The following is a 72089-nucleotide window of genomic DNA, read 5'->3' as shown; positions in this document are numbered from 1 at the left end:
GTGCGATGAATGGGACAAAAAACAGGAAGTAAACCACCAGAGTAACAACAATGAAGGGATTATTAGATTAAACTGAAATTACGCATGCCTCATTAACATATTCACTCCATAATTAATGCCAACTTTCAAAGCAGTAGCACTATCCTTTCAAAAGTTATTAGAGTTGAAAGTGAAGAGTGTGGACAAGGTTTTTCAGAAATGAAAAAGGGATTCTAAAGACACACCTAATCACACTATTCTACCAAAAATGTTCGAGATAAACTACTAAAAAAACACACTTTCCTGCCCATTTTATGATACCAAATTTTAGCATAATGTAAAAAAAGACCCGCTCTTTCAGAAAATATGAAAAATTCAAGTTCGGCTAGGTTGACCCATTTCACTTATTTTCAGTCCTCACGCAAAATCAGTCTGTGCGACTTTATGTTCGTTTTGAGGTGCACGGTCACATATATTGATAAAATTTTCAAATTACAAAAACGGGCTATCCGTTCAGTTAATCTAGCCGACTATTATTGTCACACGAATTATGTATTCTTTGAAAACAGACTCCTTAAGGTTGCTGATTTGTTTTTATACAACTTAGGAACATTTATGTTTCAATTATCAGCCAACGGCTCGCCTGATGTATTTACTCACATGTTTCAGAAAAACTATGCCGTCCATGCTTACCCCACAAGACAAAGAGACTCATTTCACCTTCCACGTACTCGCACACTCCTTGCTCAAAAAACAATTGTTTTTACCGGACCTAAATTTTGGAATGATCTTCCCGCTGATTTAATGAATTGTTCTAGTATGTTTACATTTAAGCAAAAATTGAAATTAATGTTAATAAATGTGACCCTGCACCTCAAAACAAACAAAAAGTCGCCAGACATGAATTTTTAGTTAAGACCATATTCTGAAAGAGCAGACTTTAAGCTTTAAAATGATGTATACGTCAAATCAAATGGACTCTCCTAACCTATCTAAATATTGGAAAGAAAGCACAAACTCAGGAAAAGTGAGAAAAGAGGCGCTGAAGTACAGTGTCTATTCAAGCGCTTAATCTTTACGAAACCGTGCTGGGTGTGCGATGAATGGGACAAAAAAACAGGAAGTAAACCACCAGAGTAACAACAATGAAGAGATTATCAGATTAAACTGAAATTAAGCATGCCTCATTAACACATTCTTTCCATAATTAATGCCAACTTTCAAAGTAGTAGCACTATCCTTTCAAAAGTTATTAGAGTTGAAAGTGAAGAGTGTGGACAAGGTTTTTCAGAAATGAAAAAGGGATTCTAAAAACAGACGTAATCACACTATTCTACCAAAAATGTTCGAGATAAACTGCTAAAAAACACACTTTCCTGCCCGTTCCATGATACCACATTTTAGCATAATGTAAAAGAAGACCCGCTCTTTCAGAAAATATGAAAAAGTCAAGTTCGGCTATGTTGACCCATTTCACTTATTTTCAGTCCCCACGCAAAATCAGTGTGTGCGACTTTTTGTTCGTTTTGAGGTGCACGGTCACAAATGAATATAACCAGCCTGATTAGAAATTTTAATGTGTTATATGCGCAGTATCCTCGTTTAATGTATATTTCTGGTTTATGCTTCCATTATATAATCACTGCATCCGTACATGTATTAACATTTCAAACTCATTATGAAGTTGATTATAGATAATGTGCACGCATATACTTGTGTATCTATATCCCATATTTCCACTCAGTTCTTATTCTTTGGATTCTTTTTTTTTTTTTCATTTTTTCTTTTTCTTTCTCTTCTCTTTTATTTCTTTTTCCCTTTGTACCTTGATATTTTACCTTTCATAAGTTTCGTCATTATTACTTTGTGTCCTATCTCCATTGATTGCATAGTAAATTTACACCGGTATTTTTTCATGGAACCTGCGTTTACAAGCTTTGCTTTTGCGGTTCCATCATATTTCACAGGTTATAGAGAATTGTCTTATGTACATTCTGTATGCTGACACACTTTCTGTTCATGACCCAACTTATAAATATTGTGTATTTTGCTTGGTTTGTATTCTTTCTCTTTTTTTTTTTTTTGGATGTATTTTGATGTGAAGTGATTTTGAAGTGAAATATGAAGATAAACGTGCTGGAACTGTTCACTGTGTCTCGAGTGCAAGACCAGTGGAGTTTCAGTTATTCAATACTCCTCATCGATATATTAAAATTATAATCATGAAGTATAATTGTGTTTATCATTGATGAAACTCATTTACATTTAGTTACTTTTTTTATATCTTCCGCTTGATCTTGCCTCTGGATGGAAAGTTAAGGCATGGTCCTAAATTGTCTCAACCATAAGAATAATTTGAAAGCAGCCTGCTACCGCCGAAAATCAGTTATTTATTTTCGAGTTATTTTTCCAATCAATACCAATTTATCAAGAAGTCAATGTGAATGACGCGTCTCTCAATCATAAAAGCAACGACGACAAGATTTCAACGTCTAGAAATCGGTAAACTGGCACTTCGTCTACAACCACCCTGTCCACTGTCCACCTAGTCTAATGCCATCTCGTCTAAACTCACTTCGTCTATTACCAACTCGTCTACCAACCATTTTGTCTGAATGCCAATTAGTCTAATTGTCATTTCGTGTACTAACCATTTTATCTTATGTCCAATTTGTCTAAGTCACTTTTCGTCTAACACCCATTAGGTCTATTGACCATTTCGTCTATTAGTCATTAGGTCTATGAATAAAATAGTCTACAGCTCATTTTGTCTAATAGCCAATTGGTCTACAACCACCTTGTCTAATACTCAATTAGTCTAATAACCAGTCAGTCTACTCCCAACTGGTCTACTGCCAACTGGTCTACTGCCAACTCGTCTACTCCCAATTGGTCTACTCCCAACTGGTCTACACCCAACTGGTCTATACCCAACTGGTCTACTCCCAACTGGTCTACACCCAACTGGTCTACACCCAACTCGTCTACTGCCAACTCGTCTACTGCCAACTCGTCTACTGCCAACTGGTCTACTAGTTATAGTTTTTTTTATTTTTTTTTTAAATTTAAGTATACTTCATCCAGTTTCTTTTTTCCCAGTGAAATAGGTTGAATACTCTTGGTGCCCCATTTGGTTTAGGTTTTTATGTTCTAATTATGACAATTTTTTTAAGGAAAAAAGATAATGTCACAGTGTGAAAAAACTTGCTGTGTTATTTTTGTGGTGGATGTGTAATTTATATCAGAAGCAATCATGCAGCATTTATATGTCCAAACTTCAACACTCCATCCATTCAACTTTGATACACAATCATAAGTATGGTAAAAATGAACTTAGATACTTACTTGTCGGCTTCTAATGCTGGGAAATGGGAAAGTAGGACCAAATACGCTCCGACACTTGTACAAATGCATTGCCAAGCTGTCTGTGTCATGTCTCACCATTGATTAGTATGTCTTTATATTCAGCATGTGCGGAATAATTAACAACTAGAATAGTCTAATAGTGATTTTTGTGCTAATCAAGGGCAGGGTTTAATATGAATAGTTCATGACAGTGAGACGGACTGGAGACTAGACAAAGTGGTATATTCATTATTAGCATGACCAGATGGAAATGATCAGTTTGTGTAAATTGTTGAGAGTAAAACTATATCAGTTGGGAGTACACCAATTGGGTATAGACGAGTATAGACCAATTATGAGTAGACGAGTTGGGAGTAGACCAATTGGGAGTAGACGAGTTGGGAGTAGACCAATTGGGAGTAGACGAGTTGAGAGTAGACCAATTGGGAGTAGACCAATTGGGAGTAGACGAGTTGGGAGTAGACCAGATGGGTATAGACCATATAGGGTATAGACAAACTAAGGGTTGGACGGTATGATAACTAGACAAAGTGAATGTAGACGGAATGACTTGTAGACGAGGTGGGAGTAGACTAAACTAGTAGTAGACAAAATAGATATTAGACGACATGGCAAATAGACATTGTGAGTGTAGACGATTTGGCTATTAGATCAATTGTTTAGTAGACGAAATGCTCCTTTGACGAGTTGGGTATTAGACAGTACGGGTAGTGGGCAAAGTGACTATTAGACAATATGGGTGCTGGACAAAACAAGTTGTAGACCAAATGGGTATTAGACGAATCAGTAATAGACGATTTGCCAGTAGACCAATTTGAAAAAAGAACATAGTGGCTGTAGACGAGGTCACTATAACCAAGAAATCTGCTTTGTGCATTTATTTCACTCAAGCGTAATACACTTTTTTTTTCTCAACTGTAATTGGTATAAGCTTTTGACATGGTATGGCTTTTTTTATTTGTATATATAGCGATATGCAATCCGAACTCGACAATCCAGCACTCAAAGAACAAGAGTATAATCTTTAGTAGGCTAACATAAATTAGATTACAACTCAGGGCGATCTTACGCTACGCTTGGCCACTGTGTCTGCAGCTACTTGTACATACATGTACATACACATCTACACTTCATTTATCCTATCGCCAACACGATCGCCTTATCCGTACGTGCGCAACGCCGGTCCTAACATGGCCAGATAACAGAGGTCGGACTATTATACTATGTGATTGCATTTCATATCACACGCCATTTTTTTCTATTATGTCTTCGGCAAATAATACCAGCATTCATGTCAGGCGTGGACCAAACATTCGTTGTGTGGAAAAATCACACTCTGGATTGGCTTTCTTTGTGATAGATATTGCTGACACTGATGTTATGAAGATCTTTCCATAGCCCGTCCATAAGATAAAAGTAATCACTTAATTTTGCTATAGAAATAAAAAAAAATTACATGACAGAATATATCAAAATCATGAAACATAATCATTATGGAATTATTCCACTCACATTTAGGAACAAACGCAGCAGAACGAACTCAAAAGTATTTAGCTTACATTTTTTTTTTCAGAAAGATTTGTATAATTTCATTCAAATCTACACCTCATATAGTACAAACAAAATCTAGGAATCACAAAGCACAAAATTCAAGGTGAAACAACATCCCGAATGCATTTCATTTACAGCAGGTTTTACCGATCTCACTTGTACTCTTCTAAAACTGGTGACAATCAAAAGTGTGATTGGTTTGTTGTGTTGTTGTTGTTTTTTTTTTTTCGGAGGGGTGATTCGTTGACTAATCAGTCAACTAAATATTTTTAAAACCAAAGGCTAAATAGATGATTTCATATCAAAACAATGTCATACGTAATCAGTCTTAATACATGAGCGCGGGCTTAGAGTACACAAACATATTATTATTATCAAAACTCTACAAACAAAATTGTTAATCAGTTGCAACTGATATTGGTTGGTTATAATAGCAAATTAAAATTCATACCTAATGTCCAAAAAGGCTTAAGATATCTTTGAAGCTTTTAGACTATCATATCAAGAAAAACATTTTTTTTTTTCATTAATACAGACCAGGAGAAAATCTGTATCAAAATAGAGACAACAGCAAAATAAATCACATGTCATTATTTATCAGGCTCGTTCATTTCCAATAATTTTGATTGTCAGTTAGCGCGAATAGGAATGCCTGCAAATCTGGCTTGAATTTTCAAAAAATTATACTGTATAAGAAGTAATATGTCGATTAATGAAGGGATTCATAATAATTACAAATGACATAATACGGATGAAAATTGTTAAGTCATAGTTTATGGGACCGAAACTAAAGGAGATATGATAATATTCAACAACTCAGGCTTATGATGGTTCAAATTATATCTGATTTTGTTTCCATGACTCAGGATAAGCAGATAGGAGTAATTATTGAAGTATCTTACCAAAACCAGTAACAAGAAACGTTGTATGTTTGTTTCTTTGTTTGTTTGTTTTTTCCCCCATTTTGGAACTATCAACCAAGTCTAATGAATGAATTTAGGAAATTAGTGACCACTTAATTTTTTTTTTTTTTACTACAGTGTTCCTGTTACGAAATACTTGCTTTAAATTGGCAGCTGATAACAAGACTGCATTGGTATGAAAAACTGGTCATTACCAAATTCATTATATAGCTAGAAAGTTTACATGCGACAAAATTGTTTTCACATTTCTTCCATGGAAACATCAATACCCCTTTTAGTTAATAGGGACGTTACAGTTGCGCTATACAGTTCACGCTGATCGTGAGTTAGATAAGAGTCAATGTATAAAGCTAAAATGTTAACATCAGCATTACGGCAATTGTTCTTGGTTATTCGCTAAAATTATTTGAGGCTAAAGTCACTCTCAAGCAATAATATAAGACAAAGAAAAGAGAGCAAGATTACGACTACTATATATAAAATATGATACAATAACGACTTTCTGTCATCGGTGAACAGGAGTCTCATTTTTTCGGCTCAGGTCGATTTCGCGAGTACACGTACGCAGAATGGCCGATGACATCCATAATTTCAAACAGTGTGAGAATACTTCCGCCCAGCCACAACCCAAGGGAACCGCCTATGTCACCTGTGAGTTGAAATAATGGTTATATTTTAATAGAAACCTTAACCTTGGTCAAATGCATTTCGACTTAAGCATCTCTACACAGCATAGAAGTGCTGATAAAAGTATAGGAAGTGCAAACCTGCCCAGTTTTCTGTTTGTATCAGCTTACATCGCCTTAATAATGACGCACCAAAAACCATGTTCTCCTTGTTATTAGCATGCACGGACATGTGGCATTTTATACTTTGTGACTGTTCTATTGAACCATTGTTTTTTTTTTTAGAGAACTAAAATGTGCGGGCACCTTTAGATTTTGTTCTCCTCTCGTGTGACCTAGAATAGAGACCCGTAAGATTCTGAATGAGATGAAACCTGAAATTGATGTTGTTATATTTTTTTAATAGATCAATAAGTGCAATAAATATCATTGAAAAATCATCTTGCGTGAACTTCAATGACTACTAAAACATAAGTAGACATGCTCCACCTGCAAACCTTAACATTGTGATCTCATTAGGTTTTGTTTACAATTACATTTCTAGGATTTATTACTATAAACGGCAATATTTGGTGAATAATTACCGACCAATTTCTTTATTGACTTCAATCTCTAAAATCCTTGAAAGGTTAGTTTACACGCGATTATTGAAAATTTCTCACAAATCATAATACTTTATCAGATTCTCAGTTTGGTTTCAGAAAACATTATACACAACCCATGCTTTACTTACTTTTATAGACAAGGTAGCTCATGCTATAGATAATTTTGACCATACAATTGGAGTTTTTCTTGATTTTTCTAAAGCTTTCGATACGATAGATCACGAAATTTTATTTTCTAAACTGTGTCATTATGGAATTCGCGGGACACCTCTCGAATGGTTTAAGAGTTACTTAACCGATAGGAAGCAATTTGTTAACATTAACGGCTATGATTCGCAGTTAAAACTTATTTCATGTGGAGTCCCACAGGGCTCCCTCTTGGGCCCACTTTTATTTATCTTATACATAAACGACCTTCAAAAATCATCGCCAATTTTATCATTTAATTGTTTTGCTGATGACACAAGTTTGTTTTGTTCTCATCGAGACCCCAATACATTAATTGATATGATGAATACTGAGCTTAGGTCTGTGCAATCCTAGATTTATGCAAACAAATTATCTCTGAATATAGAAAAAAATTATATGGTATTCAGTAATTCTTTGAATGTTGTTCCACATGAGATCTAAATAAATGATATATGTTTAACGCAGGTCAATAACGCAAAGTTTGTAGGGCTTTGGATTGACCGAGAATTATCCTGGAAAACTCATATTAATTTTGTAAGTAAAATTTTGTCCAGAAATATTGGAAATTTAAATAAGCTTAAACATTTGTTCCCTGTTTATATCTTGCAGAGTATATATTCTTCTTTAATATCTCCACACTTTAATTATGGAATTTTGGCGTGGGGAAATGCAATTAATTTACTATTAGATTCCCTTCGTCGTATTCAAAAGCGTGCAATAAGAAAACCACGCCGGATATTTTGCTCATACCATCTGTTTTTTTTTTTTTTTTTCATCAAAACAGAATTCTGAAAATTCCAGACCTATTTTATTATAATCTTGGAAATTTCATGTATAAACTAACAACTAATGAATTACCATCTGTTTTTATCGACATGTTCAAAAGAATCGCTCTATTCATTGCTACCCCACTCGTCAGAGTGACGCTTATCACCTTCCCCGTACTCGCACTATTTTTGCAAAGAAAACAATTATGTTTACTGGACCCAGATACTGGAAAGACCTCCCTCAAGATACATGTATTACTTCTTCCTTATCTTTATTCACATTCAAACGCAAACTAAGACGGCTATTACTTAGTGGATACACACTACCCGGCTCTTAGCAACATTTTTTTTTTTTTTTAATACCCCCAGTCTTTTGTCTTTGTCCGCAGTTCCAAGTTATTTAACGATACCGTTATAGCACTTTTTTTGTAAACACGGCGAAATATGTACAGTCTCGTTTAAGCGATACTAAAGTATTCATGTGGTTCGATAGTTCGTTCTTAATTCTGATTTTGCACTGGTACAATTTAAGTTGGTCGAGATAAACATGTCCGTTCTCCGTATAATTTCACGCCTATAAATTCGGGAACCTACAGTTTTTACAAGCATCATTGCTTTTATGTAGGCCCCATCATATTTCTGACATTGATTTGTGATATCCTCAGATGACAATGACCATTTATATTTGTGTGTAATGTTTGTTTGTCTTTTTTTTCAAATATAAGATATGGTTGTATATATTTTGTACTTTACTTTATTGTCAATCATTTTGTAATCCCATCACTGTGAAAGTGGAAATATGAAATAAACTTGAAACTTGAAACTTGATATGATACTGGGCATGATCATGTCAACAGTGCATTTTGTTCAATATCTATAAGAAATATAGGCTTCTTATTGAAATTGAAGGATTTGTTATCTGTAATGTGTCTTTGCGTGTTTTACAGTGTCTTTATTCTTCCACATCTGGATTATTGCCACATTGTTGGAGGGATTGGGTGGTTGGTTGCTGCAAAACCAAGACTGGTACTCTTGTTATCACAAAAAAAAAGCAATAACAATATGCTCACAGTCCAACTACTTTGATCATCCCATCCCTCGTTCTGAAGGAATGGAAAGCATTCAACGTTGAAGATATTGTTATTGATATTGTAAGTGTATATTGAAATGTGGAACAAATTCAGAAATAAAACTAACCAAGCAAAAAAGAAAGATGAAAAGAGTAATTTCTTTCAAAAGGTAAAAAATGGGGAGATAATTTCGTTTTATCTATACCTGTGCTCCGTAAATAAACTGAAAGGATTGATGTAATCAAGTTAATGATAATCATGCCGTTTAATACTTACATAATAAACTGAAAAAGTCGTATATTTTCCTCTGCTTGATCCTCTGAACTGTCATATCCTTGAAGAACACGGCAAGCCCACAAACGTTTTCCCTAAATACAATTTGCAAATAAAGAAGGATCGAAAAAAACGTATCGTATACCTTTTCTAGATCTACTTATAGAAAAAAATCAAATTATGACGCTGTCAACGTAGCAGATATAACGTTAAGAGTATGCACAACGATTTAATCATATATTGTAATCAATCTCACATTAATGCCATTACCATCGTCTTTCAATGGGGATAAGCTAGAGTATTTGAAAAAAAAATATTATTGTATCAAATGATATCATATATGTTTATTAAATCACAATACTTTATGCAGCTTTGTAGCATTAGAAAAGATCTAAAATGAAATAATGAATACGATATGCTACTCTGCTCCCTTCATTAAAAAAAAAAAAAAAAAACTAATCGTGGAATAATGCATTTGTGTGTGTGTGTGTGTGTGTGTTTGTGTGTGTGTTTTTATTTGGATATATATCTGTCTGTTTGGGTGATGGGGTGCGCCAAGATTGGTTTTACATCCTTACTGAAAGTAAGCGCCGTTCTGGCCATACAAATTACTCAGATGGTGGATGTAAAAGGTACTTGGGTATCCCACTTGAGACACGAAGGCTGAATAAGATCTCCTTGAACAGTCAGGTGGGCAGTCACAAAGTGTGTGTGCGTTATCTACGAAAGCACCTGTAACAGGATGAAAAAGAAAGTGATGTGCCGAATGGGGAGCAAAACGGTATTAAGAAAAACCAGAAATGTCGCTATGGCGACTGGTATGCCTCCACCATAATGCGTGGTTCTCCCAATGCATCTACACTACGTCTGACTATTGAGACGAAAGTTTAGCATAATTGGCAAAAAACTAAAATGACTTGCTCGTCACATGTCAGTTGAGTGTTTACTTCCCTTGATCTAAATCTAATTTGGATGTGTAGCTAAATTGTTTTAAAAAGCAGGTATTCGTGAATGTGAGCATTTTTACTTGACCTTTCAATACTTGTCCTAGACCATACAGCCTACACTTTTTTGTCAATTAATTACTAACCGGTAATATGGATTTTCATTACAATACATATTGGTATTTTTAATGCTATTAGAAAAAAAAATTAACATTAGAAAATTTTTCCTTGACCTTTGATCCCTTGACCCAAATCTTACCCTGCAGAATCATTGTGTAGTAATGTATGCATATACATTTTCAATCGAGTTTACATTTAGTAATCTCCTAGGTATGGGAAAAGTGTAATTTCAGCAGTCAATAGAATTTTAGCATTTAAACCTGACCTTTGACCGAATTATAAAAAAAAAAGTCATAAAAGAGTCATTTTCAGGCAGCATATACGCACAAATTGTATGTAATTGTACGGGAAAAAATGAAAATTTACCATTTTTCCCTTCACAGTTAATGTAATACGGCAAAGTGAGCAATAAGGAATTTTGACTATGTGTGCAGCTATCTTGGGAAGGTTACGAGTTCTAAGACGAGATTACGGGACTTAAAAATCCTATTCAGAATCTTCTCAATTTACAAGATTCAAATTTCTGTACGTTTCCAGCCTCGGCAAAGTTTGATCTATAGATATATACAATATATAGTAATCAGGGAGTTAAACCTGCACTGTATTGTATCAGCATGTAAAAAAAGAAACATATTTATATATATATATATATATATACATATATATATATATATATATATATATATATATATATATATATAATAAAACAAGATAAATGAAAATTACTAACTGTAGGCAAAAACTGTGCAGTTGAAGAATTCCCAAGCAGTACACTCTCGACCACCACCTGATGAAAGAGGTTTATAATGGAATTTACATTATTTAAGGCAAACTATTCAACAGCTGATGGCGACATAGTATTTCCCTGGTAATTCACATGAAGGTGAGTGAAATCTGTCTGGTATCTTTGACGTATTGTATTCCAATGAACTCGTTTGTTTGTTTGTTTGTTTGTTTGTTTTTGCTTCTTTCTTTCTTCTTTACCACTTCACACCTAAAGAAACGTTTGTAAAATGTCATACACAAACATAAAATGTTCCGTGTTATATAAAAGAAGTTCCCACAGTGTTAAAGTTTAAAACTGCTCTGAAGACATTTCTCTTCAAAAAGTATTATGAATGAGTTTGGTTTTGCATTTATGGTTCATACATTGTACACGACATTTCCTCTTTCTACTTTCTTCCCTCTCCCTTAAAGCGCATAGAGACACCACGGTAGTGATATGCGCTATATAAGCACTGTGTTATTATACAGATAGTGCATGCTCTATGATGCACTATACTGGATTAGAGAACGACAAATACTAAATTATCCCGAGTGCTGTTTTGTTTCACCGAGGCCGCAGGCCGAGGTGAATAGAACTGCACGAGGGATAATTTAGTATTTGGAGTTCTGTAGTCCAGTACTGGTGCATCAATAGAACATGCACTAATTGTTATAGTAAATAGGTCCCCCAATCTACATGTATTTTCCGTAGGTCTAGGCCCTAAATTTAGATCTTACAAGACTCACCGTACCGCCGGCACTGCACTTGTTGCACACGCAGAGTTAACCGCAACCTACTGTAGTTTACGTACACAGCGCGCGACGCTAGTACAGCCGCATATGTGTATTGCACATCACAGAGCAGACTCGCGTATAAACTCTATTCCTACATTCTGCGTCCAGTGCTCTACGCGCGCACACGTTGAAATGCTTGGCCTTGTCCCTCCCTAGGCCCTGCGCGAATCTCTGCGTACATAAAGCGTAGGCAGGCGCTGTGAGCGTTCGGTATAGTGGCACGGTCGTGCCACTATAACGGAATTTTTGCACAATCACGTGATACTATCCAACCAATCACAACGCAAATTTCACTCTACCTATTTACTTTATATATATAGTAAATAGGTAGAGTGAAATCTGCGTTGTGATTGGTTGGATAGCGTCACGTGACTGTGGAAAAATTCCGGTATAGTGGCACGACCGTGCCACTATACCGAACGCTTATAGTGCGTGCCTACGCTTTATGTACGCAGAGATTCGCGCAGGGAGGAACGTAGTACAGTAGGACAAGGCCAAGCATTTCAACGTATGCGCACGTAGAGCACTGGACGCAAAATGTAGGGGCTCATACGCGAGTCTGCTTTGTGATGTACAATACGCATACGCGGCTGTACTAGCGTCGCGCGCCGTGTACGTAAACTATAGTACTCAGTAGGTTGTGGTTGCGTGCAAGAAATCAGTGCCGGTAAGGTCAGTCTAATGTTAGATCTAGGGCCTAGACCTACGGAAAATACATTTAGATCGAGGGACCTATTTACTATAACAATTAGTGCATGTTCTATTGATGCACCAGTACTGGACTATAGATCTCCAAATACTAGATTATCCCTCGTGCAGTTCTATTCACCTCGGCCTGCGGCCCCGGTGAAACAAAACAGCACTCGGGATAATTTGTGACCGTGCACCTCAAAACAAACAAAAAGTCGCCAGACATGAATTTTCAGTTAAGACCATATTCTGAAAGACCAGACTTTAAGCTTTAAAATGATGTATAGCACAAATCAAATGGACTCTCCTAACCTATCTAAATATTGGAAAGAAAGCACAAACTCAGGAAAAGTGTGAACTGAGAAAAGAGGCTCTGAAGTACAGTGTCTATTCAAGCGCTTAATCTTTACCAAACCATGCTGGCTGTGCGATGAATGGGACAAAAAGCAGGAAGTAAACCACCAGAGTAACAACAATGAAGGGATTATCAGATTAAACTGCAATTAAGCATGCCTCATTAACACATTCTGTCCATAATGAATGCCAACTTTCAAAGCAGTAGCACTATCCTTCCAAAAGTCATTAGAGTTGAAAGTGAAGAGTGTGGACAAGGTTTTTCAGAAATGAAAAAAAGCGATTCTATAAAGACACACCTAATCACAATATTCTACCAAAAATGTCCGAGATAAACTGCTAAAAAAACACTTTCCTGCCCGTTTTATGATACCAAATTTTAGCATAATGTAGAAGAAGACCCGCTCTTTCAGAAAATATGAAAAAGTCAACTTCGGCTAGGTTGACCCATTTCACTTATTTTCAGTCCTCACGCAAAATCAGTGTGTGCGACTTTATGTTCGTTTTGAGGTGCACGGTCACATTTAGTCGTTCTCTAATTCAGTATAGTGCATCATAGAGCATGCACTATTTGTACAATAGATATATATATGAAGAGTTTGTTTGCAAAAACCGATAAGTCCATATTTGTCAAATGGAGATATTTGCGATTAAAGGTCAAGAAAAACAAGGAGAATAATAAGAAAATGTTTGCTTCTTTTGACCATTGCTTCAAAAATATACCTTTATATGTACTTTGTACTTTATGACAGAGACCGTATTTCAAAATCCTCAAAAATGGACTTATCGGTTTTTGCAAACAAACTCTTCATATATATATATATATATATATATATATATATATATATAATTGGGCCGTGACGCGAGAAAAGGGCCCTTAGCGCCGCTGCGCGCAAACGCCACAAAACGGCGCGGAAGTTTGACAAAGCAATACGCGCAAAAAAGATCAGCCAGCTAACTGCGCGCACCTGCATATAGACGCATCAAAAAGTGACAGGATTTGGACAAAACATGTTTTTTTTTTTAATGCCGTAATTGGGGCATTTAGGAGTGGAATTTTAGAAAAAGGTTTGCATATCGAAATACGTCAGAGTTCCTTCTACAATGTGGAGGTGAAAACTCAATTTCAGTATTAAATGCCCTAAGGGCCCTTTTCTCGCGTCACGGCCCATATATAAACACAAAAATATCATCTGGCTATATATGATATAAGCTTTATACATTGTTCCTAATTGAACGGATTCTAATCTTTAAGAATGGAATGTGGACTTTGAAAGAAACTATTTTTCACCTTTGTATTAATGGCAAATCATCCTGGCAGGAGCAAACAAATTATCCATGTAGATTACGGCATGTCGAAAACGTGTTTGTTTGTTGTTGTTGTTGTTGTTGGTGGTGGTGGTGGTGGTGGGTGTTTTTTTTTTTTTTTTGAGGGGGGTACAGAAAGAAATTCCACAGATGAAATCTTTGATGGTTGCAGTTTGATGCCACCATCTTTCTACAAAGTTATCAATTAATGATTTTGAAGTTCAGCTACAATGATTTAAAAACATTTTAAGCAACGGTCAATCTTTTCTACATGTTCAAGAGTACAAAATTAGTGTTACATGTTGTGAAAGTATTTGGGATGGGATCCTCTCCTTGTTTATTCACGTTTACGGCCCTTCTGGAAAGACACTTTCATCACGTTTCGATTGATTCATTCTGACAACAAAAAAAAACAAAAAAAAAACCTACAACTTGTAGGAATGCGCAATTCTATTCCGAGTACCAATCGGTTCTACTATTCTTTTCTGGCTTTCTTTTACTCCTCGAACGCTAATGACGCGTGGTCTGCCTCGACGGACTCTTCTCCGATGAATGTTGTTGTTGTTGTTGTTGTTGTTGTTGTTGTTGTTGTTGTTGTTGTTGTTTCCTTTCTTTAAAAGTAAATTTTGTCGTGTCTCTCAGTCTTTTTCTAAGTTCAGTGATACATTGTTACCTACTTGTCCATTTAAAATGCGTCTGCTGCTACCTACCTTTCATCATAAGAGTTTTGCAACCACATGCTTGGCGTATGAAATCGTCACTGCACTCGAAGTAACACTCGGTGTGCCCATAGTGGTTATAGTTCTTCAGAACCTTCTCGCCACACTGCCCATGAGGGGGCGGCAAATTGGTATACTGTGGTAGAAAGTGAGGTAACATTGAGGTAAACCAAGGGGTTATATTGATTTCCAATCTTCCATGTGAGCGACCAATTTCTACCAAAGGAGACAACCATGGAAGTGAAACGGTCGCTGGATGCCAAAAGTGTGTAATTTAAATCTGTTCGACTGGGCGTATTTGTGAAAACCACGGAGAGAGTTTTGTGACTCGTCCGAGTCACTTCTTCAGCTCTGTTTGGCTGGCGAGCATTTACCCGTGATTGGTGAATGGGCGATGTTACTTCCTATATTGTTTCTACGTCGAGGAACAATGTCATAAAAAAGATTTAGTGCCAAGGAAAGGACTGTAAGGACAATCACACTTGAGAAACCGAACTGCATCTCCACAAACGTTTTGCATCGAAGGTCCGGAGCAGCTTGGAAAGAATCTGCCGTGTTCACTCACCTGAGGGTCTAGGGCAATTACCCCGGGCCCTTCCCCTGACCCTACCCCTAATCCTGCTCATGAATCTAATCCTAACCCTATCCCAAACTCTATACCCTAAACCTAACCCTAATCTTTATCTTAACTTTTCACTAACCATTATTTATCCGGGGGGTAATTGTGTAGGGGGGGGGGGGGGGTAAATACCCTGATACGCCACCTAAAGAACACGGGACAGCACTTTGAGGACAAAAAAAGTCGACATCATTGACAAGGAAACCAGATAGTTTGAAAGAGGAGTTTGTGATAACGTGTATGTGAACGCGAATGTGTATGTGATTAGTTCATGATGAGGGAAGGTTTGCGTGTATAATGAAAGCAGACGTGGATAACCTGCATGTTCTCTCCTTCGCATAAAACATACAGGGCAGGGCGTCATTAAAAGGCGTAATACATGCAAAATCAGACAGAAAACTCAGAATGATTAACGGTTTGTTGGGTTTTTTTTTCCATTTTAGAAAAAAAAAACCAGTGCTTCATGTTTGCCGATGTGCAAAATCAGGTTTAACAAAAGAATACAAAATCGACATCGGATGTGGAGGGTAAGTAGTCACCGTGGTAGAGAAAGCGTTATGTCGGCGTGAAGATAGGAGATGATGAAGTAAGATGATGTTTAAAGAAGGGAATGTTAGAATTATCCTGTGGACGATGGGATCAGAGCGCCATTAGCTGTGTGGAATGACTCGAGGTGAAAGCGTGAGGCAAATAGTTATTCTATAAATGTCAGCAATATTCAAAATACTAGCATTATCGAGTGTAGCTTAAAAAAAAAAAGTAACCGTGTAACCATGAACAAAATATGCTACAGATGATAAGGCAGTGTGGTTAACGAGTAACACGACACTGTATATACCTCGATCACGTCTACAGCAGCTAGCGTCATTTGCCCTGGCGCTATTCCAAAACCATAGTCCTCGATACTTGGCTCGGTGCCGTAGTCGTAGAGTACGACTTGGAAGCCGGCTGAACCTCGGAGCTTTGGTTCGAAAAAATATTCCAACTGTCGGGCGTCTAACGTTAGTCTCAGAGTATGTCTCCTTCCTATGATAATCCGGAAAGAAAATTATAAAGCGATAAAAGCCTAAGGGTAACAGGTAATAAGATTATCCATGTAATCTAGTAATCCTGAAAACCACAGTTTGCATAGAGTCTGCATTCTGAGAACAATGGTATAGCACTTTCGTTTGAGCATCAGAAGAAGAGAAACATTATGCCGCGCACCAAGCCTTGATTTGGAATCAATCAAAGGCAAACTGGGTTACGCTTTCATGGTTGTTTTGTATAATTTCCCGCTGTCTATTTATGATTCTATCTGATACAGTTTCCAATCTTGTAAGTTTTCTTTTTTGTATTGTCTTCGTGTTTCTAGCCGAAGAAACGTCCATGTCGTGTGAACAAAGTAATCAAAATCTTAAATGATGTAATTACCTGCAGATCTTAAAGTGAGTTTCGGCAGACCGTTTGACTCATCGTTAAAAACGAAACAGACACCCCAATCGGTCACTTTCAGGGTGAAGTTAGCCACAGTCAGTGGTTCCTGTCCCCAGCTTCCTCTGTGTAATAAATCCGAAAGATTGTAGTGTTTTTAAAGGGAATGACCGTCAAGAAGGAACGGAAATAATCAACGAATTATCGTTAGGAAAATTCAACAAAAAATAAAGCAGATTTAGACAGACAAGAGAAAAATACATAAATAATTCAAATTTTTACATTGGGGAAATCACATCATTAACATTCTATCAAGAAGAGCAGAAGAATTGTGACCACATAATTTCTCTTGGTTGGCTTTATCTATCGTAGGGACTAAACAATGGAAAAGACTGCATGACATCACTCCTGTAAGAGAAAGAGAAGATAACTTCTTTTTCAGAAGACCTGTATACTTTACACAAGATGATCAGCAAAGATATCAAAAGATGTGTTCTTTGAATCTATCGCTGTCATTAACCATGTGCTGGTATACTCTGCCAATAGCACTGAGGCATGTTTGATTTATTATATGTATGTATATATATATATATATATCAGCTTACAATATCAATGTGCTCTCCAGCGTGTGACTCATGTTGACAAAAACACCTGTCATGTTGTGGATGGCTTCGAGCGCGGGTTGGTATTCAGTCATGTTGACGTTGAAGGTATCAGGAAATATCTCCGTAAGGAAGTCTCCAAACTTTGTTCCACTCACCAAGTCTGCCCTGCAAACCATGGAACGAGGACAGTGGATTACGATAAACATGTACAAAGTTACTTCATAAAACGCAATCATTGGTAGATTTTAAACGAGACAGTTACATTTCGAATGAAGATAAATATTTGTGGGGCTTCTCCTTTTCTAAAATCACTTTGTAAACACAGCACAATATGTTGTGTCCCTATAAGAAGCAAAGGGAGTTGAATTGTTATGATGTTCATTTCAGGCAAAGGACCAGTGTCTGTGTGACAGGATTTTTGCTTGAAGTTGGAATGAGAAAAAAAAAAAGGAAAAAAGATTCCGAATTAATATTCCACAATGTGACTATGCATGGAATTACGAAAAAAAGTAGAAATCATAGACTCATTAATATCAAATTTCTATGCAAGCATCAATAATTTGCGAAGAATTTATTCGGAATCCGTTCTTTGTTTTTTGTTTTGTTTTGTTTTCAATCAATGATATTGAGTTTAAAGAGTCATTTCACATTTAAATACCATAGGTACATGTACGCTGCAAGAATTTTTAATGTTACCTAAAAGAATTATAGTTGCATATGGCGACGGAGGGAAAGTCTTTCTCCTTGTCGTAGTCCACAGAAATATCGACACTCTTAGGGTTGCTGGCGAAGTAGATGGACCTGTCAATCAACTGGAATCCTGTCACTCCCATCGCTGACAAGACCAGAAACAGCCAGAAGAGCCTAGAATTTGATTATTCCAACAGATGTTGTTCCTAATGTCATTAATTTTCTGGTAGATATAAAATGTATTGTATAGTTGCTTAAACCCACTACTTGCTGACTTTTTATCAGGGCAAATGTGTTACAAATCAAGACAAGAAGTTATACTGAATACGAATTGTTATATGTTTTTAGTTTAACATAGAACAAAAATTGTTCTAGAAAGGCTGCAAAATCGGTCGATCTCCCCTAACTCACGGCCCCTGAATTCGTGTAGAATTCAGCCACTTACTTGATGACGTCACACATTGAATGACACATTTCCCTGGCGTAAACGCGCCGGCTGTTTGCATATGAGTTTGCATGCATTTTCAGTCACGGTGAATGAAGCAGTCAAGAAATCTAATACTTTTATTAACGGAAAATGGCCTTAGACGATCACGACATCAGTTCTGAAGTCGATGAGGATGAAGACAAGAGTAATCTTGAAACCAGGAGTGATGACAGCGACAAATATGATGAAGATTTGGAGGAGTTAGGGGATGTGAAAGACGGTGTGCTAGCGGCAGAAGTAAGCGGTGGTTCCGCAGCCCGGCTAAGCTAAAGGTATCAGCATTAGCTTAGTCCCCGGTAGGCCGGGGTTGAGGCCGACAAGACGGGACAGCTGGACAAACGGGCAATTATGTAGAGCCTAATCGTATATCCATGTAGACATCTCAAATGGCGTAGAACAAAATTATATCAAAATCACAGGACATACTCACATTACTTGTGCATTAATTAATCACTTAATTATTCCAGTTTAATACTCACGTGACTTTGAACGAAATCGTTTGAGGAATAGGGCCACTCAATACAAACTCTGTTTTCGCGACAGGTCGCGGCGTACGCTGCCTGCACAATCTAACATGCTAGAACTAAAGTTAGCTTTAGACCTGTTCTACTGACGGTGTGAGTGATACCAAAGATCCTAAATGGTGATTCCGTCACTCTTGGTTTGAATACAGAATTCATTTGTCATCTTCTTAAACAGGGTTCTAGACGGATCGGTCTCTTCTCGTTGGGCTTCTTATCTAACGACAGTAGGCCTGACAGTGATTGTACTATTAACGTTTATAGTAAACATGGTCATTCCCGAGAGATGAGGCCTAACATTAGCTAGCTAGTAACAATAGAGACAATCTTCTCGTATTTATTGCCATGCAGAACTGACTAGCCAAAACGCCCTAAAAGGGGCATTTCAGCCTCACTGAATTAAATCTAGTTGAACATCTAAGCCTACCTAATTGATGTTTGACTTTAAAATACTGATTTAACGAATTATTCCGAAAAAAATTATGTGTGTGTGTGTGTGTGTGTGTGTTTCCTTGCCCAGATCTCACAGCTGCCTTCTTAAAACAGCGCCGTTCAAACCCCCGGCGCGCGCGATAATTTGTATGGGCGCCACGTGTCTCACCATCGATTTCGTTACAAAATCAGTAATTTTGTCGACGACATGACGGATAACAAAGTCGACCTTGTGACACTTGGCGTCCCATACAACTTATCCAAGAGGTTGATCGTCGAAGTTAAGGATCACCGTAAGAACGTAACTTATGATTTGAAATATCGGATTTCCAACGCATAATTCAGTAACGACATAATGTATCCATAATAACTTAAGACATCTTTCACTCATGTTTCACGTTTTTTCATGTAAGGTGAGAATCAGCATGAACCTTACAATTCAACAACAATAACAACGACAACAAAAATAACTCCAAAATAAAATCCAAGCGTTGATGTCTATGGGCATGAACGAGAACGCTGCCATAACTCACCGTCTCGTCTGGCGTTCTGCTGGGTTGAAGGCGTATTTTAGTCCAGCTATTCCAACTGCCTCTGGAATGGCCTTGTAGAAAATGGCGAACCATGACAATGTGCTCTGGAATTTCGGGTAAGGAGGGGGACTCACTGTGGTTTCATCTCTCCAGATCTCCTGCTGTTTCGATTCTAGGCCTACACTGGCAACGTCTACTCGTCTGACAGGCATGGCGGCACTTCTTGGTCCGTGATCCTCGTCTCTCTCAAGTCAAGATTCAAAATTACCCCTTTCTTCAAATCCTATCATAAACAATGCCTTGTTGGCACACAAGCAAAAGCATAATGTTCACAGTGTACTGCAGTTGAAATGAAAAATTTCCAGAATAAATGCAAAAAAATCCGCTACTTTAAAAAAAAAAAAGAATAACAATGATAAACAAGCTACTCGATGACTGGAAAGATATGACCAAGTGAGGCATTGTGTAAAAGGGATGTCATTTTGATATGTGACCTTGCATCATAAAGTAATTAATTAACTGGTATTTGTGTTTTTGCAGTTTTGTCTTAAGAATATTTTTTTTAGTATAGTTTGATGAAGTAATGATTAAATTTCATTTTTCATTAGCTAAAAACCCTTAACACGCTCCTAATTTTCAAGTCTAATAAGTTTTGAAAGAATAATGCTATATGGATATAATGTATTAATAGATACGGTTTCCTTTTTAGATTTGATATTTTCGCCACTCTTCTTGCTTTAGAAATTGATTTTTTTTTGTCCCAACCATTGCACCGACTGTGACTTACTATTAAAATTAAATCAGATTTGGACTAAGAATTCATGTGTGGGGCTTTTTTGGCTTGTTACTCATCAGGGCCTAGTGATACCTTCAGTGTTATTATGGTAATGATTTTAATCATGAAAAATAATACTAGCAACTATGATAACAATAATGTTCACATCTACAGTAGATGACTTTTGTTGCAGAAGAAGACTATAGGCCTACTGACTGGATTAAAATGATTTCTACTTGCAATTATTTCACACCATCAGAGAAATTCCGCAGACTGCTACAGCTATGCAATACATCACTTCCAGGCCCTTGCTGCACTCTGAAGTTCGAGCTCGCTAGCTTCGCGTACTAACCAATACCCTTGATGAGGAAATTTAAAGGGAACTAATGGAGAAGGATACCAGCAGACGCGTGTACCGTTATGAGAAATGATTACATTGCTCCATGGTTAGACGTTAAGTGCCACTTTGCACGGTGTATTGATTTTGGGGCCCCGACCACGTACATGTATACATTGTCCAATGAAACCCTTCTTAATAAACTAATTAACCCTCCCTCTGCGTTCAACATTAAATCAGTGTCCGTATAGGTTTGTGTGTAGAATTTGTGCACATTTGACTCATTAACACAAAAAGCGTTACTGTTTGCACACGGAACTCGATAGACTCTTCATTAGTTGGTGCATTAAGGAGAATAATATTCAACGTCGCCAGCATAGTGAGTCAAAAGATCCACTGACGTAACGTGAAAAATGAACAAGTTATTAAGTATTTTAGCGTCTACTTTAAGTACAATCTATACTGATACGCCAATTTGGCATACAATGTTTACAGTTTGTTTCTTTTTAATTGATTTGCTCTTTCTTTGCATGGTTTGATTGGTCGTTCTGAAAATAGATAAACCAGCAACAAATGACAGTGCGCCATAAACGTATACTTATGTAGTTCCCTGTGGTTGTCTTTCAGCGCTTTGATCTTGGTTTACTTGCTTTCTTCGTTCTACTCAGGAATAAATGAGCAAAGATTCTGATGATTAAAAGGTCTGGGGTCTTTGTGTAGAAAAAGCATCAGATTATTAAAGGAATCCTGCTGTTCTAAAATCAAAACAAATTGCAATGAAAAACGTCACTTCCTTGGAGTATACTTATTAGACGAAGAAATATAGAATACGATCATGTAAAACTCTGAACAGTGGTGGCTTGCTGATAGTGTTTGGCCAAGATGTTAGGGTTACTCTGGCCCCTAATACGTGGCAACACGCCGTACCATTGTTTTACCTGTTTTAACTAATAGGACTTGATAATCTGTGCACCCTGCTCACATTGAAATGCTGTGAATATGATATTCAGACAAAAGCGCGGCACGAAGCATCTTGAGGTACTCGTCAGAAAACTAAAGCTGTATTGAATAAAATGTGTTCGCGGATGTCAATACTTGCTATCTGTCTGTCTCTTTGTATGGCTTGGTTTTGTATGTATTTGTGACCCGCTACAACAAAATGATCCTTAAAGGGAACACAAACCCAAAGAGCAATGTGGATTGAGTAAAAGCAGTAACATTAGTAGAACACATCAGTGAAAGTTTGAGGAAAATCGGACAATTGATGCAAAAGTTATGAATTTTTAAAGTTTTGGTGTTGCAACCGCTGGATGAGGAGACTACTAGAGGTTATGACGTATGAGAGGACCACAATATAAAGAAAATATAAAAGGAATTCCACAAAAATTCACTTTTCTAGCAAAATGAAAGAGTTCTTGACTAACCGCTTTCAGAAAGCAGGGGGAATAAGTGCTACCCCTAACATATGTCAGTATCAAGCTGACGGAATGTGTAATTTTCATGAAAAATGAATTTTTATTGAATTCCCTTTTTATTTTCTTTATATTGTAGTCCACTCATACGTCATAACCTCTAGTAGTCTCCTTACCCAGCAGTTGCAACACCAAAACTTTAAAAATTCATAACTTTTGCATCGATTGCCCGATTTTCCTCAAACTTTCACTGATGTGTTCTACTAATATTACTGCTTTCACTCAATCCACATTGCTCTTTGGGTTTACTTTCCCTTTAAGTCGGGCGAGGTCGATTATTTGAATATTGCATGACACAATTTCCCAATCTTTCTGCTTTAAATTGATATATAACACGTCTTATAAAAATAATCGGCTGCGGAGATGTTTGAAAGAGAGCATGTCAAGACGTCTGGGAAATCACTGTTCCGAGAAAAGCACCCTAAAAGTTCTCCGTGCGATGCAATCACAATCAAGAGACACGCAAGTCAGTATTCACCTCCGGACAATAGAAGTTAAACCCTAGCAACCCCCGAAATGCTCATTCAAACACAGCGTCGGCGGTCTCCTCACCGACCAATCAGTGACCAGGATGTCAGGAGAAGCGGCTAGGCATAGCGCAACCCGCCCGCACGCACCAGTCGACTGGGCAGTGTGCGAGCTTCACGCTTCGGTTAGCGGCAAGCAGCAAACTGACCAATGAGATCACTCTGGTCGTTGTTAGGGGCGGAGCCTATGTGTGGCGCTCAATCCAAATGTTCGAACCAGTTTCTGCTTCGTTGAAACGCCAAAAAAACATGGCTCAGAAAAACGCTATTTTTTGGTCTTTCCTTTCATCATTTAGCTTCAAAATTTCGACAGATGGTAGAAGACATGTCAAACTCTAATAATATGTCAAATTCAGAAAAATCGTAAGTTTTGACCAATTTTGATGCTCTAACTTCAAACTCGATTTTCACGAGTTCGACAATGCGCGACTTTAGGACCATTTTGTTGTAGCGGGTCACATTTGCTTTTTCAATGTCAAATAAATTTTTTTTTTTTGGTAATGCAGGACAGTTACTTCAGCTGCATGACAGGGATTTCACTACATATAGAAGTATAGAGGCCTATTATGCGTAAGAGAAAGTATCATTTCATTTATTTAATTCATTCAAACAAATCACATTTGTAACATACATCCAAAGATCTGTCAATTATTGAAACAAACGTTTGAAAATTCAGTGTGTAGAGACTAAAATAATTTTTTCAGGACACAGAATGAATTTGAATCAGTCTACAGTAAGTTACGTCCATATTCAGATATTGAATACTTACTGATACTTTAATATATGCGGGGGAATCAACCGAAAAACGGATTCTTGTTGTGGTCGGTACCCAGCAACAACAAAAAAAAAAAAGGTCAAACACATTACTGAACACACACACATACACTGCAAGCACGCAGTCAGGAAAGCAGCAGTACACTATTGACGCGCGTGCATTGACGCCATGTATGTCACGTAATGTTTCAGTGAATAAGCTTTTTATTCCGATTATGATATCAATGTTTCCATCATTACCAATACAGATATTAAGTTATCACCGATTTTTTAGACTTCAAGCGTTGGCAGTACAAGATTACTCTTGTATTTATGAATGGATATCGCAGAGGGTAGACACCATGATCTACATGATTTACATTTTTATATTCTTTGACCAATAAGTTCACTCCCTCATTGCTAGGGGCGGAGTGTATCTGCAGCGCAAAATCCAAATCTTCAGACACATTTCTGGTTCGTTGAAAGTCGGAAAATCATGGCCCAGAAAAAAACGCGAATTATTTGCTCCTTTGATCATTTAGCTTCCAAATTTCGGCACTTGCGTGGCAGACGATACATTACACTACAAAATAATGCCAAAACCAGAAATCCGATGGTTTTGACCGATTTTGATGATTTGACTTCAAACTCAATTTTCGGCTCAGCCATCAGCAACTTTCGGATCCTTTGTTGTGGTGGGTCACATGTATTATTATTTCTTATGTAAAATACCAGTTGATCAAGATTAGGCACATATTGGCCCGAATTCACGAAGGTGATACAATAAAAACCATGGTTTTAGCATGGACAATTTGTATGGAGCGCCAAGTGTCGCATGGCCTATTTTGTTACGATATAAATCAGTCATTTCGTTAACGAAATGATCATTCCGTGGATGAAATGTTGTCATTTCGTTACGAAATGATCCTTTCGTTGGAGAGTCGACACTTGGCGCTCCATACAAATTGTCCATGGTTTAAACAATGGTTTCAGTTGCACCACCATCATGAATTCGGACCTTTACGTCTATATTCTAATGTGAAAGACACGTCTCTTAAAGGGATCATATAGTTTTGGTTGAGACCTAATTTCAGGTTTCTTACATATTTGGGTGAGGTAATGAGAAACCTCTTATGAAATACTAGCCATTACAAAAAAAAAAAAAAAACAAAACATTTCCCACTTTTGATCCTTAATAGTTCGACATCTATACATCTAATAACGCTGTCATTGATATGTGTAATAGCTAAATAGTGTACAATTTAGTTGGAGGTGATTTGAGTATGACATCATGAATCAGGTTCGTTAAATCCATGATCGATTTCAAAGTTAAGTTCCAGGTTTTGGTCAAATTTGAACCCTCTGTACAGAATTGAACTTTACACAAGAAACAATGATGTGTGTGTGAGTGTGTGCTTACAATGGCCCTGAACAATAGACATGAATACCACGAATACCACCTTTGCAGAGTTCTGCTGACTAGTCTTCTGGTCTCTTCCTCCAAGGCTGATGAATGCTTTATTAATAATTCATAATGGATTGTCCTTGGCACTGCTAGTCTGAATTCATGGCAAAGGGTAAAATGCATGCACGTGAAAAAAAAAAAATTAGCACATGTATTTATTAAACCACAGCATACACTACATTTCAGGATGAATAAACACTAGCTGGGATAGTGGAAATTCTCATGAATATGTAATAGACATGACAGAGCGTTCCAATCCAGGCTATTGTTCAGAGCTATTGTCAGGGTGTTAACCACACACTCCCATACACACCAATTGACCCCTGTGCAAAATCAGCAGGTTGTACAGAGAGCTGAAAACAGAGCAAAATCTAAAACCTAACTCGAAAATCAATCTTGAATTCAATGACACAGATCTATGCTATCATATTTAAATTACCTCCAACAAAATTGTACACTATTCAGCTATTGCCCATATAAATGTCAGTGAAATCTGACATAATAGTTTTTTTTTAACTGTTAAGGACCAAAAGTGGGAAAATGTTTTCTTGTAACACCTATTATGATATACCATGTAATTCCAAGAGGGATTCAAAGTTTATTTGATAAAAACTAGTTTTGAAATCGCTGAAATATCCAAAACAGAACAATCTTGATGAAATATGGGACCCATCTTTCATTACGATTACTTTGTTTTATTCTATTTTGGGAGTCTCAGCAATTCCAAAACCGATTGTTATCTAACAAACTTTAAATTCCTCCTAGAATGGTATGCTCTGTAGTATTTCATAAGTGGTATCTTGGTATCCCACAACAAGATAAAAGCCCAATCCTTATCCAGCAATACTATGCCATCCCTTTAATCATAAAAACAATAACGACAAAATTTCAACATCTTAAATTCTGTATTGTGCATTCATACCACCTCGTGCATATTACTTTTCGTTTTCTCAGCTCTGATTGCGATGTCTTTGCAGTTGCTTGTACATGTATATAACTATACATAATTATATACATTTCATTACTTCTATATCCAGACAAATCGCTTATCTGAACGGGCGCCGCACCGGTCCCAACATGGCCGGATAACAGAGGTCGGGTTGTACTTCAATATGTGACTGCATTTCATGTCACACGCCAGACTTCGTTCTGTTATGACATGTCTTCGACGAATTCCCCACATTGTGGCATGCCATGCATGGGTCAACATTCGTATGTGTGGAAGCATCAACACTCCGCATTGGCTTCTTTTGCAATACATTTTGTTGACACTGTAAGATGTGATGAATAATCTTCCATAAGTGCATTGGTTATTAGCTGAGAGCAATTATTTAATTTTGCCATAGAAATACAAGAGCACAGGTCAGGATGTAATAAATCAAAGGTCATAATATCGTACACTAATCATATCATAATTTCCTACAATTCTTATATCATAATTTATAATTCATTTTGATATTATTCCATTCACATTTAGGAGCAATAGCAGCAGAACCTAGGCCTTACTTACAGTATTGACCATTTTTTTTCCAAAGATTTGTATAATTTCATTCAAATCTATAATGATTGATTACAAACAAACAAACAGTACGAGAAAGTACGTCCAAAAGCAAAGTATTGGAATCATGCACAAAATTCAAGGTGAAACAGCATTTCGAATACAGTCTATTCAAAGCAGTTTTTGGCTATCTGAATTGTACCCCCCCCCCCTCCCCTTGAGCTGGTGACAGTCTGTAGTTTGTGGGGGGGGGGGGAGGTTGATTTGGAAATTAGTCAGTCACCTTGATAACACTATACACTAAATACTCTACATTTCACATCATTATATCCAAATCTCACACCTATTTTGTATTAATACATGAGCGCGGGTTCACATCACATCAAAATTATTAAAACTCTACCGACAAAATCATGCTTTGGTGTGTGACTTTGTCTCCGAGTAAAAAAAGACACGGTTTGAAACAACAGGAAAGATAAAAACCACTATAGATTACACATGTTAAATTAAATTTTCAAATTGGTTGTTAGTAAGACAAGATACTTCAGAATTTCATAATAGCATTCAAAATCTAATGACATCCAAAAAGACCGCCATATTTGATAGATTCACGAAGTATTAACCAAAGTCGACAATGCGCCTTGTTTTTGTTCGCTACTGTGATGAATGCGTTTGGATATCACCTTTTATCAAGAAAAGAAAAAGAAAAGTTTTCTTTCATTCTTACAGACCAGCGGAATAGATGTATATAGTGAAGAAAACGAAATAAATCACATACCATTTACTCTGAGGCTCGTACATTCCTAAATCATCAGTTTGAGAGATTCCGAATGCCTGCAAATCAGGTTTCAATTATTTGTAAAACATTATAAGTAGTAATCCGTAGATTACTGAATTAAGTCATATTGATTACAAATGACAAAATGTGGATGTGGATTATCAATTATAGTCATACATTGAGTAACAGACATGAAAGAGGGTGTGTTCATACACTTCAACTTAGTGTTTTGATCTACTCAAAACATTTCAGCTTATGATTCCAGGACTCTCAGGAAAAAATGCAGACGGGAGTGAATGTTCATGTAATTTAACAAAACTAGTAACAGGAAACAATGTTTGTTTGTTTTTAGTTTTGGTTTTTTTCTTTTTTTGGAGGGGGGGGGGACTATCGGGTGTACGTCGCGAGACCGACACCCACGAGTCATAAAGCTTACAAGTCATACAGTCCATGAGTTTTACAGCTCATGAGTCATATCACAGCCCTTTAGTTCGACACTAAGCTAACAAGGCCCACGAGACCGACACCTTAAGCCCCGTGTTGTATCTGTCGAACTCGTGGGCTGTTTTAACCTATAAGTGTCGAACTTATGGGCTTTATTTGCCTAGTGTCGAACTCATGGGCTATACGACTCCTTAGATGTTTGACTCATGGTCTATGGACCTGTTTTCCATGTGGAACTTGTGGGCTGTGTGATTCGCGGGTGTCGGTCTCGTGGGATGACCCTGAACTATTAACCATCTGTCGTTGAATAATTGAGGAGTAGTGACCACTTTTCCCGTTTTAGGAAAATTTGACAACAGTGTTCCGGGTTCAAAAGGCTTTCTTTACTTGGCACCTGATGACAGCATTGCAGGGGTATGACAAACCGGTCATGACCAGATTTCATAATATACTGGCGCTTGTTTACAGTTTACCCAATATGATAATTTCTGTACAACACTTCTTTCTGGTAAATCGCCACAACGAGAGGTGAAAAGAGAGAATTGGAGTATAAATACTATATTTACGACATATGGCACAAAAATGATATTCTTTCATCGCTGGACAGTAGTCTTGCTTTTCGGCTGAGGTCGCGTTCGAGAGTACACGTACGCAGAATGGCCGATGACATCTACGATTTCAAACAGTGTGAGAATACTTCCGCCCAGCCACAACCCAAGGGAACCACCTACGTCACCTGTGAGTTGAAATAATGATTCCCGGAAAACGAAAAAAAGAAAAGAAAACCTTAGTCCCATGCATCTATAATCAAGCCACATTTGAACAGCACAGAAGTGTTGATAAGAGTGGTTGACAATTTATATGTCTATATATATGAAGAGTTTTCTTCTTAAAAAAAAACTCCTAAATGTGCTTTAACTTATTTCCACTAATTCAGCGGTTTTTATCTTACACATTTTTATGTTGCCATTTAGAAAGTTCTTTTATTACGTTAAGATTCATCACCAAAGGTTAAAAAATTGCAATAAAAAAAGACATCCTGCAGATTGTGTTAAAATCTCTGATTGGTCAATAGAGTCAATGGTGGCTTCGTTGTAGCCAGTGAAGATATAGAGGTAAATAAATTGTGGATATAGGCCCCTTGGAGGAAAAAGTATTGGCGCCCTTCTGAAGAAAATGAAATTGAACGAACATAAAAGTCATAACAACTCGAAACATTCTTCCTGGATTTTTTTTTTTTTTTTTTTGGTGCTCTATATCTATTGTCATCCAAGTGATTAATGTCAATATAGGCGGGTGAAGAATGATGACAAATGGATCTAGGCCTTTTTGAAAGTAAGGTCTTCGTTCAAACTAATTTTCATTTTCAGAAGGCAAAATATCGCTAGATAATTATTTTTTTAATAATATCTTTGCCCCACGATAAATCCAAATCTATTGACATAACTTGATTATAATCATGCCCTATTGTACATACTTACATAATAAACTGAAAAAGTCATAAGCTTTTCTCTGCTTGATCCTCTGGACTGTCATATCCTTGAAGAACACGGTAAGCCCACAAATGTTTTCTCTAAACACAAATTACAAACAAAGAGGGATAAAATAACATTGACTAATACTTATTATTACATTTTCAACGTAGTGCACATAGCGTTAATAGTATACGCTAAAAATGTAATCACATTTGTATCGTTCTTTTCATTATAATTACAGCCATCTACCAACATCAATCATAATTATGATAACTGGTTATCGAATCGCAATACATAGTGCAGCTTTGTATCACAAAAAAAGAAAGAAAGAAATGAGACTACGATCCTTCGGATACTGATCGGAGAATATAAATAGCCATACTGGGAAGGAAAGTAAAAAAGAAACCCAAACGATAAAAAGCATCCACAGTGTGGAGTTTGCACAACGGCATTGTACGTAGGATACTCATGGCGTTTCGTTCGCTGACTTTTGTCTCCTATACGTCACTAAACACTACGATATTTGATCTTCAGCAATGGCAATTGCTGCTACGCTGCTATGGTTTAGATATTCAAGTCTCAAGGGGCATGACGAATTTGTATGTAGTAAGAAACGAATTATCATTCCTTGTCTATTACTTATGGTCATGTTTCGCCAAACATGTTTGTGTTTTGTTTTCCTTCGTTGTATTTTGAGTGGAGATGTTTTAAAACTGTGCATTTACAAGTAACTGCATTCGTTGAAAAACTTTATCCGACACACCCAAGTTAACTGTAATGAAAAGATGGACAACTAAATTGAACTTGGGAGAAGTTTATGTATACTCTTTGATTTAATACTCTTTCATCCTTACTTGAACCTGTCTTTTCAGGGAATTTCTATATAAGCAGGTAGACTACGTGCTTACCTTTCTTATGAGCATATAACTGAAGAACATTTATGAATATAATATGAAATTTGATATCTTTCTACCTAGTAGCTACATACAAATGATATATATATATATATATATATATATATATATATCATTGTATATATATATATATAGAGAGAGAGAGAGAGAGGGAGAGAGAGAGAGAGAAGTAATGACACAAGTTCACACGGTTAACTGCAGGTTCATCCGTATTTATTAGACTTATTTAGCAATAAATACGGATGAACCTGCAGTCAACCGCGTGAACTTGTTTCATTACTTCTGTTTAAAGCTCTTCCTTTGACACTTGTTTGAGGACATCGAACACTCTTGATAGTAGAATAGAATCATCAAGTATATGTGTATATATATATGTACACTGATTATGTCTTTTTTGGAAGGGGATGGGGTTCGCCAACTTTTGTGTAGGATCTGCATTCTTACTGGAAGTATGCTGGGTTAAGGCCATAGACAGCACTCAACGGAGAGGTTAAAAAGGTGTTTGGGTATTCCACATGGGACACGGTCGCTGAGTAAATTCTCCTTGAGCAATCAGGCGGGCAATCACAGACCGTTTCTGCATTTTCTATAAAGTCATCTGTAACAGGATAAGGAAAAACAAGACATTGTTAAACAAGGGAGAAAAAATAGATACATTATTTTGATGATAAATTTATCTCTTGTTTTGAAATTAGAGCCTCCATAACATAGGTCAGTCGACAAAGGTCAGAGTTTCAATAAACATGACTATCTTAACGTGATTATCTTAACAATTTGATCCATTGTCAATCTCTTAATCCATTCAATACTCAAATTCAAACTCAACTTTATTTTCCTGAATTCATACCTATAGCGATTTTTTTTTTCTTGGCTTTCTATGTGCATACTTCGTCATTGTATCTGACCGTGCCTTGATCACGTGATCACGCCACTCTCTAGTAATCTTGTGTAGTGGACATATATACTTACCTATCTTTTTTGTTATATTCTTCGACGTCTATATTTCCCTATTTCATAATTCGTCATTCCTTTCAATTTTAATTTTCATGTACGAATTCATCTGAAATCAGCATCTCATGTTTATGGTCTACTTTTTATAACGTGGAATATGAAACAATGAAAACAAACACACAAATGGCTAAATGTTAGTGGACATTTTCGTAATGATCTCTATCAGAGCAAAGAGAAGAGAAATTAACTATAAGCAGATTGCAAGTGATATTAATAGATAAGACGATGGTATAAACGCCCATATCACACTCAATTTAATGCGGCAAACAGGTCTATCGACAAAAAGCGTCGAAGGGAAATGTGACTTTAAAACGCCCTCCATGATTTTAGAGAAGGTTGCTCTGATGCTGCGAAAGTTTCTACAAGGAATATGCGAGCTGAAATCTTGCTATGTCTTGACATACATATGAAAAAGCATATAGCGTCTTATGTGGGACAAGTCAAAAATGTTATTTAAAATATTGCTTCGTGGTGCTATTTGGGTAGGATAAGCGTTCTAAGACAAAGTCCAGGGAATTAAAAACAAGCTTCTAAAATCCAAAGAATTAGATTCCAGTACGCTTCCACCATCGGCAGCTTCAATCTATATGTCACAGCACGTAATAAGAGGGCGAGTGCAAGATATGCAATCAATTGTATCAGCAAAACAAACACACGCACACACACAAACAATATCTCAAATAAAAATCACTTACAGAAGGCAGATGCAGTGCAGTTGAAAAATTCCCAAGCAGTACACTCACGATCATCACCTGATGGAATAGAGTTATGAAATTCAAATTAAGGCAGACTGTTTAACAGCTGATGACACAATGTGACTATTCCTATGAAGATGATTAACTTTTTTAACATATAAAAGTATGTCTTTCTATTGAATTGGATTTTTACGGATTTGTTTCTGTCTGCTTCATCACTTTAAATTTCAGTGTTTGAAAACCAAAAAAAAAAAAATGAATTTCTTTGTTTATTTCTGGTAAGTTTGGGTACATGATAGGTCATAAACAAATGTGACCGAGCATCGCAAAACGTCGCCAAACATGGATTTTTAGTTAAAGGCATATAGATGCATAATTCGACAATGATGCATTCTAAATATCTACATCCAAATATTGGGGAAAAAATGCACACTTTGGAAAAGTGTGAACTGAGAAAAGAGGCTCCGAAGTATAGGGTCTATTGAACCGCTTAATCTTTACCAAGCCGTGGTAGCTGTGTTATGAATGAAAAAAAAAAAAGAAACATGATGTAAACCACCGTAGCAACAGCAATGAAGGGATTATCAGATTAACCTGAAATTGAGAAGCTTCGCATTCTCTCCTTGATTAACGTCGACTTATCATCTTTTTAAAAATTAAGAAAAGTTCAAGAAATGAAAGTGACCTCCAAGACATACCTGATCACACTACTCTACAAAAAGGGCAGAAGAATAACTACTGAAAACACACTTTCCCATTCATTTATCGATCTCAATCTTTAATAATATTGTGCATGATGTAGAAGAATAATACCTCTCTCAGAAACTATGAAAAAAATCAAGATTGACTTGGTTTACCCATCTCACTTTTGAGTCGTCATGCAAAATCGAGGGTGAGACTTTTATTCCTTTTTGGGGGGTTCATGCACTCTCACAATAATATCAAAAACATTTAAAGGGATCATACAGTTTTACGATCGGATGAGACTTCAGCTGTGTGACTTTTTTTAATATCATTTTTTTGAGATAGGCCTAATGAGAAACCTCCTTAAAGGCTAGAGCGTGTATTGTGAGGGGGATTGAAAGTTTAGGTGATGAAAATTGGTTTTCAAATAGCTGAGATATTCAACACAAAGTGATCCTAATCAAAAGTGGGACCCACCTTTTATTAGTATAGCTTTGTTTTACTTTTTTTTTGATACGTCAGTCATTTCAGAACTGATTTTCATCAAATAAGATTTGACTTCCTCGTAGAATTGTATGCTCTTTTACATTTCACACAGTGGTTTCTAAGTATCTCCAAAAAAAAAAAAAAACTGAGTCTTCATCTTAACCAATACTGTATCATCCCTTTAACTGTATTATCTTTAATAGCTGGAAACACACTATTATTACTTTACTAGTGGAATGAATACGTCAAAGCCAGCAATGGAAAAAATGGAGTTTGGAATTTGAATAAATGAAAAATCCAAAGGGAATTATGTCATGGCAATTCTTACAAATTGATTTAATTCCCATCTTTTCTGCGATGAATTTTGTTGGTTGATTGGGGTTTCTTTTTTACCCTTTGAGGACGAGTCCCGAGTACACTCGGGCAGGTGTCTATGGGAAATGCGTGCTGTAGGAAAATCAAACCGTCCTCAACGGGTTAACGTACAGTTCATCATTGATATTACATTAAACCAAAACGGTACAAGAGCTGAGGTCAAACTGATTATAATAACTATTCAAACAGCTTTCAGTTGTTTTGTTTGTTTGTTTGTTTGTTGTTGTTTTTTAGGGGGGATTGCGCAAGAGCATTCATGAGGTGCATTGGTGCCTGGCATGATCGTTTATTTTTATTCATGGCTCCATCTTTTTGAGTGATTTAAAGATCCATGTGAAGGTCTAGCATGATGTTTGGTTTATTTTGCGTTTTTATTCATAACCAGAATCAAATTCAATTCAATTCAATTCAATCATAGTTTATTTCCATTCAACGAAAATCAAAGAACATAGTACAAAGTATAAGTGCGATCTTACATATTGCGTTGAATGTATTACATGTACGGTTGATAATACATTTAGCATTAAATCTATTACATTAAGGGCCGATACGAGTAGCTTTTTAATATTTTTACTGGTGCTAAAACGTGTTCTTGCGTCTACTGCATACCTACCTCTCATGCTTAGAGTTTTGCAGCCACAGGCTTCGAGTAGGTAATCCCCATTGCACTCCCTGTAACACTCGGTTCGTCCATAGTAGTTGTAGTACTTCAGAACCCTTTCGCCACACTGCCCATGAGGGGGCGGCAAGTTGGTATACTGTGGTAGAGAGTCGGGTAATGGAGTAACCAAAATACTTTAATTTGATTGATTTGAAATTCAATCTTTCGGCTAAGGACCAGCAACTACTGTCAGAGACAACCACGGAAGTGCTGATACAAAAACTCACTGGATGTTTATCATTATTACTATTGTTATTATTATTGTTATTATTAATATTATTATTATTACTATTGTGTGTGTGTATATATATATATATATATATATATATATATATATATATATATATATATATATATAGTATATGTGTATCGAATTGCACTTAGAAAACGATGACACTGAATGTACAAGTCATCTTTGGCAATAGGTAGAGGTCACGAAAAGATAAAAAGGTCGGCCCTTCTATTGGTTACCCTGATAATCTTATGGTGAGCAAAGATCTGCAAGCAATGAAAGCAGTCATGGCCAAACTGCATGCCCCCTCCTTCGCATCAAACATTTACGGCTTGAAGAAAAGAATAGCCTTTAGTAATGTATTTAAACTCAGAAAAAATATTTCGAGACGATTTGCTCTTTTCATGTAAAAAAGGCAAGTATTTTATTTCTACCAGTGTGGATGGGGAAATGGTATAGATGAGGGATGAGATAACCGTTTGTGAACTTACCTGTGTGGAATGACATGTGATGAAATCGAGATACATAATCAAACATCTATAATATCCAGTTTATTTCAGTTTAGTTTATTCTTGGGTTTTTTTTCCAATTTTCTCATAGAGATAACAAATTCAATTCATTTTATTTATTTTAGCTCAAAATTTTAATGATCATGACATGTTTGTGGTATAACGGTGTCTCAGGAAAGAAAGTAACATAAATAATTGATAATCATGATGGGGCCTACATCAAACATTAAATCTTGTAAAACTGCAGGTCCCAAACTTCACGGATGTGGAAATTAAGGAGAAATGGCCCACAACACTATCAAGCATAATCGAGTACGGTGCAGCTTGAAAAACAAACTAACGGCGATATAACGAAATTAGGGGCGACCTGTGGCAGATAAAAGCGGTGTGGTTTGCGAGCAGCATACATTCTATACCTCGGTCACGTCTACACCAGCTAGCGTCATCTCCCCCGGTGCTATCCCGAAGCCAGAGTCTTCTATGTCTGGCTCGGTGCCGTAGTCGTAGAGTACGACTTGGAAGCCGGCAGAACCTCGACCCTTGGGTTCGAAGAAATAATCAAACTGTTGGGCGTCCAGTGTTAGTAGAAGACTGTACCTCCTTCCTATGATGAAGCCGGAAATGTTCGGTGATGAAATGATAAAAGCCTGTTTACTCGTTAGGGGTTCAAGTTCAAGTTCAAGTCCGAATGTATTCGTTTTTCCACAATAAAGTCATACAAACATAAATTTCAATTTCTTGAGTGACAGAAACAATACATGTAAATTCATACAAAGAAAACAACAATAATGGGAAAAACTAACAGTATCAATACATTGCAATTGTTGCAGAGGTAACGAAAATTCATGTTACAAGTAACATGAATGTCCAAATCAAATTTATAGTATAGGCCTTATTCTGAAAATATTAATGCAAACCCAGAACTGGTTATGCGACAGTGTGTTGATTGTAGTGTAGTGTGCGTGTGCGCTTTTGTGTGTAGGTGTGTGGGTGGGTTGACTTTTAGGACATGCAAGCAATTTTGTTTCTTAAGCAGAAGCCAGAAAATTATTACCCTTCAAAACTTAAGCTGGAACCGATAAAATGAAAATTTCGCTTTGACGATTTCTTCTTTTTTTTGGGGGGGGGGGGGGGGAGGGGGGATTTTCGAATTTTTCTCTCCGTCTCTGTTACTGTGTAAAGTCCAGTTTTAACAGAGCGTTTCAAACTAGACTTTCCGCGGCAAACGTCAGGGAAACGTCAGGGTATTCTTTTTTTCAACCCGGCCTGTTAAAGTGGTTCCCGACAAATGTTACTCCGACGTTTTTGCCAAATTCTACATGACCAGCTAGGGTAATTTCCGCGATACTACCCTGGCAACTCTCTTAGTAGAACGAGACTGCTGTATTAACGTCCATTTGATACACTTAACGCACATAATTATGTATGCATACGATTCGATCGACACGCCTCGTGCCGATCATTCTCTGTATGCAATCTTGCGCATGCGCGTAAATACTGTTCCCCTCTAAATATGTTAGTCAGTGTCAAAATAGATCTTTTTTATATATAGGCGAGCATTAGCTCTGTTCAGAAGTGGTTGTACCCCTATTGCCCTTGAAACCGGACTTTACAAAAATGTGCCACATGATGAAGGATTTTGTATAATCTGTAATTCCGGTGATGTAGAAGATGAGTTTCATTGTTTTATGCTTTGTTCTGCATATAATTTCAGATCACAGTTATTCAGTATTATATCAGAAAGAGATCCTACTTTTCCTCAGTTGCCTATTTACCAACAATTCCTCTTTTTTTTAATGTCATCAGAGTCACTGCGCTGTCAAGTAGCCAGTTTTGCCAACCTTGATTTAACGTGCCGTAACAATCTATTATAAATTATTCCCACAACTGAATATCTCTTTCATGTATTACTTAGCCCACCATATTCTCTCTTTTGTTGTGTTAGATTATTTGTTATTGTCTGTATCTATGACATGATATATTCATGATACATCTTATTACTTTCTATGTTTGATGTATATTTATCACTCATAGGCCTTTTTAGGCCGGCCGTCCGTGTGACGGGTGTGATTTTCGAATAAAGAATAAACTAAACTAAATTAAACCATAAAAGACCTCCATGTTCTTGTATTTTCTTCCCACTTACTGATAAATTTTTGAGATGTTCCGAATGTTTTAGCATCTATTCCAGAACAAACATTCGAGTCATGTGGCAAATCAATCGAACTCTGAGATGAGGTGAATGAGAGTTGTCCTTGATAAGCCTTTGTAATGAGATGTAATTACCTGCAGCTTTTAGAGTGAGTTTCGGCAGACCGTTATTCTCATCGTTAAAAACGAAACAGACACCCCAATCAGTCATTTTCATGGTGAAGTTAGCCACAGTCAGTGGTTCCTGTCCCCAACGTCCTCTGTGTAATAAACCAGGGGAAATCTGTTAAACAATATAGATTTCCGAGAACAGATCGGCAAAACATTGTTAAAGAGAAATCAATAGGGTTGCTCCACGGTGGATATGGGCAGGCGTATCACGTTCTTTTCAGACTGATGAATTCATACAATGTATGATTCAACAGATCAGACTGACATAAAAACTCAATGTATTAGTCTGCACCTCTTGTTTGCGGACTTTTGAGGTATCATAAGAGTCAGCAAATCAAAGATCGGATGAGACAGAAATCGGAAGTGGTGCATCATGAATATTTAAGATCTGTTTTCTTCGTTAATAAATGGGCTGAATCGTATCAACTATATTTGATCGAAAAGAGCTGAAAAAAAAAAATATTTGACCACACAATTTTACAAGGTCTGTATGAGGTATGAGGTCATTTTAGAAAAGAAAATATGAACGGCTCTCTATTGAAAATACTCGGATACATCAGGGTTAGCGAATGAGTACGCATCCAACAAACTGTGCTACTTGAATCTCTCGTCACAATTGACCATGTGCTTGCACACATCTTGATACTATTTAGAAAATGTACGTTCTTTGAGGGTCAAGACAAACTTACGTTATCAATGTGCTCTCCAGCGTATGACTCGCGTTGACATAAAAACCAGTCATGTTGTGTATGGCTTCGAGCGCGGGTTGGTATGCAGTCATGTTGATACTCTCGTTGTCGAGAAATATCTCCGAAAGAAAGTCTCCAAACTTTGTTCCGCTCACCAATTCTTCCCTGCAAAACACGGAATAACGTGGCGTGGTCAATTGTGACTGTGCACCTCAAAACGAACATAAAGTCGCACACACTGATTTTGCGTGAAGACTGAAAATAAGTGAAGTGGGTCAACCTAGCCGAAATTGACTTTTTCATATTTTCTGAAAGAGAGAGTCTTCTTTTACACAATGCTAAAATTTGGTATCATAAAACGGGCAGAAAAGTGTGTTTTTTTAGCTGTTTATCTCAAACATTTTTGGTAGAATAGTGTGATTTCATTTCTGAAAAACCTTATCCACACTCTTCACTTTCAACTCTAATAACTTTTGAAAAGATAGTGCTACTGTTTTGAAAGTTGGCATTAAGTATGGACAGAATGTGTTAATAAGGCATGCTCAATTTCACTTTAATCTGATAATCCCTTCATCGTTGTTACTCTGGTGGTTTACTTCCTGTTTTTTGTCCCATTCATCGCACAGCCAGCACGGTTTGGTAAAGATTAAGCGCTTTAATAGACACTGTACTTCAGAGCCTCTTTTCTCAGTTCACACTTTTCCTGAGTTTGTGCTTTCTTTCCAATATTTAGATAGGTTAGGAGAGTCCAATTGATTTGAGTTATACATCATTTTAAAGCTTAAAGTCTGCTCTTTCAGAATATGGTCTTAACTAAAATTTCATGTCGGCCACTTTTTGTTTGTTTTGAGGTGCAGGGTCACAATTATAGTAGAGATGAGAGGGATCAAAATACATGTCAGGACATCATAAAACTGGATATTTGCAAGATTTTAAAATAAAAAGCACTTTGATTAAGAGGAATACAGGGATGGATTCAGGAATTCCGTAAAGAGGGACAAAAAAGGGGTAATAATCCTGGTCACCGCTGGCAAGCTGGAGCCACTTCCGAGTTTCATCGGCTCACAATAACAAGATGGCTTCTGCTCAATCAGCGCGATTTTCCGGTGCCACTAAAATCGGCTGACTGTTTGTTACTTTAAAAGATTAAAGCCCCTGTTCCACTATGCCGTTCTCGCTACGATTTGACAATTTTCTCAGATCGGGAAGGATCGTTTAAACCTGAGCCGATCTGGACACAGTACAGTATTAAAACGCTCTAAGAACGCTGCGGTTACGACCACGTGCTTGCTACGCTCTTACTACGATGATCGGGAATGAGACATTACAATCTCTGCCACTGCAGTTACGCTTTAGAACGATGTAGATACGCTGTCAGTGCGATGCTGCCGATGTTATCCGATCGATGCACGCTGTAACTACGCTCTAAACGATCTCTACGATCTTATCACGCTGTTACCCCGTTCAGAAAGCTGAAAAGTGCCCGATGTGCCCCGATGTACCCCAATTCGACTGTCGATCCGCAGTCATTCAACTTATCAGCATGTAGAACCAAAGAAATATACTGTGGACCTCGAAGAGCCTCCTCAACTCACGGTTCTTTTGCAGCAATGTATTGTTATAATCAAAGACGTGCTGATCTTTCCAAGGCTTTTTCTTGATGTCTTGCTTTTATAGTCCGTCTTCCTCTAGTTGTAGATGATTGCATATTCTTCGAAATTCTGCTATGTCCTCTTCCTCCTCTTTTAGCATCACGTGCAGTCTCTCTTTCTTCGCCTTTTGGATAGCTGCTTCGCTGCTTTCTTCTGTTCTTATTCCTCATCTCTTCTTCTTCGAAAATTTGAGCTCCTTCTTTGTATTCTGCCCCGACAGGTGCAGCGACAATGTCATCTTCCTCCTCAACAGTTTTGCCTCTCCATCTCTTTGATCTTCTTCTGGTAGACATTTTGGCTGCGATTACCGGCTGCGTCCCTTTTAAGCCCCCGTCACACTACAGCGTATAAATCAGCGAATGCCTAGCGGATGGGCAAAATTTGGCAAAGTCCAGATACGCTCGAAACCGCTCGAATCCGCAAGCAAAACGTCGTTTTCGAACCTTCGCCTAACGAATGATGAGCATAATGCTAACCGTGTTACGAGCGGATAAAGTAGCGAATGAAAGCGAATGCGTACAGTCCGTCCAGCGTCACACTACAGCGTATAAATCAGCGAATGCCTAGCGGATGGGCAAAATTTGGCAAAGTCCAGATACGCTCGAATCCGCTCGAATCCGCAAGCAAAACGTCGTTTTCGAACGTTCGCCTAACGAATGATGAGCATATGCTAACCGTGTTACGAGCGGATTAAGTAGCGAATGAAAGCGAATGCGTACAGTCCGTCCAGCGGATGCTGAGCGGACAAAGCGAATGAGGAGCGAATGCCCAACATATGCAGAGCGATACTGCGGCAGTCACGTGACGGATCTCGACTGACGCACATTTTCCCAAATCATTTTGAGTAGTGACAGTGTCGAGTAACGTTGTGATTGTGAGAATGGCCCCCAAAAGAAGGAAGGAGAAGTCACCACCAGGTGCTGCTGATGTCATTACCCTCGACAGTCCTCAAGATTCCTGTGTTCCTTCTGATGATCACGTTGACGATGATGTGGGGAGTCCAACATCCTCCATTACGTCTGGTGCCTCCAACTGTTCCTAGCCTGGACCTTCAGCGAAAAAAAAAAGCCAGAGGCAAACGCCGGGACTTTAATATCCCGGAAGTTCGATGAGAAGCTGATTATACAACCTGAACTGCCCTCGTCTTCAGATCCAGGCCCTGGTCCACATCGTTCTTCGATGTTTTCCTCTCCTCCGTTTTCTCTTGTCTTGGATGTATTTGGCGATTGCCAGCTGGTTTAGGTCATGCTCATGTTGATGAACAGCTAGAAGATATTGCATCTGAAATCTCTGAGCGTCCTCCATTTCTGATGACCAACTGATAAATGCTACCTGTGCTGTCCAGATTTGCTGTGCGAATTTGGACGAACGGCGAACGAATGAGAAGCGAACGCAGAGCGACCACAACTTTCGATCAGCGGGCGCTAAGCGACCACAAAGCGTATTGTCATTCCGTTCGTCATCCGCTCAAGATTTTGGACATGTCCAAAATCAAAATTTGTCTCCGGCGGATCTCTGCGAATCGCTGCGAACAGCTAGCGGATACAGCGAACGCCAAGCGGGTCACGAACGATGAGCAGCGGATGTGAGCGTATCTCCAAATTTTCGGATCCGCTGGGCATTCGTTGGCTAGATACGCTCTAGTGTGACGGGGGCTTGACGGGGGCTTAAAGTTTATCTCCCGTTCTTGTACCGATGTAACTACGCTCAGAAAGACTTTGCTACGCTCATCCTGCGGTGTTTAAGCTGTCACTACGCTCTTCCCGCTTGTCGTACGATTAAAAATAGGTCCATTTTGATCGGGGAGATCGGAAACAAATTTTGAACAGGTTCAAAATTTCTTCCCGATCTGAAAAAAATGCCCGCTCCATCCCCGACGTCCAAACACTGCTGCCACGATGCTACGATGCTTCCGATCCCAATACGCTTTTGCCGCTCTCTCCCGATCTGCTAGATAGGGACAGACCGGGTCCAGATCGTGATAGTGTAACGGGGGTGCACCAGCCTTTTTTTTTTTTTTTTTTTTTTTTTGTACAATCCTTTGACCTAAAAAAAAAAAATAATAAAATAAAATGCACTACACATAAAGTGCACTACCAACACAGACACACACACCGGAAATATACTTCATTGAAAATTCGATGATGTTATGATAAAGTGACATAGTAACATTAGCAAATGAACGCAAACTCGGCACTTACGCGGTGCCATAGAACCATTTTTAAAAACAAAGTTCCGGTAAATTGGCATCTTTGTTGGAACTATAGCGAGCTGTAATTACTAGCATGGGATGTATTCCGTGTAAATTATTTACGGGAAGGTACTGTAAGCCCATTACTTTTTTCATCAGTCAATGCACGCGTAAGTTGTCGTGGGGGATTTCCTGGGTATCCTATCCCTTTTTTTTATTGAAAATCAACACAAAGTTTTTTTCAGGTATCACGTCATAACACATTATTAGAAACCGTATGTGAGCTTCGAGATTACCTAAAAGTATTATAGTTGCAGATGGCGACGGAGGGAAAGTCTTTCTCCTTGTCGTAGTCCACAGAAATGTCGACACTTTTAGGGTTGCTGGCGAAATAGATGGACCTGTCAATCAACTGGTATCCTGTAACTCCCATCGCTGACAAGACCAGAAACAGCCAGAAGAGTCTACACAGAATGAATGTACGCAAAAATCATTAGTTTAACACAGTAAAGCAAAGTTTGAAGAACATCTGTCAAACCGTTCAAAAGTAATTGATTTTTAATGTTTTTGTTAAGCCATCGTTCGATGAAAGACTTAACACTTCGTCCAGTTACGAATGGACAACGATAGAGAAAATGTGAATAAATTCATTGTATTGACATTTTGTAACAAAATGAAAGGACACTTATGACTTTTCTCCTTCAGAAAACAAAGGAACAACATTGTTGAATGAGTGTGCGTGATTTTTCATGAAATATGACATTTTGTGGGTTCTCTTTTTATTTTTGGCATATCATTCTTCGTAACTGCATGTGACGTCTCAGACTGCAGAAATCTTCCTATTAAGCGGAACCTGCAAATTCGTAAGTTATGAATTGATTGTTGGATTTTACTCAAAGTTTCTCGGGTGTACGTCACGAGACCGACACCCATGAGTCATACAGCCCACGAGTCATACAGCTCACAAGTCATACAGCCCACGAGTCATACAGCTTACAAGTCATACAGCCCACTAGTAAAACAGCCCAAAAGTTCGACATTGAGTAAATAAAGCCCACGAGTTCGACATCAAGTAAAATAAGCCCACGCATTATACACCCCATGAGTATACACACAAAAAGGCTCACGAGACCGACACTATGCAAACAAATCCCATGAGACCGACACTACGCTTAAAAGGCTCATGAGACCGACACTAGGCAAAAGAGGCTCAGGAGACCGACACTAGGAAAACAAGGCCTACGAGACCAACAGGATGAACAGCGCCACCTATAAACCAATTAATTGTATAGGGTGTCCAGATAACGGCATAAGGAAGATATGAGAGATGGAAAAGGAGAGTTGCTTGGGGATTACCCCGTCAATTGCCCTCCCTCACCCCCTGAACTGTTTAAGATATTTAATTATGGTTGCGTGTTTGAGTGTTTGCAAAAAAAAAAAAAAAATCAACAAAATTTTGTAAGAATGCATGAGATGTTTCAACATTAATTTCGAAAATGCCAAAACACCCTCGTTTCCCTTTCCGGAAAACATACACCGGTATACACCTGCTTAGAAAAAAAAAAGATGTGGACATTCAGATCAACCATCTAGAATAATACCCAGGTGTGAAATGAATTTCACAAGAAAATATTTCACAAAATGGTCAGTGTGGAAGTGTACACTTGCTCTATATGATATGGAAGGGGAGTAGTCATCTGCAAAGGTGCTGATTTAGTACAAATTCACAGAAAATGATATAATCGTCTATTAAGGTAGTTTAAAGGATTCGGAAAAGAAGGTGCATTCATGAAAACAGCCATTCTTTTTCATGAAAAATGTACCGTTTTGAGGAAAATAATTTTACAGACACAAGCCACAAATCGAGGTGAATCGCTGCGAAATAAAACGTTTTCATCCTTTGAAATGTCAAACATTACAATTACTGAGGAAAAAAAAATGTAAATTGAACTCTAAGCAGGCGGGTATAAGCAGGAAGATCGAATGAGGAATACTTAACTACTGAAGCGAGAAAGAAAAGAGCGGAAAAAAAAACTTACATCCTCTCCACCGTCTATCTAGAAATTAGGAAAGCCTGTTAAAAATAGCACGATGGCATCTGAAATCAAACCGCACATCGTTCTTGTCCTTTATTATTTTTTCATACATTCTTTTTTTGGGGGGGGGGGTGGGAGTCCCCATGGAGAGGACAATTTTATCTTAAAAAAGAGATAAATTGATAACAATGTCGATCCCCGTAGTGTTACAGAATTGCCCTCTATAGAAGCCACACGTGTAGAAATGCATAGTTACTTGATGTCGTTGAGATGGTACTGTTCATTACGTTACAATCTCTCGCTCGATAGTGTGACGAAATTGCACCCGCCAGTACGTGATTTTCCCCTTCATGGAACACCCTGTTCCGGTAATTGTCATGTAAATGGCGCTGCTCATCCTGTCGGTCTCGTGAGACTTCTTTGCCTAAAGGCCCGGTCCCACTGGCCGACGGACACAAAGCGTATGCAGAAAGGACACAGCGGACGAGCAAAATTTCGGGGATGGCTTCATCCGCTTTCATCCGCTCCAGAAATTGACAAAATTGGCGAAAATTGGCGGTAACAGAACGGAAATAGAACGGACGTGGGTAGTATGTAGCGGGGATGTTAAACGGATGTTCATCGGAAGCCTAGCGGATGAAAGCGGATGGAAGGGGATGACAGCTCCGAAGGGGTTACCGGAGATAATTGCGAAACGGACGCATAGCAGAAAAAGCGGATGCAGAGGGGATGCTTTCGAAATGCTTTATAAACGAGATGCATACGGTTACATCCTTTCTATTAACGTGCTATTAACGATGTAAAGGCGTTCCACGTACCATATCTTTCCTCCCTCTTTCCGTTTTAAGCTGCAGCGGATGTGAGTTGCGAGGATGCCTAGAGGATGCGGAGAGGATGCAGCGGACGTTTAAGGGATGCCGCACGGACATACAACGTTTGTTGCTCGTATGTCGCGGATTTACATCGTACACAGCGGAAAGTTCATCCGTTCTAAAAGTTTTAAGCAGCTTAAAACTTTTTGCGCGGATGAAATCACAGTGGACGGATGCTCGATGGATAGAGCGGATGAAACACGTATGCGATGGGTACACAGCGGATTCGTAGCGTTTTCCAACGGATGGCAAGATTTTTTGTACGCTTTACATCCTCTTTGCATCCGTAAGTGCAGTGGGACCGGGCCTTAATGTCGGTCTCATGAGCCTCTTTTGTGTACTGTCGGTCTTGTGAGTCTTTATTGTGTAGTGTCCGTCGCGTGGGCTTTCTTTGCTAATGGTGTCGGTCTCGTGGGCCTTTTGTGCGCAGTGTCGAACTCATGGGCTGTATGAATTGCGAGTCGCAAAACTCATGGGCTATATGACTCATGGACCTATTTTTGATGTCGGTCTCGTGGACCGTATGACTCGAGGTTGTCGGTCTTGTGGGATGATCCAATTTTCTCTTATGTGTTCTACCAAAATTGCCGTTCTCACTTATGTCATATGCATATTTCGGTTTCATTTACCCTTAATCAATGTGGTCCAGGGAAATATTGCTTCGGGTATTATCATTCTGCAATCGTTAACTTTGCACCTATAAAGTTGATTGCATATCCAACATTCGCGCGAGATTAGATGGCATGATCGCATCCATTCAAATTTGCACAAAATGAAATGAAACAAAATGAAATTGTTATAAAGTTTAAAATACAGATATCCTTTCACATTCTACAAGACTCACACACACACACACACACACGATAATTTACATATTGAGAAGAAAGGGCTAAACTTAGTGAATAGCATGAAACACTGAAATGAATTTAACATTTCAAAATAAATGAACACACCTTTACCACAAAAAGCATCATATCAAAATGTTTTCCATTATACATGTATCTCACACTTGAAACTTGTAACAATAGATTCCTTGAAAAAATATATGAAGAGTTTGTTCGCAAAAACCGATAAGTCCACTTTTGGAGATTTTGAAGTACGGTCTCTGTCATAAAGTACAAAATAATACCTTTTAAATGATATATTGTTCACTACATATAAAGGTACATTTTTGAAGTTAGGGTCAAAAGAAGCAAAAATTTTCTTATTATTCTCTTTATATTTCTTGACCTTTAATCGCAAATATCTCCATTTGGCAAATATGGACTTATCGGTTTTTGCGAACAAACTCTTCATATATATATATATATATGATATGTGTTCTGTCATGCAGTTGTCATTATGTTTTACTTCTCTTCAGTTTATCTGGCAGTAAAATAACATTCTCAGGAAAGGTCTACACAAATATCAATCAACATCAACATCAATATGTACGGTTTGTCGATTTGGTACCAAGTGACAAGGCATCTGTAATAAATGCACTTTTTTCAAGGGATGATATAGTATAGGTTGAAGTGAGGATTCGGTTTTTAACTTTCTGCGAGATACTTAGAAACCATTTCACGAAATAGTAAAGAGCATGCAATTCTAATAGGAATTTTAAATTCATTTGATGAAAATCAGTTTTGAAATGCATAAAATGACAAAGTAGTCCTTATCTCAGCCTTTTCAAAACAAATTTTCATCAAAAAATCTCAGAATTGTATGCATTTTTATATTTCATAAGTGGTTTTCAATTATAAAGCGAAAAGTTAGAAACCTAAACCACATCTCAACGAAAACTATGCAATCCCTTTAACCACAGCAAAATATACGATCCCTTTCATGCACAATATTCCAGCCAATAGACACTCCAAATGGATAATTATCCCGGATAATTATCATAATTTTGATATCGTATAGTACATCATATACAATCTATACAATGTAACTGGATAGGTGTATATGTACGTATATTTGCAGATACATAATATCAAATTGACTCTCCTGAATGATGGAAGCGAACACTTTTTCAAGTTCATATTTCTTGGAGAATATTAGGATAAAAATTAATGTATTTGATACTATGTTAAACGTATTACCACATTAAATATGCTTTGCCTGTCAACCTGGTAGGTCAATTAAACGGGAAACATTGCGCATGTGTTAATATATCCCTTTTTCTCTTCCAAGGCACCAAAGTAAAAAAATAAATAAATAAATAAATAAATTGCAAGAATAATCAAGCTGTCAATCTTGAGAAGGTGCTCTTCAATAAAACAATGACAACTAGGCTAAAAATAATGGAGGAAAAAGACATTTCTTCTGTCAAATCGAAATCACAATGACATTACAGAAGAAGCAATATTAGACAAAATCCTAGGAATTTTATTTGTTTATTCAAAATAGGAAAAACTAAAGCAATATTTCGTTCTTTAATTCGTCCCATAAATACTAAAATTGTTAACATTAAAGAATAAATAAAACATATCAACATTTTATCACCTTCGCTGCTTTATTCCCTCTGAGGTTTGAATTAATAGAAAATTTCTACAAATATCCCTATTTTGATTTATATCAAATCCTTCATGAATGATCGGAACTGGAAAAAAAATCTTTGCTTTCTTTTTTTTTTTCTTTTTTGGTGAGTGTAGGCCTACATAGAAACAGAGAATCTGTCTTGTTTTATCCTTCGAAAGCTTTACACGGCCAAAGGCCACCCCAAGTGGAGGAAATTGTCTACTACGCACACAACGCGGCAATTGTTTGGATTCCTTCCTCCACAAAACAAATGAAGAGTATAATTTGCAAGTGCCATCAATGCAATCATATTGAGATGTCAAATGTCTTAGAGAGGCAGGGTGTCTCAACATAGGCCTACTATATCTTAATCTTGGCTCAACATGTAAACAGATAAGATAAAGTACTGATAATAGTTATCGATAAATCCATGCACCTGTAATAACGGGATGATTAAGGGCTCGTTTTGCTAATAATGAGAACGAGTATATAGTTCATTATAAAATCAAAAGGAGAACTTTCATGCGATGTTTATGTATATTGGTAGTTATGTAAAAATGCTGAAAAGCAAGTTGTTCCTGTGTATCGATGTGATCAAGAACATTAATATAACCTACCGTCGCGTTCTAATTTCTGTTGGGTTGAAGGCGTATTTGATTCCCGCTAGTCCCACCGATTCGGGAATGGACTTGTAGAAAATGGCGAACCATGACACTTTGTCCCGGTATCTCACGTAAGGAGGGGGACTCAGAGTGGTGTCATCCGTCCTGATCTCTGGTGCATTGATGACAGAAAGTCCCGGTTGTTTCGATTCTAGGCCTACACTGGCAACGTCGACTCTTCTGACAGGCATGGCGGCACTTAAATGATCCTATTGTCTATCACTAGTAGTCAAGACTAAAAGGATGACTAGTTTATCCCTTTCCAAAACAATGCCTTGGCGCACTAGCAAATCACGCTTAGACCATGCCAATCTGTAAACGTAATCTGTAAACACAGTGATGCCAGAAAAAGCCTCCTTCAGCAACTTCACACATCCATCGATCTGTCTGGTATTCTGAATGATCGTTATGAAAGGAGCGGATCGCACATTTCACCGAACGATAATTGCGAACTATTTTATTTCCTGAAAATAAACGTGCCCTTCAGCATCCTGCAGCATGGACCACTACTTCACCACTAGGTCATTTGTATTATTGAAACATTTTTAGCAGCGTGAATAGGAAATATGAAAGCACTTTTTCCTCCAAGAGATGAAACAACAAAACGAAAATATAATATAAAAAATGCAAAAGAGGGAAAGAAAACAAAAAAGTGCATGTACCCCTAAAGAAGGCAAGGAACAAAATGCAAATTTCAGAATCGAGAAGAATCTAGAGCTAACACACACACACAAAAGTGAAATTCTACAGTAACATTAATTAAGTTTTTTTCTTGCACTGGTTAAACCTGATTCTGATAGATAAGGTATAGTCAGATGAGGAAAAAAAAATGAAATTGGGTGCCAAAAAAAACACCAAAATTTCATGAGGTCTTCGCCCTATTATTTCACAAGCTCTCTCATTTTTGACAAAAACACAAAACACAGACACACACACACATACACACTAAAAAACACACACAATATTTAAAACGGATGAGTTAGCAACTGCAAATCCTGTTTTACTGAAAGGTACTGTCGCTATTCTTTTACAAAATTACAATTATGTATTTGGAATGGGACTATTGAATTCAATCATATGAAAAAAAAAAAAATGTTGAGAGGAATTTTCACTGCGTGTGATCAATCCTGATGTCAGTATAGTATCGTATCGACTGATGACCAAGCTATCATCCTGACTGCCTGGTATCCTTCATCAAGGTAAGTCAAACGTAATCTTGAGGTAAAACTATTCTTTTAACGTGTTCAGAAATTTCAAAATGCGTCTATACTTATGTTTTGTAACATAGTGGAAAAGTGAATCCAAAATTAGAGTTCTTTGTGTGATATTACACAAACATAAGCTCCTGGAGTGCCTGAAAAAGATAATTCATTAGAACAGTGGGTGATTGCACGGTACATAAGACTGGACGCTGCAAATGTTAATTCCTCGCATGTACTTTAGATCATTATCTTTGCATCACATGATTGATGGATTTGTTTTTCCTTCTGTCACGTTAACAGCGTAATGACTGGTAATCATTATCAAAATAATACTAAAGCAGCTGTACCAACTCACTGACTTAATTTTTCATTACTGTCATTGTAGTATTACATCGAGAGCCTGTTCCATTGAAGTAACATGCGACTTAGGATGATACATTCGAACACCATAACTTGGATAATTAATGTAAAAAAAAAAACAGAAAAGTTATCGCTTCAGGAGGTTCTGTGTATTGGTCTCACCTGGCATTGAAGATGCGTCATCGATTTTGAATGCCTTGGTAATTCATGTGTTCAGGAAAAATGCACCACACTGTCTTACTGCGTTTGGACGACACTTTTTCCAGCAGTATAGCAAACAACTCTCTCTCTCTCTCTCTCTTAACAAACGTAATATTGACCCTTCGTCCCCTTGATTGGAGGGAATTATTCGCACTGTCCATTAACTGCTAGGCAACGGGAACAACAATTAGGAATATCGTTAGGGGTGGGGGCTGTAGCCCTCCCCCCCCCCCCCCTTGCGATGCTCCTAGCATCATAATTTTGTGATGAAGGTGATGTTCTCGTATCATTTCGTCATGGACAAGTTGAGGCGGTGCCATGACACTCGGCATTTCATTCAGTTCTACTCCATGTTTTATCCTCACACTTGATAAAATTAAGATAAGACAAAAAGAATTGTACAGTATCCTCAGAAGAACTTAAGATTATTCATTCATGTATCATCTTTTCAAGATGCCAATACCACTTTTTCCATCTTTGAGGTATAAAGGATTTGTCAAACAGGGAGGAAAAACTCGACGGAAGGTGCTGATTTTAGCACATTTCACAGTTTTCCAAGCTGGCTCAATTTTACGTAATTGCAGATCTCAATAGCAATTGTCCATTTTAGCAATGTCCAGTCCAGTCCGATATCCAGTAATGACAATAATCCTCTTTTACTGGTGCTATTTTTTTAGAACCAATTATTTCTGCTCTATTGTTACTCTATAGGCCCTATCCGTCTCAGAAAATATAATTTCGTTCTGTTTCCCTTCCTGCAAGCAGAAATGCAGGCAACGTGTTTCATACTTTGCGGAAATAATTACGAAAATCCAATTTAATGGTGTTAGTTAATAGTTTGCTCATATGTCACTCTTCTTTCTTTAAGTTTGTTTTCCAGTGACTGAGGTATTGAAATGATGTGGTTCCATACAGATTTCAAAGGCATTTATTAATCACTGATTTCAGGGAAATGAAAAAAGGTCATTCCATCTTCCTGCTGATACCTGGCGACATGTAGATAACAAAGTGTCTTTTGGAAAGCGACTAGCCCAATGCCATATCAAAGTTTAAACCTACACGTCCTTCTTTTGTTTTGTTTTGTTTTTTTCTTTTGCTTTATATTCAGCGTTGTTCAAGGTTTCTTTCTAAATCCAATATTCATATCAAGCATTGTGATGCGTGCAGTTTTCAGGTTAGAAGTAGACAATGAACAGATGCATAAAGTAAATGGCACTCCACTTGATTACACATTCAGCTAGTCTCGCGCATGCGCACAGTCTCACACACACAAAGGCACACACACATACACACACACACACACACACACACGCACACACATGTATAGTTATTTTCGACGGACTTTCGCTACAGATAACAACAGAGTTTACCTGAATGCTATTAAGTGCTGTGCCACAATCATATAACGATAACGCTTTGAAGGTAAAACCTCAAAGTATATGTGGCCTTGCTTTTATGGATGGATTTATTTTTCTTTAAACATGGCTGATGTTCAATATGGACAGCTCTCCTAATAATGAACATGTCCTTAGTTCACGCGCAAATTGTCTTTAAAATGATTTGTGCAAACCTTATTAGCTTCCAGCGTCAAGCGAAATCCGGTGATGATGGATAAGACATTACACATTTATAGTTAATGGCTTGTATCCCATATCCAACACGTATTAATTAGCATAAAAGGAATACAAACTTCTGCTCTGACAGACTGACACTGCACTGATTTACCGATCATTTTATTTTACTTTATTTCATTCATTCACTTTCATTTACGGTTATAAACAAACGTAATGGTAGTAACAATTTCAGAAACATCTAAGTCTCCAACCCACTCTATTTTATTGAATGAAATACTAGTAATATTTGTTAGGTGATACGCTATCAGCGTATCACCTATTGTGATTGTCAAAATCTCTCTTTATTTTTTAGGTGATACGCTATCAGCGTATCACCTATTGTAATTGTCAAAATTTCTCTTTTTAGGTGATACGCTATCAGCGTATCACCTATTGTGATTGTCAAAATCTCTCTTTATTTTTTTTTATTCTTCTTTCTTTCTGGACAATTTTGTGTCGTCAATATCTCAAGAATGACATTACGAAATAACATGACATTTTCAGTCAACATGTCTCATGACAAAATCTAGCCACAATAAGGTTTTCATGACAGTTACATATCTATGACGTCATCTAGGCGCCATTTTGTGATTTTCGGACCTTGTCACATGATCGATCATAACTTCATAACTAGATGTCATTTCTGTATCATTTTCGGTGGACATGAAGTTCAGGTCACGCTCTATCTTACTTTTTAACGCTAGTTACACAGGTCATCATTACGCGCGCGTAAGCGCGCGTCAAAATTTTAAAAGGCTCAAAACGACTTCCCAATGGGAAATCTCGAAGTTTCAGACAATTTTAAGCGTTTCAAACATTTTCTCGCGTGCGCGTCCGTCCGCGCAATTTCGCGCGCAGAGCCCGTAAGCAACATGAAAATGCAATTTTTTTGACTGATTTGGATTCCTGATACTTTGAGTAATAATATCCATTGATTTCCGATCGATTACGACCTATAACAAAGGAATGCACTGGCGTCAAAGTTGAAATTCCGCGTGCGCGTCTTTCTGCAAATATAGTGAAAAAACATGTCTTTGTTTATTTCGCCATAGCTCTTTAAATCGTCCGTTGACCCTATATTTCTATTGCATATTACAAAAGTATATGAATTGTAAGTAACATTCCAAGTATCAGTATTGCCAGGAATACGCGATGACGTCATCATATCGTCATTTTAAATCAAAAAAGTGGAATTGATTTTTTTGAGGTACTGTTTCTGACATTCATTTGCTCGTATCTCTGTTGTTTAAGCTCAATATTACCCCAAATTCAGATATGTTGCACTTTGAACATTTGCCTTTCAAGGCCATGTGATGGTTTTGAAATATGATGACGTCATCATACTAGAAATTGTGATTAAAGGTAAAGACTCAAAATCAGACAAGTTTACGTGTTATGTCTATGGGAGGTGATTTTTTTTTAAACCATGCATTGACTTGACAACGTTTAAGCACCTTTACCTCATCTGATTTTACTCCATTTCCTCTGAAACATAAATATGTTGTAGCTGAGACAACAAGCTTTAGTAATCATGCATTTTATGTTTTCAAATCTCCTCATCAGGTTGACAATTTTGCAATTTAAAACTGAAAATGAGAATGCAATCTGTACGGAACGATTCCCAATTTTTCTTTGCAACTGTATATTGATCGAATCCACGCTGCCACTTGTGGGAAGTTGAATAGCGCCATCACAAGTCAACACTGTCACGATAGTATTTAGATTTAAGTTTCGCACTCGATCTTCAGGACAGTCATGTGGCATAATCGGTTAGCGCGCTGGTTGTTCATAACGCCATACCGGAAGGCGAGAGGTTCGACTCCCGCAGGACTTTTATCCGTTCTTTCTTTTTTTTTCTCTTTTTTTTTCGGCAGTTCAGCTTTACTCCGATGTCATTTATCGTATTACTTTATCAAGTGTACGTAACCCGTGAACACGGCTGCTCTATTTCCCTTGTTTTGTATTGGAGTTTGGAGATTGGGTTTGCTTCATTAATTTTGTCACACTTAATGTTGTAAATTGCCCCTTGTTACAGTGTCCCGCTTGCCACCTTTCGTTTGCTCTTTCCTTTTCTCTTCATTGGTTATTGTTATACTGTAACAGGATAGGTAGGAACATGTATGTTTAAATAACTTGCAGGAGTGGGAGCTGAATTGATTAACTCTAGTCCAGGTGTATGGCGTCTCGCTCATCTCTTTGAAATTCCAGGTTGTTATTGTTTGACCCAATAACGAAGTTGTAGACAGGTTATATGTTGTTATAGAGGTATCTTGTGCCACATGAATGGAAAGCATCACTGTTTAGTAGTAGTAATGAACTTTTTCATGTTGTATATGGTATAAATATTTAAGATAAATTATATATATATATAAATATATATATATATATATAAAGATTAAAGATAAATTTCACATCCAATCTTCGGTACAGCCGTGTGGCTTTATAGTCACTTAGCGCGCTGCATGGTCATTATGCACTACCTTAGGACGAGATGTTCGAGACCCGCAGGACGCTATCATTTTTTTCTCTCTCTTTCTTTGTGTTTCTTTTGGCAGTTCAGCTTTATTCCGATCGATGTCATTTATCGTATTATCTTATCAATTATACTACCCCACGACACACAGTCGCTCAAGTTCCTCTTTTTTTTTGTCGGAGGCTCTAGGTTGGATTTGCTTCATTTATCATACGTATTGTTTAAATTGCCCTTGGTACAGTGCCCCGCTTGCCACCTTTCCTTTTCCCTTTCCTTTTCTCTACGTTTGTTCCTGTTATATTGTCACAAGACAGGTCGGAAAATAATTTGCATAACTCAACTGGAGCAGGAATGGCAACTGAATGAATTAACTCTAGGCCAGGTGTATGGCGTCTCGCTCACCTCTTTCAAATTCCAGGATGTTATTGTTTGACGCAATAACGGAGTTGTAGACAGGTTTTATGTTGCTATAGAGGTATCTTGTGCCACATGAGTAGAAGGCATCACTGTTCAGTAGTAGTAATGAACTTTTTCATGTCCCTCCATGTCAATTATAGTGTGGTTTAAAGGGGTTGTGTGTCTATCTGCCAAAGAAAAGGAATAACTTATTTTCGTCATGGCTGTTTCTCTATACGTAGCCGTAGGTAATGAGTGTTGTTGGTATCTGAGCAGTGAAGAACAGAGCATCAGGCTAAAATCCCCCTTAGTTATACGCGCTAAGCGTTCAATTTGATATATCTTTCTTTATGAAGTCAATCCCTGCTAATGGAGTTACAGAATTATGTTATGACACGTTTCACTGAAAGTTTGTAAAGCAAAGTTTATGGACAAGGCAAGCAATTGTACATGAATATACCTACCATTGATTTCAGAGGGAAATTATGGTATGCATAAATGTAAGGGTATCATTGCTTTGGAATTGCTGAGACAATATGCTTGGCACGAGGGCTTCCACTTCTAATAACTGATCCCTTTGAAGATGTGTCGGTCACGGGTGATCGTCATGATTCATCTTTCACGTAGAAGCTTGCGTTCCACACTCTTGGTTCAAGAAGACTTACCATCATACTTCAAATTGTTATTAAAGGTAAAGACTCAAAATCAGACAAGTTTACGTGTTATCTCTATGGGAGGTGATTTTTTTTTTTTATGTGCATTAACTTGACAACGTTTAAGCACCTTTATCTCAGATGATTTTGCTCCATTTCCTCTGTAACTTAAGTGTGTGGTAACTGAGACAATAAGCTGCAGTAATCATGCATGTTATTCTTTGAAATCTCCTTATTAGTTTGACAATTTTGCAGTTTAAAACTGAAAATGAGAATGGAATGTGGACAAAACGATTCCTGATTCATCTTTCACATACATAAGTTTACGTTCCTCTTTTTTTTCTCGTCGAGACGTATGGCCGAGTGGTTAAAGGCGACGTCTCAGAGACGTGAGGTTGCACACGTGCGGGTTCGAACCCCACAAGATCACGAAACAAATTACTTAGCTATTTTACTTTTTTTTCTTCAATTTTGTATTACATATATCGTCCATGTAGAAATCACATTCGTATATAAACGCACCTATACACACACACAGACACACACACACACCATATCCCTCTTTTTTGTGTTGGAGACCATATTGCTTCGACTGCTGCAAAATTTTGCAGGCTGACTTTGTCAAACTGATCATAATATGTAATGACGACGACGAAGGTGTTGTACTTTGAACAATTGTCTTTCAAGACCACATCATTGTTTTGTACTTTGATGACGTCATCACACTGAAAATTGTGATTAAAGGCAAGGTATCAAAACCAGCCGATTATAGGTTTTATGTTTACGGCACGTATTTTTCCCAAGTTGCCAGAAATGGCATAGCGACATCAGTAGTTACAAGGCCGCATTTCCGTCTAGCAATGCAATACATGTTCACGCGGCCACGTTGGTTGAGTGGGCATTGACTTTTCTCCCTGTAATATCTATACATTTCTTTTTTGCCTTACCATTTCCGTGGATGTCCCGTGGCCGAGAGGTTAGGGAAACGGTTTTGCATGCAAACTCAATTATAACTTCAAGGTGTCTATATCACATTCTTTTCTTTGTCGATCACAGATGACCGACATCTGATAACCCCAAGCGTATCACCTAACTCGTCAGTCTGACGAGTTTCATATCTCGTTTTTTATTCTTCTTTCTTTCTGCCACATTTTGTGTCGTCAATATCTCAACAATGACATCACGGAATGACATGACATTTTCAGTCAACATGTCTCATAACAATATCTAGCCACAATAAGGTTTTCATGACAGTAACATATCTATGACGTCATCTAGGCGCCATTTTGTGATTTTCGGACCTTGTCACATGATCAATCATAACTTCATAACTAGATGTCATTTCTGTATCATTTTCGCTGGACATAAAGTTCAGGTCACGCTCTATCTTACTTTCTAACGCTAGTTACCCAGGTCATCATTAGGCGCGCGTAAGCGCGCGTCAAAATTTTAAAAGGCTCAAAACGACTTCCCAATGGGAAATCTCGAAGTTTCAGACAATTATAAGCGTTTCAAACATTTTCTCGCGTGCGCGTCCGTCCGCGCAATTTCGCGCGCAGAGCGCTTAAGAAACATGGAAATGCAATTTTTTTGACTGATTTGGATTCCTGATACTTTGAGTAACAGTATCCATTGATTTCCGATCGATTTCGACCCATAACAAAGGAATGCACAGGCGTCAAAGTTGAAATTCCGCACGCGCGTCTTTCTGCAAATATAGTGAAAAAACATGTCTTTGTTTATTTCGTCATAGCTCTTTAAATCGTCCGTTGACCCTATATTTCTATTGCATATTACAAAAGCATATGAATTGTAAATAACATTCCAAGTATCAATATTGCCAGAGAAACGCGATGACGTCATCAAATCGTCATTTTATATAAAAAAAGTGGAATTGATTTTTTTGAGGTACTGTTTCTGACATTCATTTGCTCGTATCTCTGTTGTTTAAGCTCAATATTATCCCAAATTCAGATATGTTGTACTTTGAACATTTGCCTCTCAAGTCCATGTGATGGTTTTGATATATGATGACGTCATCATACTAGAAATTGTGATTAAAGGTAAAGACTCAAAATCAGACAAGTTTACGTGTTATGTCTATGGGAGGTGATTTTTTTTTTCAAACCATGCATTGACTTGACAACGTTTAAGCACCTTTACCTCATCTGATTTTGCTCCATTTCCTCTGAAACATAAATATGTTGTAGCTGAGACAATAAGCTGCAGTCATCATGCATTTTATATTTTCAAATCTCCTCATCAGGTCGACAATTTTGTAGTTAAAAACTGAAAATGAGAATGCAATCTGTACGGAATGATTCCCGATTGTTCTTTGCAACTGTATATTGGTCGAATCCACGCGGCCATTTGTGGGAAGTTGAATAGCGCCATCTCAGTCAGCACTGTCACGACAGTATAATCATACATTTAAGTTTCGCATAGAATCTCCAGGACAGCCATATGGCGTAATCGCTTAGCGCGCTGGGTGTTCATAACGCCATACCGGAAGGCGAGAAGTTCGACTCCCGCGGAAGTTTTCTCTTTCTTTTTTTTTTTTTTTCCGGCAATTCAGCTTTACTCCGATGTCATTTATCGTATTATTTTACCAAGTATACGTAACCCGTGAACACGGCTGCTCTATTTCCCTCGTTTTGTATTGGAGTTTGGAGATTGGGTTTGCTTCATTAATTTTGTCACACTTAATGTTGTAAATTGCCCCTTGTTACAGTGTCCCGCTTGCCACCTTTCGTTTGCTCTTTCCTTTTCTCTTCATTGGTTCTTGTAATATTGTAACAGGATAGGTAGGAACATGTACGTTTAGATAACTGGCAGGAATGGGAGCTGAATTGATTAACTCTAGTCCAGGTGTATGGCGTCTCGCTCATCTCTTTGAAATTCCAGGTTGTTATTGTTTGACCCAATAACGGAGTTGTAGACAGGTTTTATGTTGCTATAGAGGTATCTTGTGCCACATGAATGGAAGGCATCACTGTTTAGTAGTAGTAATGAACTTTTTCATGTTGTAAATGATATAAAGATATGAATTTCACATCCAATCTTCGGGACAGCCGTGTGGCTTTATAGTCGCTTAGCGCGCTGCATGGTCATTATGCACTACCTTAGGACGAGATGTTCGGGACCCGCAGGACGCTATTATTTTTTTTTTCTCTCTCTCTCTTTCTTTGTTTTTCTTTTGGCAGTTCAGCCTCATTCCGATGTCATTACCCCACGACACACAGTCACTCAAGTTCCCTTTTTTTTTTTTTTTGTCGGAGGCTGGAGATTGGATTTGCTTCATTTATCATACGTAATGTTGTAAATTGCCCTTGATATACAGTGCCCCGCTTGCCACCTTTCGTTTTCTCTTTCCTTTTCTCTACGTTTGTTCCTGTTACACTGCACAAGACAGGTCGGAAAATAATTTACATAACTCAACTGGAGCAGGAATGGCAACTGAATAAATTGACTCTAGGACAGGTGTATGGCGTCTCGCTCGTCTCTTTGAAATTCCAGGTTGCTATTGTTTGACCCAATAACGGAATTGTAGACAGGTTTTATGCTGCTATAGAGGTATCTTGTGCCACATGAGTAGAAGGCATCACTGTTTAGTAGTAGTAATGAACTTTTTCATGTCCCTCCATGTCAATTATAGTGTGTTCAAAGGGGTTGTGTGTCTATCTGCCAAAGAAAAGGAAAACCTTATTTTCGCCATGGCTATTTCTCTATACGTAACCGTAGGTGATGAGTGTTGTTGAGTGTTCAATTTGATATATCTTTATTTATGTAGTCAATCACTGCTAATGGCGTTACAGAATTATGTTATAACACCTTTCACTGAAAGTTTATAAAGCAAAGTTTATGGACAAGGCAAGCAATTGTACATGAATAATACCAATGATTTCAGAGGGAAATTATGGTATACCTAAATGTAAGGGTATCATTGCTTTGGAATTGCTGAAACAATATCTTGGCACGAGGTCTTCCACCTCTAATAACTGATCCCTTTAAAGATGTGTCGGTCACGGGTGATCGTCATGATTCATCTTTCACGTAGAAGCTTCCGTTCCACACTCTTAGTTCGAGAAGACTTACCATCATACTTCAAATTGTGATTAAAGGTAAAGACTCAAAATCAGACAAGTTGACGTGTTATGTCTAAGGGAGGTGATTTTTTTTTTTAAACCATGCATTGACTTGACAACGTTTCACCACCTTTATTTCAGCTGATTTTGCTCCATTTCCTCTGAAACTTAAGTATGTGGTAGCTCAGACAATAAGCTGCAGTAATCATGCATTTTATTTTTTCAAATCTCCTCATCAGGTTGATAATTTTGCAGCTAAAAACTGAAAATGCGAATGGAATGTGGACGAAACGATTCCTGATTCATCTTTCACATACATAAGTTTACATTCCTCATATTTTCTCGTCGAGACGTATGGCCGAGAGGATAAAGGCGACGTCACAAGATACGTGAGATTGCACACGTACGGGTTCGAACCCCATAAGAACACGAAACAAAATACTTACATCTTTTGCTTTTTTTCTTTTATGGAGTATTCACCTTCGTCCATGTAGAAATCACGTTTTCATGTAAACGTACACACACACACACACACACACACACACACACACACAATATCCCTTTGTTTTGTGTTGGAGACCACATTGCTTTGACTGGCAACTTGGACTTGAAATTACAAATGTTAAAGTGAAGATGCCTCTTAAAAGACCGCATGGCCATGTTTGATTTTTTTTTTTACAATATAAAGACCTATTGGTAAATATTCATTCACATATCCTTTCCAATCAACTTACTTGGACACGCCGACACCACACGAAATTTTCAATTGGTTGCATGACAGAAACAATTTCATCTGAATTATGTAGGACTGCATAAAGAATTGGACTTCACGAATATTTCTCAATATTATATTATACTTCAAGTCGCTACTTAACATTATTTTCGTTGTCGATCACTGAAAATGAGAATGGAATCTGGTCGAAACGATTCCCGATTTATCTTTGTAACTGTATATTGATCGAATCCACGCAGCCACTCGTGGGAAGTTGAACAGCGCTATCAGTCACTTGACGTATATCGCCAAAAAACTGAATATCAATGTAAATTTGTGTTGTGTATAGCATACATAGATAGATTTAAGTTTCGCACAGGATCTTCGGATCTTCCGTGTGGCAGAATCGCTTAGCACGCTGTGTGTTTATAATGCCCGACCGGAAGGAGAGAAGTTAATCGAGTCCCGCAGGACTTTTTCCTTTTATTTCTTTTTTCTTTTCTTTTTTTTCAGCAGTTCAGCTTCACTCTGATGTCATGAACACAGCTACTCTATTTCCCTTGTTTTGTATTGGAGTTTGGAGGTTGGGTTTGCTTCATTAATTTTGTCACGCGTAATGTTGTAAATTGCCCCTTGAAACAGTGCCACGCTTGCTACCATTCTTTTTCTCTTTCCTTTTCTCTTCATTTAGATTTTGTTCTTGTTATACTGTAGCAGGATATTTAGGAACGTGTACGTTTACATAACTAACAGGAATGGGAACTGAATTAATTAACTCTAGTCCAGGTGTATGGCGTCTCGCTTATCTGTTTAGAATTCCAGGTTGTTATTGTTTGACAAAAACGGAGTTAAAGACAGGCAGGGAAGGAAGTGACTTGATATTGCTTCATATTATATGAGGAATTTCGGGCAATACCTTTCCAATTAGTGTAGTGATTTTGACAGGGTTCTCTGTCGTTTATTTTCGTCATGGCTGTTTCACTAGTTTAGCCATAGGTGATATGTGTTGTTGGCATCTGGGAGAATAGAACAGATCAGTACCAAACTGGAATAGCCCTATAAGCAATGTGGTAAGCATTCAATTTGTTGCATTATCTTTCTTCTTTAAAGTCAATCACTACTGATCGAATTACACCATATAATATGGCACGTTTCACTGGTAGTTTAGGAAAAGGGAGCTAATTCAATGCAAGATACAATGATATGTGCTACCATTGATTTTAGAGACGTCATTGTGGTGTGGTGCTGGTGGTGGTAAGGGAATCATTGCTTTTAAATTAATGAGACAATCCTTGGAACTTTGCATCAAGAATATAATGCATGTTCGTGCGGCGTTTTTTTTTTTTTAATCCTGACGTGGACATTATTTTTCTTTATCTTGTTTTTAATTCAAGAATGTTATATCTGAATATGTTCGATTTAGTTACGGTTTCAATGCATCTTGTTTACCATCTTCTCTGACATTAAATTGATGGTTTTTAAATTTGACATTGTCTGTCTATTTGTCTGTTTATGCTCATAAAACACTGCTATAACAACTAAAACATTTGTTTCACTTGTCACACGCAATGCTATGGATTGCAGTTGTGCATGCAGTTTTCCTTTTGCCACCTCTCGTTTTTCTCTCCCCTTTTCCCTCACTTTGGTTTTGTTATACTGCAGATGGGAATGATTACAATAACATAACCCAACTTGAAGTAGGAATGAGAACTGAATAAATTAACTCTAGGCCAGGTGTATATAGCGTCTCGCTCATCTCTTTGAAATTTCAGGTTGTCATTGTTCTATCAACGGAGTTGAAGACAGGCTTTATGTTGCTATAGAGGTATCTAGCTCCACATGAATGGAATGCATACGCTGTTTAGTATTAGTAATGAACTTTTTCATGTCCATCCCTGCCAAGAAAAGTGTGTTTGACGGGGTTCTGTGTCATTGTGCCTATGAGAAAGCAAAGTTTTATTTTCGCCATGGCTGTTTCTCTATGCGTAGCCGTGAGTGATGGATGTTGTTGGCATCTAGCTGGGCAGTAAAAAACCGAGTATCATGCTATAATACCCCCCCCCCCCGTTAGGTTCTAAGCGTTCAATGTGATATATATTTCTTCTTCATTATGTCAATCACTGCTGATGGAATTACAGAATTATGCTATGACACGTTTCACTCAAAGCTTAAAAAGCAAAGTTTATGCACTATACAAGTAATGGTGCATGAATCCTATAGACCATTGATTTTAGATGAGAAATTATGATATGCCTATAGTAGGGATGTCATTGATTGGGAATTAATGACACGATTAAGCATTTTCATAATCCTTATCCTTCACTCTAACCTCCGTGAAAATATCATATTTGAATTCAACCAATAAGATGGTAAAAAATGCATGCATTCATGTTTTATCAATATACAATGTATGGACTTTCCAAACATTCAACAGCGATTATCTCAAAATGAACATTGTGTGGGTTAGCACTATATTGCATCGACCCCTTCAATTGTCTATCAAGTTCAAGTCGATGTTTTCTAATTTGATGACGTCATCATACTAGAAGTTGTGATTAAAGGCAAGATATCAAAATCAGCGAAGATTACTAATCGCTGCCTCATGTTCCTGTGTTTGATCGTCCAGTCAATACCAAACTGACGACATACGTTGAATATGTTATACTTTGAACAATTGTCTATCAAGTCCATGTCGATGTTTTCTAATTTGATGACGTCATCATACTAGAAGTTGTGATTAAAGGCAAGATATCAAAATCAGCGAAGATTATGTGTTATGTCTATGGGGGGATTTTTTTTTAACCATGCATAGACGATAACGCTCAAGCACTTTTACCTCACTTGATTTTGCTTCATTTCCTCTGAAACTTAAGTATGTTGTAGCTGAGACAATAAGCTGCAGTAATCATACATTTTATTTTTTTTTTCAAATTTTCTCATCAGGTTGACAATTTTGCAGCTTAAAACTGAAAATGAGAATGGAAGGTGGACGAAACGATTCCTGATTCATCTTTCACATACATAAGTTTACGTTCCTCATATTTTCTCGTCGAGACGTATGGCCGAGTGGTTAAAGGCGACGTCTCAGAGACGTGAGATTGCACACATTCATTCATTCATTCATTTTCATTTTCATTTCATTTATTTCATTCCTTCTTTCTTTTTCGTCAAACATAACACGAAATGTATCAGAAGATATAACATAGACATGTATTCGACTTTACATGGTAAATAATGGTTAACAAATACGAAATTATACATGCATACCGGCAAAATACAAAGTTATGTTTGGAGGATAAAAAAAAAAGAAAGAACTGAGAGGTTCACTGAAAAGCATGCTTGTAAATTGTGAACCACTCAAAAGGATTCTTGTGAATACATTAAACTTTTTTTTTTTTTTTTTTTTTTTTTTTTTACAAAGACAGGAGAGAACAAGACAGTAGAAACACAACGACATTACATGACTTTACAGTAGGGTATACCATGACACATGCGGGTTCGAACCCCACAAGATCACGAAACAAAATACTTAGCCATTTTACTTTTTTTTTTCTTCAGTGGTGTATTACATATTCGTCCATGTAGAAATCACGTTCGTATAGAAACGCACCTATACACACACACACACAATATCCCTCTTTCTTGTGTTGGAGACCACATTGCTTCGATTGCTGCAAAATTTTGCAGGCTGACTTTATCAAACCGATTATAGTATAAGTAATGACGACTACGGAGGTGTTGTACTTTGAACAATTGTCTTTCAAGACCATGTCATTGTTTTGTACTTTGATGACGTCATCACACTGAAAATTGTGATTAGAGGTAAAGACGCAAAATCGGACAAGTTTACGTGTTATGTCTATGGGAGGTGATTTTTCTTTTAAACCATGCATTGACTTGACAACGTTTAAGCACCTTTATCTCAGCTGATTTTGCTTCGTTTCCTCTGAAACTAAAGTATGTTGTAGCTGAGACAATAAGCTGCAGTAATCATGCATTTTATTCTTTGAAATCTCCTCATCAGGTTGACAATTTTGCAGTTTAAAACTGAAAATGAGAATGGAATGTGGACGAAACGATTCCTGATTCATCTTTCACACACATAAGTTTACGTTCGTCATATTTTCTCGTCGAGACGTATGGCCGAGTGATTAAAGGCGACGTCTCAGAGAAGTGAGGTTGCATACGTGCGGGTTCGAACCCCACAAGATCACGAAACAAAATACTTTGCTATTTTACTTTTTTTTCTTCAATGGTGTATTACATATTCGTCCATGTAGAAGTCAAGTTCGTATATAAACGCACCTATACACACACACACACACACACACACACACACACAATATCCCTCTTTTTTGTGTTGGAGACCACATTGCTTCGACTGCTGCAAACTTTTGCAGGCTGACTTTGTCAAACCGATCATAGTATGTAATGACGACGACGGAGGTGTTGTACTTTGAAAAATTGTCTTTCAAGACCATGTCAATAAGCCAGTTCGGGGTTAGCTCATGGGCACATGGGTACAAATAACCTTTCTTCTTTCTCAGTTGATTAGGCACTCCACTAGTTTCAAGCGACAGAAGGCATGAGCTTGCCCAACGTAACAATTTATGGAATTCATCAGTCATGTTCAAACAAAGGATGAACTTGCATAGACCAGGTGACCAGAATGATCCTTCCATTGACATTTTGGAAAGCATCCATTTCATTATTTTGCATTGAATGTATTAACAATCTCTTTCTATTGATATTGTCAGACACCGCTTTTGCTGTCATGTGGATGTGCTGGCAAGCACCACTTATAGGGATCAGTTGAATAATCATTACATTACAGATGCTTATCTCAGTGAATTTAAAAACCACCATGCTCTGCTGGTACAGATGACCTTTTTCTGCTCATGCTCAAAGTGGAACCCCGAACTGGCTTATTGTTTCGTACTTTGATGACGTCATCACACTGAAAATTGTGATTAAAGGCAAGGTATCAAAACCAGCCGATTATAGGTTTTATGTCTACGGCACGTATTTTTCCCAAGTCGCCAGAAATGGCATAGCGACATCAGTCGTTACAAGGCCGCATTTCCGTCTAGCAATGCAATACATGTTCACGCGGCCCCGTTTGTTGAGTGGGCATTGACTTTTTCCCCCTGTAATATCTATACATTTTTTTTTTGCCTAACCATTTCCGTGGATGTCCCGTGGCCGAGTGGTTAGAGAAACGGATTTGCATGCACGCTGATTATTTCAAGGTGCCTATATCACATTCTTTTCTTTGTCGATCACGGATGACCGACATCTGATGACCCCAAGCGTATCACCTAACTCGTCCTTAGTGTGACGAGTTTCATATCTCGTTTTTTTTATTCTTCTTTCTTTCTGGACAATTTTGTGTCGTCAATATCTCAAGAATGACATTACGAAATAACATGAGATTTTCAGTCAACATGTCTCATGACAAAATCTAGCCACAATAAGGTTTTCATGACAGCAACATATCTATGACGTCATCTAGGCGCCATTTTGTGATTTTCGGACCTTGTCACATGATCGATCATAACTTCATAACTAGATGTCATTTCTGTATCATTTTCGGTGGACACGAAGTTCAGGTCACACTCTATCTTACTTTTTAACGCTAGTTACACAGGTCATCATTACGCGCGCGTAAGCGCGCGTCAAAATTTTAAAAGGCTCAAAACGACTTCCCAATGGGAAATCTCGAAGTTTCAGACAATTTTAAGCGTTTCAAACATTTTCTCGCGTGCGCGTCCGTCCGCGCAATTTCGCGCGCAGAGCCCGTAAGCAACATGAAAATGCAATTTTTTTGACTGATTTGGATTTCTGATACTTTGAGTAACAATATCCATTGATTTCCGATCGATTTCGACCTATAACAAAGGAATGCACTGGCGTCAAAGTTGAAATTCCGCGTGCGCGTCTTTCTGCAAATATAGTGAAAAAACATGTCTTTGTTTATTTCGCCATAGCTCTTTAAATCGTCCGTCGACCCTATATTGCTATTGCATATTACAAAAGTATATGAATTGTAAATAACATTCCAAGTATCAATATTGCCATGAAAACGCGATGACGTCATCATATTGTCATTTTAAATAAAAAAAGTGGAATTGATTTTTTTGAGCTACTGTTTCTGACATTCATTTGCTCGTATCTCTGTTGTTTAAGCTCAATATTATCCCAAATTCAGATATGTTGTACTTTGAACATTTGCCTCTCAAGTCCATGTGATGGTTTTGAAATATGATAACGTCATCATACTAGAAATTGTGATTAAAGGTAAAGACTCAAAATTGGACAAGTTTACGTGTTATGTCTATGGGAGGTGATTTTTTTTAGAACCATGCATTCACTTGACAACGTTTAAGCACCTTTATCTCAGCTGATTTAGCTCCATTTCCTCTGAAAGTTAAGTATGTTGTAGCTCAGACAATAAGCTGCAGTCATCATGCATTTTATGTTTTCAAATCTCCTCATCAGGTCGACAATTTTGTAGTTAAAGACTGAAAATGAGAACGCAATCTGTACGGAACGATTCCCGATTGTTCTTTGCAACTGTATATTGGTCGAATCCACGCGGCCACTTGTGGGAAGTTGAATAGCGCCATCTCAATCAGCAGTGTCACGATAGTATTATCATATATCTAAGTTTCGCATGGGATCTTCAGGATAGCCGTGTGGCGAAATCGCTTAGCGCGCTGGGTGTTAATAACGCCATACCCGGACGGCGAGAAGTTCGACTCCCGCAGGAGTTTTCTCTTTCTTTCTTTTTCTTTTTTTTCGGCAGTTCAGCTTTACTCCGATGTCATTTATCGTATTATTTTATCAAGTATACGTAACCCGTGAACACGGCTGCTCTATTTCCCTTGTTTTGTATTGGAGATTTGGAGATTGGGTTTGCTTCATTAATTTTGTCACACTTAATGTTGTAAATTGCCCCTTGTTACAGTGTCCCGCTTGCCACCTTTCGTTTCCTCGTTCCTTTTCTCTTCATTGGTTCTTGTTATATTGTAACAGGATAGGTAGGAACATGTACGTTTAGATAACTGGCAGGAATGGGAGCTGATATGATTAGCTCTAGTCCAGGTGTATGGCGTCTCGCTCATCTCTTTGAAATTCCAGGTTGTTATTGTTTGACCCAATAACGGAGTTGTAGACAGGTTTTATGTTGCTATAGAGGTATCTTGTGCCACATGAATGGAAGGCATCACTGTTTAGTAGTAGTAATGAACTTTTTCATGTTGTAAATGATATAAAGATATGAATTTCACATCCAATCTTCGGGACAGCCGTGTGGCTTTATAGTCGCTTAGCGCGCTGCATGGTCATTATGCACTACCTTAGGACGAGATGTTCGGGACCCGCAGGACGCTATCATTTTTTTTTTCTCTCTCTCTCTCTTTCTTTGTTTTTCTTTTGGCAGTTCAGCTTCATTCCGATGTCATTACCCCACGACACACAGTCACTCAAGTTCATTTTTTTTTTGTCGGAGGCTGGAGGTTGGATTTGCTTCATTTATCATACGTAATGTTGTAAATTGCCCTTGGTATACAGTGCCCCGCTTGCCACCTTTCGTTTTCTCTTTCCTTTTCTCTACGTTTGTTCCTGTTATACACTGCACAAGACAGGTCGGAAAATAATTTACATAACTCAACTGGAGCAGCTGAATAAATTAACTCTAGGCCAGGTGTATGGCGTCTCGCTCGTCTCTTTGAAATTCCAGGTTGTTATTGTTTGACCCAATAAAGGAATTGTAGACAGGTTTTATGTTGCTATAGAGGTATCTTGTGCCACATGAGTAGAAGGCATCACTGTTTAGTAGTAGTAATGAACTTTTTCATGTCCCTCCATGTCAATTATAGTGTGTTCAAAGGGGTTGTGTGTCTATCTGCCAAAGAAAAGGAAAACCTTATTTTCGTCATGGCTATTTCTCTATACGTAACCGTAGGTGATGAGTGTTGTTGGTATCTGAGCAGTGAAAAACACAGCATCAGGCTAAAATCCCCCTTAGTTATACGCGCTAAGCGTTCAATTTGATATATCTTTATTTATGTAGTCAATCACTGCTAATGGAGTTACAGAATTATGTTATGACACCTTTCACTGAGAGTTTGTAAAGCAAAGTTTATGGACAAGGCAAGCAATTGTACAGGAATAATACCAATGATTTCAGAGGGAAATTATGGTATACCTAAATGTAAGGGTATCATTGCTTTGGAATTGCTGAGAAAATATCTTGGCACGAGGGCTTCCACCTCTAATAACTGATCCCTTTGAAGATGTGTCGGTCACGGGTGATCGTCAGGATTCATCTTTCACGTAGAAGCTTCCACACTCTTAGTTCGAGAAGACTTACCATCATACTTTGTATTGTGATTAAAGGTAAGGACTCAAAATCAGACAAGTTGACGTGTTATGTCTATGGGAGGTGATTTTTTTTTTAAACCATGCATTGACTTGACAACGTTTAAGCACCTTTATTTCAGCTGATTTTGCTCCATTTCCTCTGAAACTTAAGTATGTGGTAACTCAGACAATAAGCTGCAGTAGTCATGCATTTTATTTTTTTCAAATCTCCTCATCAGGTTGATAATTTTGCAGCTAAAAACTGAAAATGAGAATGGAATGTGGACCAAACGATTCCTGAATCATCTTTCACATATAAGCTTACGTTCCTCATATTTTCTCGTCAAGACGTACATGGCCGAGAGGATAAAGGCGACGTCACAAGAGACGTGAGGTTGCATACGTACGGGTTCGAACCCCATAAGAGCACGAAACAAAATACTTCCATCTTTTGCTTTTTTTCTTTTATGGAGTATTCACCTTCGTCCATGTAGAAATCACGTTTTCATGTAAACGTACACACACACACAGGTACAGACACACACACACACATACAATATCCCTTTGTTTTGTGTAGGAGACCACATTGCTTTGACTGTCAACTTGGACTTGAAATTACAAATGTTAAAGTGAAGTGACTCTTAAAAGACCGCATGGCCATGTTTGATTTTCTTTTACAATATAAAGTCCTATTGGTAAATACTCATTCACATATCCTTTCCAATCAACTTACTTGGACACGCCGACACCACACGAAATTTTCAATTGGTTGCATGACAAACAATTTCATCTGAATTATGTAGGACTGTATAAAGAATTGGACTTCACGAATATTTCTCAATATTACTTCAAGTCGCTACTTAACATTATTTTCGTTGTCGATCACTGAAAATGAGAACGGAATCTGGTCGAAACGATTCCCGATTTATCTTTGCAACTGTACATTGATCTAATCCACGCGGCCACTCGTGGGAAGTTGAATAGCGCTATCAGTCACTTGACGTATATCGCCAAAAAACTGAATATCAATGTAAGTTTGTGTTGTGTATAGCATACATAGATAGATTTAAGTTTCGCAGAAGATCTTCGGATCTTCCGTGAGGCAGAATCGCTTAGCACGCTGCGTGTTTATAATGCCCGACCGGAAGGAGAGAAGTTAATCGAGTCCCGCAGGACTTTTTCCTTTTATTTCTTTTTTCTTTTCTTTTTTTCTGCAGTTCAGCTTCACTCTGATGTCATGAACACAGCTACACTATTTCCCTTGTTTTGTATTGGAGTTTGGAGGTTGGGTTTGCTTCTTTAATTTTGTCACACGTTATGTTGCAAATTGCCCCTTGAAACAGTACCCCGCTTGCCACCATTCGTTTTCTCTTTCCTTTTCTCTTCATTTGTTCTTGTTATACTGTAGCAGGATATTTAGGAACGTGTACGTTTACATAACTAACAGGAATGGGAACTGAATTAATTAACTCTAGTCCAGGTGCATGGCGTCTCGCTTATCTCTTTGGAATTCCAGGTTGTTATTGTTTGACCAAATAACGGAGTTAAAGACAGGCAGGGAAGGAAGTGACTTGATATTGCTTCATAATGAGGAATTTCGGGCAACACCTTTCCAAGTGTAGTGATTATGACGGGGTTCTCTGTCGTTTATTTTCGTCATGGCTGTTTCATTACAGTAGTTTAGCCATAGGTGATAATTTATGTTGTTGGCATCTGGGAGAATAGAACAGATCAGTACCAAACTGGAATAGCCCTATAAGCAATGTGGTAAGCGTTCAATTTTTTTGCATTATCTTTCTTCTTTAAAGTCAATCACTACTGATCGAAATACACAATATAATATGACACGTTCCATTGGTAGTTTAGGAAAAGGGAGTTAATGCACGATGCAATGATAAATGTGCTACCATTGATTTTAGAGACGTCATTGTGGTGTGGTACTGGTGATGGTAAGGGAACCATAGATTGCTTTTAAAGTAATGAGACAATCATTGGACCTTTGCATCAAGACCGTATTCCCATCTAGAATATAATGCATGTTCGTGCGGCGTTTTTTTTTTTTTTTAAATCCTGACGTGGACATTTTCTTTTTCTTGTTTTTAATTTAAGAATGTTATATCTAAATTTTGTTTCTTTCCCCTAACATTTTTTTTTGGTTGAATATAAAGTTGGACGTTCCGTGACCGAGTAGAAGAGCAGCGATTTAGTTACAGTTTCAATGCATCTTGTTTACCATCTTCTCTGACATTAAATTGATGGTTTTTATATTTGACATTGTCTGTCTATTTGCCTGTTTATGCTCATAAAACACTGCTATAACAACTAATACATTTGCTTCACTTGTCACACGCAATGATGTGGATTGCAGTTGTGCATGCAGTTTTACTTCCACCACCTTTCGTTTTTCTCTCCCCTTTTCCCTCACTTTGGTTTTGCTATACTGCAGATGGGAATGATTACAATAACATAACCCAACTTGAAGTAGGAATGAGAACTGAATAAATTAACTCTAGGCCAGGTGCATATAGCGTCTCGCTCATCTCTTCAGGTTGTCATTGTTCGATCAACGGAGTTGAAGACAGGCTTTATGTTGCTAACGAGGTATCTCGCGCCACATGAATGGAATGCATACGCTGTTTAGTATTAGTAATGATTTTTTTCATGTCCATCCCTGCCAATAAAAGTGAAGTGTGTTTGACGGGGTTCTGTGTCATTCTGCCTATGAGAAAGCAAAGTTTTATTTTCGCCATGGCTGTTTCTCTATGCGTGGCCGTGGGTGATGGGTGTTGTTGGCATCTGGGCAGAAAAGAACCGAGTATCATGCTGTAATACCCCCCCCCCCCCGTTAGGTTCTAAGCGTTCAATACGGTGATATATCTCTCTTCTTTATTATGTCAATCACTGCTGATGGAATTACAGAATTATGTTATGACACGTTTCACTCAAAGCTTAAAAAACAAAGTTTATGCACGATACAAGTAATGGTGCATGAGTCCTATAGACCATTGATTTTAGATGAGAAATTATGATATGCCTATAGTAGGGGTGTCATTGATTAGGAATTAATGACACGATTAAGCACTCCTTCCACTTCTAACTGTCCCCTTTGAATGTGTGTCGATCACGTGAGATCGTCATAAATTATCATTCACGTATAAGCTTACGTTCAAAGTGTACTTTTAGTTGGAGGAGACCTATAGTTATATGGTTAAAGGCGATGTCTCTTTCGCTTGAGCCGTACGTTTGGCCCGTTTTTCTTTTGCCCTTTTCTCTTTAATTGAGGCATCACTTTCGTCCAGGATAAATCACATTCTCATGTAAACAGATTCACTTGCTCGATATCCCTTGTTTTGTATCGGAGGCTTCATTGGTTTTACTGCTGGTAAATCTCACAGGCTTGTATATAGCTGTAAGAGCTCTCTGAACTGATCATTATGATAGCAAGATTAGAGGGAGTCATATTGGTTATGTAAATAATGGTCAAAGGTCATGTTTTAAAAGGCCACTGTTAAAGCCAAGATGGTTATAAACATTTAATTGTCATGTTTTATTTGTACGTGCCGAGGATCACTTGGACCCCGTTTACAGTGCGAAGCTCGGCCGCGCCGAGCCCACCTTCATTTCGCTGTAAACGCGCAAAAGGCCCAATGAGGGGCCAAAATTGGCCTCGCA

The 72089-nt window shown here is 37.8% G+C and overlaps 2 protein-coding genes across 2 annotated transcripts; both read right to left on the bottom strand.

Moving 5' to 3' along the window:
- Positions 1–13971: 13971 nt before the first annotated feature.
- LOC140234934 (acid-sensing ion channel 1C-like) lies at positions 13972–20556 on the bottom strand. Its single transcript, XM_072314974.1, has 7 exons — positions 20345–20556; positions 18378–18545; positions 17682–17846; positions 17077–17201; positions 16502–16689; positions 15036–15180; positions 13972–13985 (listed from the first exon to the last, which is right to left on the bottom strand). The coding sequence occupies exons 1-7, from the start codon at positions 20554–20556 to the stop codon at positions 13972–13974; spliced, it is 1017 nt and encodes a 338-aa protein (XP_072171075.1).
- Positions 20557–28986: 8430 nt separating this feature from the next.
- Positions 28987–48549, bottom strand: LOC140234932 (acid-sensing ion channel 1C-like). The gene is made up of 10 exons (XM_072314972.1): positions 48314–48549; positions 42586–42753; positions 38447–38611; positions 37722–37846; positions 35852–36039; positions 34647–34791; positions 32489–32545; positions 31227–31380; positions 29875–29966; positions 28987–29129 (listed from the first exon to the last, which is right to left on the bottom strand). The coding sequence occupies exons 1-10, from the start codon at positions 48547–48549 to the stop codon at positions 28987–28989; spliced, it is 1473 nt and encodes a 490-aa protein (XP_072171073.1).
- Between the last annotated feature and the right edge of the window lie 23540 nt (positions 48550–72089).

Source organism: Diadema setosum, chromosome 11 (genome assembly GCF_964275005.1).
Source record: "Diadema setosum chromosome 11, eeDiaSeto1, whole genome shotgun sequence".
Taxonomy (NCBI): Eukaryota; Metazoa; Echinodermata; class Echinoidea; order Diadematoida; family Diadematidae; genus Diadema; species Diadema setosum.
This window is presented reverse-complemented; position numbering and strand designations above follow the sequence as displayed.

Coding starts and splice junctions, on each gene's coding strand:
- LOC140234934 (XM_072314974.1), bottom strand. CDS start 20,556: ATGCCTGTCAGACGAGTAGACGTTGCCAGTGTAGGCCTAGAATCGAAA. Junction 18,546..20,344: donor GCAGAACGCCAGACGAGACG/GTGAGTTATGGC, acceptor ATCAAATTCTAG/GCTCTTCTGGCTGTTTCTGG. Junction 16,690..17,076: donor ACTCACTTTAAGATCTGCAG/GTAATTACATCA, acceptor GGATTATCATAG/GAAGGAGACATACTCTGAGA.
- LOC140234932 (XM_072314972.1), bottom strand. CDS start 48,549: ATGCCTGTCAGAAGAGTCGACGTTGCCAGTGTAGGCCTAGAATCGAAA. Junction 42,754..48,313: donor ACAGAAATTAGAACGCGACG/GTAGGTTATATT, acceptor CATTCTGTGTAG/ACTCTTCTGGCTGTTTCTGG. Junction 37,847..38,446: donor CTGGAGAGCACATTGATAAC/GTAAGTTTGTCT, acceptor TTTATTACACAG/AGGACGTTGGGGACAGGAAC.